At 42.9% G+C, this 63,840-nt stretch overlaps 2 protein-coding genes across 2 annotated transcripts; both read right to left on the bottom strand.

The window, feature by feature from the left end:
- Positions 1-23,641: 23,641 nt before the first annotated feature.
- Positions 23,642-30,662, bottom strand: EPGN (epithelial mitogen). The gene is made up of 5 exons (XM_010015409.1): positions 30,626-30,662; positions 30,059-30,148; positions 24,861-24,981; positions 23,988-24,140; positions 23,642-23,696 (listed from the first exon to the last, which is right to left on the bottom strand). The coding sequence occupies exons 1-5, from the start codon at positions 30,660-30,662 to the stop codon at positions 23,642-23,644; spliced, it is 456 nt and encodes a 151-aa protein (XP_010013711.1).
- A 3,796-nt stretch (positions 30,663-34,458) lies between these two features.
- Positions 34,459-58,153, bottom strand: MTHFD2L (methylenetetrahydrofolate dehydrogenase (NADP+ dependent) 2-like; the record flags this gene model as incomplete). Its single annotated transcript, XM_010015410.1, has 7 exons — positions 34,459-34,571; positions 42,382-42,507; positions 47,292-47,384; positions 51,034-51,141; positions 52,092-52,244; positions 56,565-56,687; positions 57,969-58,153. Coding segments are annotated over 7 exons (901 nt in total), but the record flags the coding sequence as incomplete, so codon positions are not given.
- Between the last annotated feature and the right edge of the window lie 5,687 nt (positions 58,154-63,840).

Genomic DNA, 63,840 nt, shown 5'->3' with positions numbered 1-63,840 from the left:
GGCTGGATGCACAGCCTCAGCACTACTTGCCTTCAGTTCATCATAGAACGGTTTGGGTTGGAAATGACCTTGAGATCATCTAGTTCCAACCCCCTGCCATGGGCAGGGACACCACACACTAAACCATGTCACCCAAGGCTCTGTCCAGCCTGGCCTTGAACACTGCCAGGGATGGAACATTTACCATTACCAGTAAAGAACTTCCTCCTTAGATCTAACCTGAACTTCCCCTGTTTCAGTTTAAACCCATCACCCCTTGTCCTGTCACTACAGTTCCTCATGAAGAGTCCCTCTCCAGCACCAGGGCAATGTGTAACAGTGTGAGATGTTGCCAGTGCAGTGTGGACCTGGAGCCAGCTGCTGCACTGCCATGCTGGCCACCATAAACCCGGGCTGGGAAACACCTCAGCGTGAGCAGCCAGCAACTTGCTGCTCTCCCTCATCTCTCATCTCCTGACACTTCTGAAGTGACCCTCAGCACATAGGAGCTGCTGCCAGGGTCACAGGGCTGTCAACACCTGGACCATCCATGATGGCCCTAAGGTCAGTGGGTGCTTAAGCTGCATTGCCCCTCTAGCCCTTGGCCTCGTCACAGCATGGGTAGCAACAGAACTTTAGTTACCTTGACAGTGGTTGACTAATTATGGCTATTTCTTTAAACAATTTCTTTTAAGTATCTTGTTGAAGCCCACACACTGTCACTATGTTAGGCAAGGCCTTGTTCGGCACTTACCTCCCACCACTGGATAGCTGAGGGTTACTCCACCCTCAAATCCCTACTGTATACATCTACCTGAAATATAACGTGTGATTTGTCTAACCAAGCTGCTCAATGCTGGTTATTTCTTTTCCTTTTAAAGGAAAACCTTCCTCTGCCATCGTCAAAAAGGCAAGGTGACAGCCGATTTAATGCAGAACTGATAAGCCTGTCTCAGCAAGGAATCTAAGTATTGATATCAAGGTGCAGTTTAATAGCTGGTGAGTCAAGCACCCATATTTCACCATTTTATAAGTAGTTATTCATATATAAGTTAATTGTAGAAGATATTGCAGAACATGATATACTACAACTCCATGTTCAGACTGCAATTACAAATAATAAACTGGTTAATTCAGGGATCTGGAATAGATCTGGCACTTACAAATCATACTCCTTCTTACTTTGGGAATGTTTTCTTAGATATACAGAAGTGTGGAGATGCTGAAATGAAAAAAGGCTACATGTCACTAGAGAATTGTATGTCAGCACCATTTACACATTAGCTAAATGGTATGAAAATTGGCAAGATAAATGTAATCAAGATCAGTGTGAAAGTAGCATGTAGAAGTCCACCCCCCACAATTAAGTGGGACATAATATAGTTGGAATCTTCTGATTCCCCTTTTTCCGCCATCTAGCATTAGGCTCATGGCTTATCCACACAATCAGCATACTGCTTTAAGGTTGGAGATGGCAGCATTTTTTGATGCCATATGACTGGTTTTGTTGCTTCCGTAATTTGGGCTGATCCCCCTTATTAAGGATTTTATTGTCTGCCCTTTCAGGGATCAGAATGAGTAAAGGAAGGCATTGCAATGATTAGTAAAGCATTTCTGTGTGTGGGCATGCAGATGTCTTAAAAAGTAGCATCACTATAGAACTTCCACTTTATAATTAGTTTCACCCTTAAATTCCTGCATGATTTATCTTCTGAAAGAGAGCACTTAATTATAGTCCTGTACCGGTATCCAGATACCAAGTAACGCTGACACAATTCAAGCAATTCATTGGAATTTCCTCTTTCAGATTTGAATATATGGAAAACAAGCATCACAGACACATCTTTATCTTTCTGCAATGTTCTTTGCCTCACAGTATGTTTCCTGCTTGCGGCTTTCACCATCCTCTCCTTCACATGGAGACCACTTCTTTGGATATAATCGCAGCTGGGGTGAACTGGCACACCCCAATCAAGTTGAGGATGGCTTTATGCCACTTGGCATCACACCAGTGGAGGTGAGGAGCCTTCAGAATGCTTTGACATTTCAGGATCTTTTTCTTCACAGAGCATAACAAGAACACGAGGAAATACCTCAGGAACTTGTGCAAAAGACTTGCTTGCTTTTACTACCTTGCAATGGCTTCATGACCATCTTGAAAGAAAACTTCTATTTACAAAGCACATAGGCTCTACTCAAGTCCATGTTACGCTTTTAATCCTCTTTCACTGTCACAAGTATTCATCTCTCCATTTTGGACAGAGCAGCAGTGATTATTTCAAGGATATGGATTGACCTTTGTCTATCAGTTTAGCTATCACTCATGTCAGAGGGTTTTCTATGAACAACATAGCCTTTTCAACTTACAGAGGGAAAAATACAGCTCAAATGTACATCTTTCTGGGCTTAAAAATGCTTTTCCTCATGGTGATGTGCTGTAGAAGAATACATGCATTCATAGCCACTTTATGGATATGTTTATACATAACTAAAGCTGTACATAATACTACTTACTTTAGCTGCTTTCTGTAGGCCTTGCATCCAGTTTCATGCAGTGTCATCATGGGGATGGATGTGCATTGGTTTTGTTTGTCAAGAATAAGACCTATTTGCAAAATCAACATGTTTTTGTTAGAAAGTGTTTTTGAAACTGGAAGAAAATCATTCTTAGTCTAGCACTGAGGCACTTGGCACTGTCACACACACACTCAAAGTAACAAAAAGCAGCATTTTCATACATCCTTGGGAAAATCCGACAGCAATTTTTGAGAACAGCACGAGTGCATGCATCAGTGCGTGTAAGAAATTTTTATATATAGTGAGATTTCACAGCATAACAGATCCTTAAGAAATACTCTCAAAAGAACAGACAGCTAGTTGGAGCACAGCTCACTTGACAGCATTTTCATTTGAGCTACAGAAAAATGAAAACCCTATGTGGTGAAAACCATGAGGCTAATGTGTGAGCACAAATGCCCTAAGAAGGGAACACATTTAACTGGCCTACACAGATGAGATAGTCTAGAGGAAAGGGAGTAAGAAAAAAACCTTGAGCCAAACTTGGTTTCAGATCTGCCGTGTATGTGAGAGTTGAATTAGGTCAGATGTTCTTAAACAACCAGGCTCTCCTGTAAACTATGAGAGGTCAAAACACTGACCCTAAGGCTGAAAGCAGCTGATGCCTCTTCCAGTAAATGCAGCGGGAGGTCGGAGCTACCGGACAACACCAAATTCAACCATTTCTTAGTCAACTTCTTGGGTCAGCATTAACTAGCGAATTAAAAAAGAAAGAAAAAAAGAAAACCAAACCCAAACAGCTAATTCCTGTCCATTTTGATGGGATGTCTCAGAAGATGGAGATGACAAGGTGGACAGATCTGCCTGTTCATGCTGCGCTGCTCCCTGCGGGGCAGTTTTTAAAGCTTCATTCTTCTGCCTTGTATAACATTTCCACTACTCTCCCCTGGGCAACTCCTGAATGGCTCAACACATCTCACTGGCATGAAGAGCTTCATAACACTCAGCCAGTGTTTTCCCTTTCCTAATTATAGTTCAGTGCTCCGTGCTAAGTGATTTCTTAGCCTCCAAGGGGTTTGGAGCTTTTTTCATTTGTGGAGTCTTTTCGCGGCTTCTGCCTTCACTTGCTGCTACATAAACCTGTGTAAGCATTTTATCTGCACCCTTGTAAAGGATGTTACCAAACCAAGTCCTTCCCTTATCACTGCCCATGTATCTAGGAATCATTTCTCCTTGCTCCAAGTGATTTGTTAAGAACCTGGGAAAGAGCAAGGTGGAAGGTAAGTGGTTTTCCCCACAGCACACAGCAGGCTGCAAGCAAGCTGGGAGACCACCAGCCCCTTACCCATCAGTCCTGTGTGCTGTTCTGATCATCAGCACTTCGAGTTCATAAAGTCAGCTCTTCAAGAGGGTTTGCATTCTCCAGGAAGACCAGAGTTAACCACTGAGAGACAGAAACCATGCAAATGTAAAGAGTGCCCTCTCTGATGGTTCACTGTGTGCACACATGGGTGCAGCATTCAGACCCCTGCCTGGTGGCGAGTATAACTGAAAGTATGATCTGGTGGCTGACCATGCGGCCCATTGACTCAACAGCTCTGCCCAGAGAGCAACGACAGTGAAATGACAGATGGAATCACCACTGTGAGGACTGGTGTGACTCAGGAGGCACTCACTGGCTCCTGTCAGGATTTCACCGCAGCAGTCAGTCCTGGCTACAGCCTCTCCCCCACTACCTTCCACCCCTCTCCTGTACCTTCCCTCTGGAGAGTTGGTGCTAGCATGGGCAAGAAAAGGAGCAGAGATGCTGTATATGAGTGCCACAGTCAGTGGGAATGGAAGACGTTCCCCAGGCCAGAGCAGGGCCAGTTCACGCATGATCAGCTGAGCCCTCTGCCTCCCACCGGCTCCACTGGAGAACCTTGGCATCAGCAGCGTGCTTACACAGGCTTCAATCCTTTGGCAAGCTATTTTGCCCCTTGCACTGCTGCAGGGTGTGAGGGGATAAAAGCAGGGCAAGAGCAGAGGAAAGGCTGACTTGTAGGCTATTTCCCAGCCTCGGTGTTGCTGTGCTTGGCCTGCTAAAAGGGAGAAGTGGCACAGAGCTGTGACTCACCCTGAGCTCCAGGCCTTGCAGCCAGCCCCAGACTCCACATTTTGGCTGCAACTCAGCGGTGCTTGTCACCTGCAGGAGGAGCTGGGGCACCCTCCACACCAGCAGTGTGTCATTAGGGATGATGGAGTAAATAGCAATCCACCTGAAACCAGCTTGGCCAGCACCTGTTCCAGAAACCAAATCTAGGAAAGAGGCATGGGTCCACGGTATATTTGTTTGGCCTGGTAAATAGCACTAGGCATGGGAGCAGATGCGCGTAGTGGAATTCCCCCATTCACTAGCATTATGGGACACTCCCATTACTGTTCTGATAATTACTGTTAATCATTACTATTACTGAAGTGACCAAAAAAATAAAAAGAAAAAGCTGTCAGGATCAGGCCTTTATTGCGTTGGCTCTTGTCACGCAGAGGTGATGAGCCAGCCTGCCCCAGGGAACCTATAAACACAGGTGACAATTTATCACCACACTCATATTTCTAAATAGGACACTGTGGTCCACAGTGAAGCTCCCCTGCAACTCCAGCATGGATAAGCTGTGGCACTCCCTTGGCTCGCACCAGCTCAGGGCCAGGCTTTTCATACCATGCTCCCTGTCTGCCAAGGTGCAGCTAGAAAGGAAGAGGCTGACCAGGAATACTTCAGGTTGCAACACTCAACATGATGTTCCCATTCTGTGTTTTTTCTGTCCAGGCCCATCCTGCTGTAAAACTACATATTCTTTGATATCCAGTGAATTCAGTACATCACATCCCAAGAGCCAACCATGAATCACATGGTATGCGGAAACCTCTGGGGTTTCATTTGGGAATGACCAAGACTATGTCAAATCACCTTCTAGTCACCTTCTCCTCCCACCCATGGTCTGAACATCACCTCAGGTATCCAAGCCTCCCCAGACATCTAGGTTCCTAGGTCAAGGACTGAAGAAATGGATTAGCCAGCTTAGCCACACACCGGGTACCAAAAGGGATCCTGAGGTAAAGATCTGGCCTCTGTGGGGCCACGAAGGGCAGAGATAGCTCCAGCACAGGTGGACACCATCTGGATGTCCTGGGGGAGAGGTGCCAGCAGCTGGGACACTTCCACGGATAACTCCTCCACATCCACCCCCCCATCCTCATTCCTGCACCTTGATGTTATTTAAGAGATGCTGATTTCCTTCATGACACTCAGAGCGCATGTGTGTAAATCAAGTGGGACAGGACAAAGGCCAGGGCTGGGTTTAATTAGATTGGCATCAGCTATTAAATTAAGAACAGTTCTAAGCTAGGGCCAGCAGTTCTTGATTGATGCTCCTGCAGCCAGAATCTTTATCCTTCGAACATGACAAAAAGGGCTGGGGATAAGGTCAGGTAGCCAAAGCTGCCAAATACAAGTTAGGTCTCTGAGTCTAGCTAAATTCCTCAATAATGATAGTTCCTCCAAAGGACTTTCAAAAAGAATAGGAATCCCTGAAAACTACCTTTTTTTGAGAGCCCAAAGAGAGGCTGCCCATTAGATGCTCAGGATGAGACACTTCTGGCCACTGACTTGCAGCATGCCTACAGCAGAGGTCACCCCTTCATACCTAACACACTGGTGTTCCAGCTCCACACCCAGATTTATCTACCCTGCCCAAACTAAGCACACAGGCAGCCTGATATCAGCAAAAAACCCATTAAGTTCACACTGAAGATGGTCTGTCTGAGGTGAAACATGTCAGAATCCATGCAGAACATGGCCCTGCTCTTGACTGTCCATCCCAGCTTCCCAGCCCTTCCCCTCGTTTTGTTCTTGTAACATTCTCGTTCATGAACCAGGAGACAAATTTCCAGGAAGGGCCACTGTGTGCAAAGCAAATTCCCATCTTTCCAAATCAACTACTTTAAAGGGCACATGGGTTAACTAAACTAAAAAAGAGGTCTCAATTAATGTTTCTCTCCCCTCTCTCCTAGAGCATTCTTATGCAACGTGGTCCTGTGCGCATTTGACAACTCACAGCAGCTTTGATGACCACATCACATCTCATCAGAGCTGCTGGCCCACTGCATTGCAAATGTTGGAATCATCATTTATGTAGATACAAATAACATCCTTTGGGAAATGGCTTTCAATTGTTTACATGGTTTTCATAAACAGGATATTAACAACTTGCAAATATCCTGTTGGAAGTCCCTCAGCTGTACTTGCAGGCTCACAATGGACCAGTTTGATGCATGCCCATCCGCAGTAAGTCTCTCTACTCCAACTTCACTGGAAACATTGCACAACTGTCACTGACCACAACAGTTGCCTCTAATTGTACGTACCAAGGCTTCTACTTCATGGCTTCTACAGATTGTTTGTAGGGGAACTGTAAATCAAAGAAATAAAACATTATTGTTGTCAGCATTTTCCATAAGCTTAGAACTTGGCTGTGTAATTCTTGTTCAGGCAGAGAAAGCAAATTACACTGCTCTCAATTCTTGTTCCCACATCTCACCTAGAGGTAGGGTTTGGTTTTTTTTCCCCTTCATATAAACTTCCACTCCAGCTGATTGAAGACAGTGACATGCATGTGTACACACAGACATAGAAAAATATAAGATTTTCTTGGGTATTCCTTTGGTGTAGTGAAATTGGGTGTTTTGATGATCAATAATTAGCGAATTTCCTGCTACAAATCTAAAAATCCCTTTCAAAAAGAAGACTTAAAACTGAGGTCTCGTATTTTAGCAGTCCACCTCAGGACATATGCTCTCAGCAGAGTTAGAGATAAGCCGAAGTTCCCTCTAAGCTAAACACTGTATTAAAAGCAATGGACACCTACCCTGGCTGGCACATATTTAGCTGACTAGAGAGCTAGCTCTGGGGGCTGGAGGAGTGGTCTTCACACAGAGGGAAGCTTCATCTTGGAAGCAAAAAGAAGATCAAAATGAAGAACCCTTGGTGTAGAAGAAGTAAAAGCACCAAATTGTGTCACTTCTAAATCACATGGGAATAACCCACTACTGGTGCAAAGCAGAATGACAGTATGTCCTTGGCTTCAAAATAGGTGCCTCAAGGAACTGTAACTCCTAGAGGCTACAACTGTACTAACATCAGGTCAGATGACAGTAAAGCATTCAAGAAATAATAGTTGACACAACCTTAAATATTGTTTGGGTAGGTGAAGGAGTCCTCATATATTGTTGCTGTCTCCAAACATGTTACATCTAAAAGAGATCTTGTTGCAGCTACCTGGCGCCCTTTGAAGTTAAAAGCTGTTTCTCACCAAACCCTGGGGTCTCTACATTACACAGATCCTAACACTGTCCCCATTGATTTAATGCTTCTCTGAGCCAAGCTGGTTTCCCTCAGCTCCCATATCCCTATCTCTGTCATACCCTCAACCAGAAAACATATACAGCCTTCTATCTAAGGTGCTCTCTCTCACACAGATACTCAGTCAAGCTGTGCACTACAGTAAAAGCTATCTGTCTGAGCCAATCCAGTCTACTATCCTCACTGAAGATGGTTCTGAAAGTAAAAAGGGCACAGCTTACTATCCTGGCCTCTTTCGAAGGGCCATGACAGCCACTCAGCTATGTCTCCATCCCTGAATTGTGGCTGTATTGTATTTCCCCAGCCCACTCTTCTAGTGGCATGTGTGATAGGTAGCAATCCTTGTTGGCTACTAGCCCAGCCCACTCTAAACCTTTCTATTCCCCTTGCTCCCAGGTGGATGCTGCATTGATCGTCTCCCAGCCACATCTTCCTGTCACCAGCACATTTCCATCCTTTCCCATCTCCCAGTCCAGTCCCCTATAGCCATCACCCTCATTTGCTGCTTTGCCTGATCAGCAACTGGGCAGAACAGCAGTGCATAAAGCCAAGGCTACATGGCACAAAACACACACTGGCACATGGTGGCCTTGTAATGATTTCTCTTCCCAAGAGTCCTCAGGATACATCAGAACAAGGCACTGGACTTAGAACCATAGAATGGTTTGGGTTGGAAGGGACCTTAAGGATCATCTAGTTCCAGACTACTCCTGGGATACTTGAGATAAGCCTTCCTACATTTCGTGACCTTCTCATTCTGCATCTCCTCCCCCTGCACACACACTCCCAGACTTTGGTAAAAAGGACATGAGTCATGTACTGTGTCACAAGCAAGAAAAAACTGGAACATGTCTCATTTTGACCTCATTCTTACAATAATCTCAGCGGGGCCAGTGTCACCAAAACCTTCTTGGACAGGACCCCATTTTCTTCTCTCCTCCTATGCCAGTCTGTTAAGGGAAAGGAGAGGGCAGGAGATGTTGCTCCTGACACACTCTGAGCAGCCTTTACTCTGGCTGCAAGAGCTGCCCTGGCTGTACCCATGTTGGGGTAACACACTGCTCTGGTGCCACTCCTGCAGCCACCACAAGTGGAAAATGTTGGGCCTGTTGTTCACACCCCAAACCCGTGAGTACCACACCTGAACACAGACAACTGCATCTGGAAAAGGTGTTTGCTGTGAATGAAATCCTGATAAATTTTAATTTAAACCCATGAGGAAAGGCAGTGGTGTGAAGTCCTGACGCTACTTGTTCTAAGGTAAATGACTGTATTGCACTATGAACTCGGCTGGGCTTCAGATTGCTCTGCAGATAAAGCAGGAGGAAACTGTAACTTACACCCACTACAAGTGTATCTACAGCTAAGGAATGAGATAACTAAATGCCCTTGGGGAGATATGAGAGGCATTTAAAGCATAAAAATTGCTTACCTTTCCCTTACCAGGTAGGCAGATAAACACAAATGTCTCTGTTCAATAGTGCCTGAAAGTCTGATGCAAGCCCTCAAAAGCAAAGGAAATGAAGGCTTAGAGGCAATCATGGTGAAAGGAAGGGCAACCCCAGTGACAGAACATGCCCCAGCTGCTCAAAAAGCAGCAGCTCAGGAGAACTGTCCAAATTGGCAAAGATCATCGGCAAAGGGAGGATGGGAGGGTAGAGGCCAGTAGATCCATGCTGGACACAGAGGCTGGGGTGTTTCACAAGGGCATTCCCAGCTCACCAGGCACCACGCTGCATTCAGACTCTCAGTCACATGGCTGCTGGGATAGACACTGCTTACCACATGCTAAAGGAGGGTGGGAGCAATTTGCTTTACTGCTCTTGCCAAAAGCCTCTATTAGTGTATGTTATGAAAGCTCCAGAGAGGCAAAACATTTCTAAAACCACTTTATTAAAATTAGTAACACCCGAAACTCTCCCCCCACCCAAGCTGTTTATGGATGGCAAGGAGGCAAGCAGCAAAAGCAAAAGCAGAGAGAGAAGCCTTTGCTTTACCTACGGTGTGCTGGGCCGGGGGAGTCTCTATGAGTTCAGCTGCCTGCTTCCCCCCCGACACATGCTGAGAGTGAGACTGGTTTTCCATCTACAGAGGCAAAGTGTTACTTAAGGACCAGGTATTGGTTTACCACCCTCTGCACCTATTAAATGCCTTAACCCCCATTGCATCCCTGTGGCTATTCGGATACTTCTCTGGTGATAGCACCAAGGCACATGCAGTGTCTGCAACTCACCAGATGCACGTGCAGAGATAAAGGCTAGGACCAGCATCTCCCATGATCCAGATCATGGAGCCTTCTCACAGATGGCTTTCTCTGTGGCTGGTGAGTTGGAGTTGTGCCAGCTGCCTCGTTGACTCCTTACCCTGATACTGCAGCTCCAATCCACACTGTGGGAGAATGGAAATTTAAAGCTGAGCAAGGCAAGAGATTTAAGAATGGCAAAAGTATCAGGTCATTATACTCAAACAAGCGACCCCGCTGTCCCTTGGGCCTATTTACTCTGCAAGTTGCAACATGTTAGATCCTGTGCATGGGGGTGTTGGCAGATCAACCCACGCTTTTCTCCCTTTACTGGTTCACTGGCACAGGCCAAATCAACTTTTAGCTCATGTCTTGTGCCCGCAGTTTGAGACAGACCCTGTTTGAGCTCAAGCTCCGGAACTAGCAGCCCTCCTGAAGCAATGCAAGTTTATTTTGTATCACCGAATTCCTCATGATACCTGGAAACCTTTGCTGGGATTTCTTCGGCGGTGACTTGGATTATATAATACTGAACTGTAATTTTGTACTATTTCAATTAACATTTTTACATTCTGCATAGGGCCATGTACTGGGAGGAGGGGGGTGTGAGGCAGGAATTTAGCCTGTGAAAAGGGCCAGACTACAGAGTATGAAGATTGTTCAGGCCCCGCTCTGCATCTTTTTGCACAGAGACCTGCCACTGTGCTGCGGCAGAGCCCCGTCTCCAAACACTCGTACAGGGCTCTGTGGTCACGTGGATCCAACTCTCCCCACACAGCTGGAGTTGGGGTTTGCTGGTTTGGTTTTGGTTTACCTCTAACTTAGTTCATTCAAGGGAAATGGGATGTTTTCTGCAGTGCTTTCTGTACACGTAATGACATGCATCAACCCCAGTTCTATGTTAACAAAGATTATTTTTATGAGAAACAAAAGACAAACTTGCTGCCCAAATACCTGAAATCAAAGTTAGAGCCTCAGCTCTGCATCAGCACAAGGTATGGTATGCACATTAAGGTCAGTGATGTTCTGTCATACACACAGGGCACCTTTGTCAACGTTTGATGATCTATTTCCATGTCAGCTAGACACTGATCACAGAAAATACATTTTGCATAGCAGGAATTCTGCATGCGGCAGCGCACAGCTGAAGTGCTGAAGGAAGCATGAGCATTGCTTTGTTATTTGCTCATTCTAAGATGTATTCAAAGGTTTTAGAGACAAAGGGCTTTGGCTCATACCTGTGTCATGTTTCCTTTCAATCCAGATAGATACAACTAGGTGTACTGAAGGAGAGGAGCACTGTCACTTTAATTCACTTCAATTATGGAAAACCAGTCCTCAGGAAGTGGACATGAAGGACTGACGGATGGCTGATACCAAAACCTTGTGAAAATACACAAAGCCAAATTCCCACCACCATCAGGTGTAACTTCAAAAGTCACTGCTCAAAGTGGACAATGTTAATTTGGGCTGCTCCAAAGCCTAACAAAGTTGATGGAAAAATGCCTGGGATGTCAACAGGCTTTAACCAAACTGTGCCCATATATAGTTAAGTGTCACCAACTCTTCTTCTCCACCCAGGGTGGGTTATTTTTATTCCCTTCTAGTAATATGCAAAGTATACTTACAATTATGAGCTGCTGTTAGTGAATAGCACATTGGCTTGTATCTCTTACCTTACTCTTCTTACACATCAGAGTACTTCTTGGTAAAGAAAACACCACAAACAAATGGGAACCTTTAAGAACCCCATGGTACTCACAAGACACCTAAATGCCCAAGGACTCAGCTGGTGCAAGGAGCCCATGTCTGCATCCATTGAACTCAACAGATGTTTTACTGTAGCCTGCATTAGGGCTGGAGTTAGGCCAGAGCTAATTGGGAAAATCCCAAATACCTGCTTACTGATTAATTCTCTTGAAAAGCTTACAGCAGAGGCATTCAATTCCAACATTTTACAAACACTCAATGGTTTAAAGCACAACTAAACGAACCCTCCTTAGAATGATCCCCTTTAAAGACCTTCCAGGCTGCAGCACCTGAATTACAAGAGGGCACTGGACAAGGTTATAGGATACTCCACACAGGGGCATCTTCCCTCTGCCTAAATGAACTGAGGTGGTCAAACCAGTGCAAACATACCCTGACTAACAGGAGAGGAAAGCAAGGACAGGAGGCTCCATCTTTCCTCCCAATTCCGTGAGATGTCTTGCAGTTTTTAATCAGCAGGGTGCAGCTCAGCCCTTGGGAAAACTCAGAAATGGGATTAAAATGCTTCTCTGCAGCTCTCCCCTGTGCTTGTTAAGGGGAAGAGCCTCCACACAAGAGCAAACCTACATGGCTTCCTTCTGCATCAAGGTACTCACTCTTGGTGGGAAGATGGGACACCTGGTTTGGGTGGGCCAGGAAGGTTGAACATGAAATGAACCATCCTGGACCAGAGGAAAGGGTCAGAGAGGAAAGCGAGGGGCCACACAACTCTGCCCACCTATCCCAAAACTCCTTACTGTTGCTTTGAGGTCATGGCCATTTCTGTTCAGGCCTCAGAGCACGTGTGTCGCAGCAAGGTCATGTTCTTCACCTGCGTCACTCCTCATTCTTCTTGGGAACAATCAGGAAGAAACTCCTGGTGTTCCTTGGCTCCTGCACACATTTTTCACACACAGGGGAGCACCTAGCCCATAGAGAACATTTTTTTGTTGCTGTAATCTTGATGAAAAAAGTAGTTACTGATGGAGGAAGGAATTCAGGAGATGGCTGAGAAGTGCCTGAGGGCAAATTTTCAGATGTATTTGCACGAGAAGTTGTAAACGTGCCACCAAAAAAGTCAAGAGAAGTATTACCAAGGCAAGGGGAAAGGGCAAGAGAATATCTTGTCTTTCAGCCCCTTGGGAGTCCTGCCGGGATTTCACAGTGCTGGTTCACTCCGGTGAACCCAGACAGCCTGAAAGGGCAGCTCCCAGAGTGGCAGCAAACACGATAGAATTCATCCATGGGCAGTGAAAGCTATACATCTACTTTTAGCTGGAAAACAAGAAAAACCCCATGCTTTAACCTCCACCTGCTAGACCCACACGGGTGCTCATGCAAGTGACACCTTATTAGGAGGGCACACAGCCACAGGCACTGCTGAGACAGGGCTCACCATCTGCCTTCTTGGCCACCACAGCCAAGTCAGATGTGCCCTTGTTCGATCACATCCTTTACAGCACCAGCCCATCATAGAACAGTTTGGCTTGGAAAGGACCTTAAGATCATCCAGTTCCAGCCCCCTGCCATGGACAGGGACTAGACTGCATTGCCCAAGGCTCTGTCCAACCTGGCCTTGAACACTGCCAGGGATGGAGCATTCACCACTTCTTTGGGCAACCTGTGCCGGTGCCTCACCACTCTCACTGTGAAGAACTTCTTCCTTAGATCTAACCTGAACTTCCCCTGTTTCAGTTTGAACCCATCACCCCTTGTCCTATCTCTACAGTCCCTGATGAAGAGTCCCTCCCCAGCATCCCTGTAGGCCCCCTTCAGATACTGGAAGCTGCTCTGAAGTCTCCACGCAGCCTTCTCTTCTCCAGGCTGAACAGCCCCAACTTTCTCAGCCTGTCTTCATCCGGGAGGTGCTCCAGCCCCCTCATCATCCTCGTGGCCTCCTCTGGACTTGCTCCAACAGCTCCAAGTCCTTCTTATGCTGAGGATACCAGCACTGTACACAGTGCTCCAAGTGGGGTCTCCCGAGAGCAGAGTAGAGGGGCAGGATCACCTCCTTCCACTTATTTCCAGCTACTGAAACAAGAGTTTGCAACACAAGGACCAAAGCCAGTTCTACTGCTGGCACGTGCGTTCACACAATGGGGGTCCACAATCCAGCAAGGAAAGTTAGGAGCTGTTGTTTTGGGTATATTAGCCAAACTACACATGCTCACAGTGGGGGTACAACGAGCCGTTCAGCTGTAAAAGCATATGCAGGAAACGAGCTCATAGCTGAAACAGAGGCCACTGCAAGGAGATATGCATCTTTTGTGACTTTCCACAGATCTTACTGTGCCATTCATGGAACTAGTCAGCTGTCCCCAAACCCAGTTTTGGGTCTTGAACTTTGTTTTGCTTTTAAATAATTTGTCCTTTTTCTTTTGACTTGTTTTATAGGGTCAGGTTCCGAGTGACTGATTTTACAGGTTCATTAAGTACAGTGCCCTTTCCCAGGCTCAACTGGCCTCCACCTTGTTGTTCACAAGCATCCTGAAATTCACAGTTCTGTGCTTCTGAGAATAAGGCAGCAAGAGAAATTAGCAGAAACTCCTATTTGAAGGTTTCACAGCCACACTCTGTTACAGCCATCAGGTAGCAAAGGATTTGCTCCTGTGTATGGACCCAGGTCTGATCTCAAGTTGAGCAGAAAGATTAGGCCCCATAGCCTAATCCCATGGAAACTGTGCATTTAATTATTTCCCTTGCTGGATAACAAAAGTAACAGAATAAAACCAGGGTGGCTATTCTTCTAGGCCTGCACTATTCATTGCTAAAGAAATCCTCATTACTCACAGACCGACACTACTAACCTCAATAAGGCTGCAGTTACTGAAAGCAGACAAGGATGGGAGCAACACATACCTAAATCCTCTTCACTTGGCCAGGGTAGCCAGTGTCCCACTCCAAAGTGAAGTTGCAGCATCTGCCTTCTCACCCTCACCGACAGCTCCTTTCCCACCCCTTCCCACATGTACAACAATGATAAATCCCAGCTTGCCAAACTTAGATTAAGCTGACGAAGTCCACCAAACATTGTGTCAGAGCTACAAAGACTTGTACCAACAAACTAACACTTTAGATGCCGAGAGTTTCCAAAGCCGTATACACAGATGAGGCCACTTAGAATCATAGCACCATAGAATCAACCAGATTGTAAAAGACCTTTAAGATCGAGTCCAGTCACTACCCCAGGACTGCCAAGGTCACCACTAAACCATGTCACTGGGGACCTCGTCTACACGGTTTGTGAAAACTTCCAGGGAAGGCGATGCCACCATTTCCTGGGAAACCTATTCCAATGCCTGACCACCCTCTCGGTGAAGAAATTGTTCCTAATATCCAGCCTAAAACCCCCTTGGTGCAGCTTGAGGCCCTTACCTCTTGTCCTATCACTTGTTCCTTGGGAGAACAGACCGATCCCCGTTTCACCACAACCTCCTTTGAGGTAGTCTGAGTGTGATAAGGTCCCCCTGAGCCTTCTCTTCTCCAGACTAACCCCCGCCCAGGTCCCTCAGCTGTTCGTCATCAGACTTGTGCTCCAGGCCCTTCACCAGCTCCATTGCCCTTCTCTGGACCCGCTCCAGCACCTCAATGTCTCTCTTGTAGTGAGAGGTCCACTTGGGGGCCCTTCTTGCATTTCTCCTCCACAACAGCATCCCTCCACTAAACACACGTGAACAGGTGATGCTGTAGCCTAGAAAAGAGGGGAAAATGCACAAAACTGTTACCCAAATACCATACATTCTGGCTACAGGGCATGGTCTGTGACTCAAGGTGCCCCCTCGCTGACCCTGCCTGCCTGCATCTCAGCCTGCCTCACCCATCCCGTGGCTGGCAAAGCAGGGATGCAACAAGGTGCTCATGTCCTCCCTGTTACATAAAGATGTCACAGCAACCTTCGAGGCCCATATGTTGCCCCACAACCTTTCAATTCTGTGTTAGTATCTATTAAGCCAACTTCCTGGAACGCTGCTCAGAGTCAAATCTGCTGCCAGGCTCTCAGAAGTCAATAAAACGTGGTTCATCATGGGATTTGCCATAACAATGGGACACAAACAGACATAGGCTTACGTACAGAAATGATGTCAAACAAATTAGCTTTGCCTGAGTTAGTCAGACACTCTTGCAAAGCATGGCCCTGTATTCTCATGTCTCAACGCTGGTCGTGCTGTTTGTCAGACAGAAACATCTTTGCATACCAGCCTTGAGTGTGGAAGACAGAGGAAGGGTTCCTGCATTCCCACCCCCCAAACAAAAAAAAACCCAAAACCCTGAACAACCACCTGAAAAAAATCGAAGAGCATAACCCATATCATAGAGCAACAATGACAAAGCTCTAACAACTCCATCCCTGGGTCACAAAGTGGCTCCTTGCCTTGAGAAGCTGAAACTGATGGCAGATCAATGCTGCCAATAGAAACAGCTACTCCAAAGCCTGGGTTTCCAGAAGCAGTTTAATTCTGAGGCAGCAGGTCTGGGCTCACAGACATGTCCTGCCAAGCCCATACTGGGCACCTCAGGCTGGCTCTCCATCAGCCCCCCTCTGATCAGCCAACGGCAATGCCACTGCACTGCATGGAGGTCAGTCATGACCAGGAAACACAGCCTGATGTTTGAGCATCATGTATTCAAACCACAGCAAACTGCACTTTTGCTTATTAAAGGACAAAATACTGTTAAAAGAAACATCACTAGGGAATCTTTGCAAGGAAACTTCTTTGTCAACATTCACCAGATAAATTCAACATGAAGTTTTCATTAAAAATTAGTGCTTCAGTGACTCAATGCCAGACATGGAATCAAAACCTCATATTTTAATACCTCTAACCTTTGTGAGTTGGAAAACTAAGCCCAGAGCTACAGCTCAATTTCACAAGTGGCCTTAATTCCCCAGTAAAGCAAAAAAGTCTCAGTCAGTCATATGGAAAACTCCCACAAAAAGGCTATGCAAGACATGCCTTGCCTCCCAGGTTCAGTTCATCTTGAACTGCTCCAGAGAATGAGCATTTAAACCAGTTTTTACCCTAATATGTCTGTGAAATTTTCTCATTATTTTTCTTTTGGGTTTTTTTTTTGATAGAATTTTAATTGGATTCAAAAACCTAACTACTGGTTCAGACCAGCAATACAACAGCCTCTATATCGTGATGTGAACTGGTGCTTCTACATGGACTTGATAGCAGGACATGGACCATGACTAATCCTTAAAAATCAGTTACAGGGAAATCTCCCTGACAGAAGTCTTTTGAGAATTACACTTATTTTTGTGTATCATTTACTGCTTACATTTTGTCTTTCTTTTCCATATGAACATTTGTCAATTTGAAGCCCCAGCAAGGTGAATAAAAAGATTTAGACTTTGGTGCTATCAATTTCTATCCTGCAACTAACAAGATGCCCACTAAACCCATCAAACAGCACCTTAGCTCTTCCCAGGCCTTAGCCCTCAGGCCTCTGCTGCTTCCCTTAGATATAAAGGCAAAAGGTAGTCTGCAAACAGGAGAGAAGCACTCACCTAGATCCTAGACGGGTAGACCAAAGGCTGAGGGGTCTCCACCAATGTCTAGCTTCATGCAATTTAGACAAAGCAACTTGACCTTTGCTGTGCCTCTATTTCCTCTTGTACCATTTCAACTGGCCTCTCAGAACAGAGTCATCCACCTTGTCTCCTGCAGTTACCTAAGCTCCCATTTAGGGTCAGCCTGCCCACACAGGCACTGGGATAACATGCAGAGTCTCAGCCAGAACTGAGAACAACAGCCCCAGCTGTAACCCTAGCAGCCACATGAGAGCATGCTTGTAGAATCACCGAATGGTTTGGGTTGGAAAAGGACCTTACTATCATCCAGCTCCAGCCCCCTGCCACGGGCAGGGACGCCTCACACTAGACCATGTTGCCCAAGGCTCTGCCCAACCTGGCCTTGAACACTGCAGGGATGAAGCGTTTACCAGGTCTTTGGGCAACCTGTGCCAGTGCCTCAGCACCCTCACAGGGAAGAACTTCTTCCTTAGATCTAACCTGAACTTCCTCTGCCCAGCAACCAGCGCAAGGGCCCTGCCCTATCAGGGCTCCCAGCCACAGCACAATAAACATCTCCCTCTTCTGCACGAGGCAGTGGTGGTGGCTGTGCTGTGACACCTCCTGCAGCTCAGCAAGAGCTGCTTCTGACACAGCCTGCTCTCGCTCCATTCAGTGAGAGTCAGAGCAGCCCAAAGTCAAGTCATAGTACAAGATTTTATTGCTGTCATGGTAATTAATGACTACTTACACTGAGCTTTTAATGAATACCTGCACTTTTTTTTCAGTTTGTTTTTTAACTGGGTCATAAAGACGGAGTCCCAGATGGTTTTCTGCATTTATAGAACAACAGGGACCTCTACAGGCACTTCCCTCTTTGAAGCAAGGCTAATGACAGAACATGACGAGCAGCTACACATCACTACTGATGCCATCAGAGCACTGAGCTGTGCAAGCAGCACTTTCAGTCTGACAGCAGGTCAAGTTACTCACTGGTACCTTTGGGCCACCAAAGTGACACCCTGAAACACAAGCAATAACCAGAGCATTTCCCCCCTTCATTTTTCATGCTTCTGTTCCTAGAGGCTGGATCCAGCTGCCACACTGCTATGAAGCTGTTTCATTCCATGCCAGGAACTACTGAAACAAGCAGGGCTATCAAAGACCCTACCTGTATCAGGCTGGAGGGGACTGAATGAAGCCTTCAGGTTTGATATAGGGAAGAAGTTCCTTACTGTGAGGGTGGTGAGGCACGGGCACAGGTTGCTCAAAGAACTAGTAAATGCTCCATGCCTGGCAGTGTTCAAAGCCAGGTTGGACAGAGCCTTGGGTGACATGGTCTAGTGTGAGATGTCCCTGCTCATGGCAGGGGGTTGGAGCTGGATGATCCTTTCCAACCCTACATTCTATGATACTGTGATTCAAGTTATTTATCTGCAATGGCAAATTGTCTTATTTAATGAGTGTAAATGCTATCAAAGCCATACAATTTTGCTGCGGGCCATATGTTGGGGGGGAGGGTTGCTTTTTTTGTTGTTTTGGTTGGTTGATTGGAGTTTTTTTGCTTAAAGCCCAGAGGCACTTGCACATAACCAGTTTCACAACAGTTTCTTGGGACACAACCCAGTACTTCCACTCAGACCACACGCCAGTGAGCCCTGTGTGAGGCACACAAGCACCAATCAGGTTTTTTCCCCTTTTTCTGTGCACTAAATGAAGCTGGGTTGTCACAGCACATGGGGAGGACCAGAAACTCTCCTCTGTTCTCATGCAAAACATACTCTTGGTTACAGAGAATAAGAGAAAACCTCTGAAGGAAAACCATCTCCTACGTACCTACCTGCCTGCCTGCCACCAGACCTCTAAGACCTTCTCCGAGAGCCTCTGGCACTCTGCAGTGGCTGGCTGGCTATTGGACTAGCTAGCCCCATGCCTTTGCAACTCAGATTGCTGAATCTGTCATTTGTGATCATGGGCACCACCGTTAACCAACAGTGCACCCTGTCAGACAGGCAGGACAAGGACACTATCTAATTTGAATATTAGCTAGCCATCAACACACCTCCTTGCACTTCCTTCTAACATTAAAAGCAGTGTTTTGGAAGGACAGTCATCTCTTCCGCAGGCTTGCATCTCACCCTTTTAAACAGGCCTTGCTGGGATCAGTTTAACTGCAGGCCACCTACATGCTTCAATTGAAAACGGGTGCTGAATCCAGGGGAGGTATTTAAGTCCCAGCCAAGCATTAGCAACCAGGTACACCTACCTGCATGGTGACTGCAGCTGCCAGCGAAGCAGGCAGAGGGCTGGGTGGCCTAAAGGCAATTAGGCCTGAGATGCACTCCAGGAAAAGGCAGTGTGGTTCCACTGGCCAGGATCATACACAGGGCAAGTGCCCTGTCACCGAGCTGGTGCCTCAACCAAGCTGATGCAGCACTGCCTAAAAGCCACACAAACAGAAGGTCTCCTCTCGAAATGACAAGTTTTTGGCACATGCAACTAATAGGAAGCAGAAGCTCTGTTAATTATGCCATTACAGAAGGAGTCTGAGCCTGATAAATGAGCCAGGAAAGATGATCCTGATCCTCTGTCAGGCCAGTTCTGCAGGAAATTCAGCCCCGTAAGCAGCAACACACCATCCTAGCCCAGCAGCATCTGTCACTTATCAAGGCAGGGTGCAGCGGCTGACTCCATGAAGTGATCTGAGGCAACGCAGACTTCCTCAGCCAGGTCACTGCCTCAAACAGCAGAGTGATTCATTCCTGCAGTGATGCCTCAAACACAGCTTGGGCCTGAAGAAATGCCTTAAAACTGCAATGACAACACTCTCCTCGACATGGGCTGCAGCCTGTGAACACTGCAAACTGATGGAGAAAGCTGTTGTCTCTGGCAGTGCCACCAGCATCAGCTGTCTAAGAAGCCTTGGTGCAGAGGAACCCTTTTCTGGAAGCCTCAATACCACTTGGAAAAAGAAAACTAAAATAAGCAAAGACCTCCTTTTCCTTCCTATCTTTGTCCTTCTGTTGTATTCTCATTCTGCCCTTATACCAAATCTCATTTTGCATGGTACAGACTCAGCTGGTGTTTCACTCTTGAGCTTTTCATAGACTGTAAGGTTGGAAAGGACCTTACGATCATCTAGTTCCAACGCCCTGCCATGGGCAGGGACATCTCACACTAGGCCATGTCACCCAAGGCTCTGTCCAACCTGGCCTTGAACACTGCCAGGGATGGAGCATTCACCACTTCTTTGGGCAACTTGTTCCAGTGCCTCACCACCCTCACTGTAAAGAACTTCTTCCTTATATCTAACCTGAACTTCCCCTGTTTCAGTTTAAACCCATCACCCCTTGTCCTACCGCTGCATTCTCTGATGAAGAGTCCCTCTCTGGCTTCCACTAGCAGAAAAACCTCAGCAAACTTTCCCTGGCTGCCCTTCCAAAGCTGCCTTGGATCAGAAAGCAAACTAGAAAGAAAACCAGTATTTCACTATTCAGCCTCATGCTGAACTGTTGCCTTGACATACACCTTCCTTTCCAGTTATGTTTAACCGGGCATTAAAAACCACAGTGTGTGTTTCTATAGGTACAGAGTGTCTCATTGCAATGAGTAAATACTTTTGAAGAAGCACTTGCATACCACACAAGGCACCTGCTCAGCCACTGGTATGTAAAAGGTGTCAAAAAAGTCAGTCAGAAAACACACAAATGGTTACAACCAAACAAGACTTCTTTACAATGAGGGTGGTAAAACACTGGCCCAGGTTGTCCAGAAAGGTGGTGGAAGCACCATCCCTGATGACATTAAAGGCCAGGATGGAGGTGGTTCTGGGCAACCTGATCTAATTGGAGATACCCTGCTCCTTCCAGGGGGACTACTCTGTGATTCTAAGATTCATTTCTCCCCAGCAGCTTTCTCTGGACAAGTTAAAAGTCCAGTGGTTCAAACTCCCTCCTTTAAAACTCCTTTAACAACCACACGTACACCCTGAGCATGTTGTGTTACTGTGTGTGCCTGCTCCAAGACACAGCCTCTGTGCTGCAGAAGGGTTGGTCCTCTAAAAGTGATATGCAACACTCACAATGGGTGTGCAGGTAGAGACACCTCACTGTGGAGAAAGATTCACTCACATGACAAAAGCTTTGAGGCTTTTCATCCCTTGGTCTACCTAGCTCTAAAATTTTCTTCAAGACTGATGAGAAGCATCTCTTGCCTGTGTTTTCCTGATGATGTGCATGTGTCTAGTTGGTATTTCTGTTTAGTGTGTTCAGTGTGTGCAAGGGGTGAAGGAGGTTTTTCATGTGTCTGCATGTAGATACACAGATTGTAACTGCACTCTCACTACACACATGACAGAAAACACAGCAACTACCAAAAGCTGACTTGAAAATCAAGTGAAGTTTTCTCAGTGGATACTAAGAAAAGGTCAGAAGAATGGAAAGGAGCAAACAATACAGAGATCTGAAGATTTCGCTGGAGATGAAGAAAGCAAAGGCTGAGAGTTGGAAAATCAGCTCAGTGCCTCTTACAAAAGGCTCCTGTCAATGTGTAGAGGAAAGGACTGGTGCCGCTCTCCATCCAGTTCCTCACCAACCCTTTTTGTGTATGCACATGGCACTTCCTCCACTCTGTTGCATGGGGATTCCAACCAAGCAGCATGTGATGTGTTGTTTTTTTTACTGGTACCAAATGGAGAACCAAGATGACTCAGTTACTGACCAGATCCCCCGTATGAGGAGCCCATTGAACTTCAGACCACTTGAGTGTCTAACATGTATTTTGCCTTTCAAATCCCAGCCTTTCACACACATTTCAGCATTATCATTGTAGTTTCACAAATACACGGGGTTTTTTCAACACATGACATGCATCCTGTTGTGAAAATTAACTCACATTACAAAGAAATTGAGCTTTCCGGAAGGGCACCTCAATTTAGGAGCCTATATAATCCCTCACAATCACAAAGTACCTAACTGTCTTTTTCTCACAGATGACTAAGCACAGCAGATGCATCTACAACATGCATAGCTGAAATGAACATCTCTTAGAGCCACCTCCCAGTCTCATCAGCAGTTGGCAAACACTCCACCTGTCAGTGAGAAATCATAGATTGTCCCGCAGTCTCAGAACCAATTTTCTTCCCTTGTCCTCAAAAAAAACTTGCTACCTTTGCAGTTCTTCATAGACAAGACTCAGAAAACTAAGCATCTGATGCGTAATCTGTTTGTCCAAAATCCCTGTTTGTTTCTTATTTGAGTGGTCACATTGTGCCCATAGTGCGAGAACAGAAGGAAGAGAGTCTGTTTCCTGGGCAAAGCCATACTGAAATTAAACAACAACATTTCAGCTTCTCTACCAACTGAAGTCTTGTGCAGAAATCAGGGTGCAGCAAGGTCATGTTCTGCCTGAAGATCCAATGAACTGCTATACGATGTTAGGAAAGAGTAGAGTTCTTTGCCACGAGCACCCTCCATAATCCATTTTGACAAAGATGTCCAAATCCTCTGCTTGTCAAAACAGTAAGAACTTGCCATGCCCAGAGGTGTCATGACCTGATTTTCCCAAAAGTGCTTACTCTTTATTCCTAAGTTGAAGTAAACTTTTGAGAACCATCCATTTTGCTCAGTCCAAAGCATTTTATGGTTCTGTCCTTGATGGCAGCAGAAGCCTAAACTTTGTTCAGCACACTGAAGATAGCTGCTGTGTTGGAAACAGGCCTGTTTATCCACACACATAGGCATCAGACACCGAAATCAGAACCCAAATGGTGTCTTGGCAGTACATGAGGCTCAGAATCCAACTCCACTGTGAGATGGGTTGTGCTTTTCCTCCAGAGGAGGAGAAAAGAAGGGGAGAAAAAAAAAATAAACAGAAAAACAACCAAACAGAAAAGACCAGAGCAGAACACTGTACCAGGGCTTGAAATGACTGAGAACAGCTAAAACCAAGCAGCCCTCGCCTCAGCAAATACCACCCACAGAAGATCGTTGAGGGCTGCGAGTATTCTTAGCTTTTTGGACCTCGTCATCTAGCAACCTCTACCAGGAGGAAGTCTTTCTTCACACGTGAATGGAGCCCATCAGTTCTGCAGGATTTCCTTTCACGCACTTCCTCTCTCATTCCCTTCATGTCCTCCCATCAGCAGGGTGGGGTACCTGCCAGATGGCACAGGGCGGCCTTCCCAGCAGGACATTCTCTCCTTTATAGGCAAATTGGTAAGTGTCCCAATGCCATGTCTTCACAACGCTGTCTCGCCCATGCAGACTCTGTAGGGGGATTTCAATTTCCTGCATCTAAAACAGACAGCACAACGCGATGTTCATCAGACCAACCTAAAACCACAGCAGTGTGACCAGAACCTGAATCTAATCACCCAACTCATTTAGCCAGCCCCAGTGAAGATGCCTTCAGACCCAACTGGCAGATTGAAAGCAGAGGTAGGGTGTCAGTTCCTTAAAGATCACACCACAGACCAGCAATAGGCAGGAACACATTCCTCATGCCCTCAAAATTCCACACACTGTTTCTTCCTGCCCAGTACAATTCAAATGAACGTGATGAGAAGGTTGCATCATCTCCCATACCTCTTTCTTACGTAGCAGTAGATGAGAGCAAGTATCCCACTCGTCAGTATTCCTACACCAATTCCCACAGCAATGTAGCGTTCGTAAGAATTGTGTGCATACGAATTTAGTGTTAAATGTTCACACCTCTCACCATTATAACCTGCAAGGCACCTACAAAATAAATATACACCATGCAAACATTATTCAGGACTTCCCATGCTTTATATTGCAGAAACACATTAGTTTTCATCAGTCTTAAACTATTTAGAGGAAGTCTGAAAGAAGATGAGCCGAATCTGGTGCTCCATCAGAATGTCTTCATTCCATCAAGACTACAGTTGCCTCAGTCTATCTAGTTTAAAGCAAGCCCAAGGACTGCAGTCACAGCAGCAAACATACCCTCATCGCAGAGAGTGTGGATGAAGAGCACTGTGCTCTGCTGATCCTTAGCTACTAGAAGATCTCCAAAAGCCAAAGCTGCCCAGAAACTTTTAAGGACATCACAGTCCTTATCGGTGTGTAGGCAGTTAAGGAGTAAGGGAGATGCAGCTGACATCTTGGAAGATCCTGCCCCCTTCATTGTGCCCACTGTGAACATCTACTTATTTCTTTACTACTTACTCTAGCACCAGTTGTGATTTCAGCTGCCACCACAGTAGTGACCTACGAAGCTGTGAGTTTCTTCCTTCCTTAGTTACACACTAGCACAGCACTACTGCCCTGTTAACAGTCCTGGGCTATCAGAGCACTCAATCATGTGCTGAACTAAGCCTGCACATACTTGAAACTTGAAATTCATTTACCTTACATTAGGAACATGAAGCAGACAAAGAAACAATGCTACTGTTGTTATTTTCTATGAAGGATACTTAGAAGATACTTATTCTTTACTTGCATATGGGTTTCCTCAACTCGCTGTGGAAAGCACAGAGCCCATTGATACAATAGCTGTGGTGTTCTTCAAGACAAGTCTGCATAAGCTTCATGAGCTTTGGCTGCTCAGTGTAGTCTGCTGTGAAAGGGAAAAGAAGTCATGTTATATTTAGGGAAAAAAAGGTAATTTTAATTAATTTTCACAACTCAAGTTGAACAGACACTGCCTGCGGAAAACAATTAATGCACAGATTTACTGTGGTACGTCTCGTGGGCAGATTCAAGCACTGCTAAGCAGAACAAGCTTCTAAGACATTCCAGCATAGCTTTAGAGAAAGAAGAAACTGTAAATAAATTGCTTGCTTTTTGCAAGTATAAAATGATTTGCAAGTATAAAAATGATTCTGGGAAACTCCTCCAGGGTGACACCAGCACTATCCAACCTGCAATCCATCAGAAAACCCATCCCAGGAATATCAGGGGATTAGGACACAATGAGAGCAGGGAATTATTCTCAGTATACTTCCCAGCCTGAATTCAAAAGGTTAGTTCTTTTCTCCATCACAAGGCAAACTATTGCACTTCTAAACCTCCTGCCCGCCCACCCTGCAACTGAGCAAGTGATGACTGGTGGGATTGCTCCCTCCCTCCATTCTCCATGCTCTAATGTTCCTAGAGTGAACCATTATGCTTGCAAACACCCAAGACTGCCCAGATGGTCCTAATCATGCAAAAGCATGGTCCACAACTGTTAAGTTTCTGAATTTACACAAAATAATCTGTGTCCGGGTCAGTGAGCACACTTCTGCTTTGAAAGCACAGAAAACTAGTATCTTATTCCCACCCATGGCAGTTCAAATGGGAATAAAGGAGAAGTCAAAACTGTTCTTGGACATCTTATGCCCATGTTACATACCAAAAGAAGAGCACCTGAACCCAGAGGCTGGCATGAAGCTGTAACATGCACACAGGGGTGCAGCATGTGAAGAGAAAGCTCTAAAGCTTCACCATCCAAGCAGGCAGCTGTTTGAACTGGTTTCTCCACCCAGTTACTGGTATCCCTGGTGGGGTGGGGTGTCCAAGCAAGGTCTTACTGTTTCAGGGGACTGTTTCAGTGATGGCTGAAGGTGATTTCCTAACAGAGTGATGTCAATACAAATTTTCAGTTCTGACCACAATAAAAATAACGTCATGCAGGAAGTTGACAAGGTCTCCTCCAAGTGACTAGACAATGCTACACCAAGCAGAAACCTTCCTTTCTAACTAAATGCTGAATCCCATTGGATTCCAGTTTGAATCATTTAAGGGCAGGAATCCCCCCATGCACTCAACTAAGCGATTTGTTTCTTCATCCTTTCTGCAGCTTCATCACAGACCTAAGAAGCAATAAGAAAGAGCTGCTCAGCTCTATGCCTGCATGTTGGATTGATTCACAACTTCAGGTAGGTACCCAGACCAGGATTCACAGGAGGCAGGATGCTATCACTGTTCCTAAGATCAAACAACACTACTTTCAAAATAGTGCCCTGTGAAACCTGACAGAGTCATCAGACCTCCTGCTGAGAGAACAAGTAATAACTCAAGTCTGCTTGTAAAAGGACATGTTGGTTTACTGAACTTTCTCCTAGCAATTGAGTGACAATACATAACGCAGTGAAGGGTATGCTGAGACTGAGGCCCCATCTCTATCAGCCACTATCATCCAGCAGTGAGCTCTGTGCTACCACAGCCATGTTGTCCCCATTTAATGAAAGCAGAATGGTGTCTCTGCTCCAGAAAGCTCTGTGCAGAGCAGGCACACCCACAGCCTTGAACCACACACCCTGCAAGGGAAGAAGTTGGTGCTGGCTACTCACAAGCTCTAGTATCAAGCTCTGGCTCTTCTCTGCTGCCTCTGGAATGCTGTTGACAAGCTCTGGGGATGGGCTTGTTGGCCCACAGGACAGTCAGCACAGGACTAGGCCTTGGAGGGACAGATTTAAGGAAGAGAAGACAGCTTTTGTGACAAGGGATGGATGACACTAGTTTCTGCCCAGGAGGACTGTACGATGCTCACTGCCAGGGAAAGCACAATGGAAAACAAAGCACATGATTAACACCACTGCAGGGCTCAACATGCCACAAGGAAATCCAGGATGCAGGAGACCTGCAAAAGCCCATTTTCACTTAGGCCTAATGTACCTGCAGACAAACTACCACAGCTTGGCAGGAAAGAGCTTCAGAAAACAGCAACAGCACACTCATGCTCCCCCTGTGACTCTCCTGAAACACTTCAGCACCATTTCAGGACAAAAAGGGCCGAACAGCGCATTATAAAACCACTAACCATGACCACTCAGCAGGACCCCTCGATATTTCCTGCCACTAAAGTACTACTCTTCTCCTGGGCCCTGAGAAGATGTCTTCCGTACGAGTTTAGTATTTCACTTGCATCTCTGCCATATGGGGGGAAAAAAAACCCGAAACAAAAGGAGGAATGCATCAACTTACACACCAGAGGCACAAAATCCTCAGCCAGCTCCACTCTAACTTCCAGCAGCTGGATTCCTACTACCAGGACATCTCCCCTCATTTAGCCCATGGCTGCCGAAAGGTGGCAGCCTCCCACCTGCAAGTGTCTGGAAGAAACCTCGCACTGTACAGGTACATAAAGCCTCTTCCCGGAATGCCCTTAAAGTTCGTGCTGTCATTAGAAACAAAGGTCAGCTTACAGCAGAACCCTACCTAGAAAGCGTTGGAGACAAACATCTTGCTGTGCAGTGCACAACAAGCAGTACATTCCTCCACTGTTGTGAGAGGCAAGAGCTTTGTCCCTTGTGGGCTGCCAGATCAGATCTTAAATGCACACTCACAAATTCTAAGTGCTAATTATTATGACATTGCAGCAGTACAAATTACCTCTGAAATAATGATGAGTCTTGAGAAGAAAAAGAATAATTTTTCTAACCCATCCCAGAACATTATGCTAACTCATATCATACTATCCACCTAGATACTACATAAACTGTTGAATAAACACATCCATGTGGCCTTTCATATCACATGAGGAAAGGAAAGCATGCCGTGTAAGCACTTGACAACTGAGTCATTCAAACAGATACACTTGGCAAGATCTGACATGAAATCAGTACTACAGGTACTTAGAAGCCTGGGCATGCCAAAACTGACAGACCTGCAACAAGAAGAGCCAGCCACTAAGACCACGACAGCTCAACCTTCAAGTATGGTGCATCGGGGAGGAATGGGAGAACCAGAACGGGGACAGAGAGAGGGAAAGGGTCAGCCCCATGTGCAGGGCCTGCCTCACAGTCTGCATCGGAGACCCAGCTCACAGCAATGAAGGAATCTTGTTTTTCCCCAAGTAAAAGCAAGCCCTTCCTACTCCTAACTGCCCATTTTGCTACAGAGGCTCCCCTTCAGTCCAAACAGCATCCCAAGTTCTTATCCCTATCATGTCAGCTCCCAGCCAGTTATCCTCTCCACTACCTTTTCTCCCCTGAGTGATCACCAAGCCTGGCATTTCCTAGCCCCAGCACTAGTGACACCAAAGACTGTGTAATACAAAATAAACAAACAGGACATAAGCTTGTAAGTAGGAGGCAAGCAGATCAAGTAGAAATTAATGGTCTTGCCCAAACTACACCTCAGGCCCCAGAGGACTTGCAATCCCACAACAAACTGCCAGTTCCTCCAGTGAATTTATTTTCTTAGGATCTAGTATTACTGAACCTTGGATATGAACCTTACTAAAAAGTTAACTTGCACAGGAGATACAAGAAAACTTCAGAGAGATACAGACAGTTTCTCTGGTGACTCTTGAAGCATTTCTTTTCAATCTTCTTCTTGGAAATGGTATTTTCTAACTTTTCAGTGGCTTTGTGCAGCCTCCACCAAAGCATACTTTTAACTATCTGTGTAAACATGTATTTGCTTGGGAGTATGGTTCTACCTTTGAGGGGAACACACTCTCAGATAAAAGCCCTGTTACCTTGTGGACTTGCATAGCCACAGCTAGCCCAAAGGTACATGGGACTACTACAGACATGGCTCTGTCTCCCAGTAAAAAGCCTCTTATTTTGTTAAAACATGACCGTTGACTCCTGCTCTCTAGAAATGATACAAACAGGGTACTGCACTGCACGAGTCCCAACATATTTCATTAAATTCCTGTTTGCTGTATGCAGCTTTGGAAGTATTGTGGCACAGGCAAATGCACTAAACCAGACCACAGGTGTGATAAATCAGATTACTGCAGTCAAAAATCAACACCACTTCACATACGTGCGAGTATCTATTAGACAGATTTTACATACATATAGATGAAACCCACATATACAGTATATGTATGAACGTATATAACACTGCACTGTAACAAATTAGACAAACCCCTCTCAGCAGTTTGACTTGTTTTGAGAAAAATAAGCAGCTTAAGGATCTACTAAAAAAAGCTTGCAAGACATCCTGTGCTGACTTACAATTAACATATGATGATTTGTATGCATGTTTATGTTCTTTTTAAAGAACAAAGACATTATTAATTCTCACAGTTCAAATCCTTTCCTCCTTTACTGACCTGCCAAAACCTCAGTTCCAGATTGCACAGTTCTCCCAAAGAAATGACATCACTATCACCTCAAGTCACATCCAGAAAGCAGCTCGCAGAATAAACAGAGTGCTCTGGTTTCAGGTGTTGGCAAGGAAACAGCTTGAGTTCACATTTCAGTCAGAAAAGAAAAAGAAAGGAGAGAGAGAGAGAGCTAGCATTCTGAAAAGGGCTGGGGAAGCTGCAATAGCCAGAAGCAAAACTGCAACAGAGAAAGAAACTACTGAGTAACAGCAATGAGAGGCATGACTGGAAGTGACGCTTGCTGCATTCTCACTGTGTGTATGAAGTTTCACGCTGAAGACAGCTAGAAACCAAGCCCTGGTTACACAAGTAACAGAAACAGCCATCAGAAATGCAGATTATCTATCCTAATCTGCCTTAAAATTTCTGCTTCAAATTATAACTGTCTGTGGATAAAGAATCCTTCAGCCAGGCAACACTAAGCCTACCCCAGCTAAGCAGCACCTCTTACCTCAGGGGGAGATTTAAGGCTCCATGAAGAAAGCAGCTCATCTCACAAATAAAGCACACACAAATTTCAACAGTATCCAAGTGATGCTTTTTTTTAAATTACAGGTTAATAGAGACAATCAAAACAAGAAAGGAGTACCTTCAGCATTGTTTTTTGTCCAGTTATTCCATAAGTCCGTGCTAATGGATGAAACAATAAGAGCTGACTCTTCACTCAGTGCCCCCATTGCTGTGTAATGCAAATAGATGCTTACTGTAACAGAAAAACTCAGTATATTTATTCAAGATTCATATCATCCACAAAACATGCACCCACTTAATACACTTCTGATACCATGTAGCAATACAATAACCATTCATTTCAAACATTCTTGCCTCAAACTGCCCTTTGCCACAGAGAAATGATGACTGTGCAGAAACTAACTATTGTTTGTGAACTTCCAAAACACACATCCATTCTGTTCTCCACCATCACTTTATGCCATTTACAACACAGATACCTGCAATATACTACAATGATATAACTAGAAGTAGCTTCTTTTCATGGGGTCTACATTATACCCTATTAGTTTCATCCAAGTTTAAAACCACTTAAGTAATTCTGCTTTGCAACACCTTTGAATGCTTCTCACCCCTGCTGCTTATTTCATAAGAAGCTAAGTGTTGTTCAACAAAGCAATGCACCTTATGACACCCAGGAACATACCTTTCAGCAAAATATAGATAAGCATTCCAAATGCCATGGCACGCAGCTGCTTGAAGCACCTTCTCAGTTCCTCTGTCCAGGCAGCTCACGCAGCTTATCTGGGCTCCCGTGTCTTCTCTCGCACTTATATGCCATGAAGCGTCATCTGCTGCTCTCACCAATCAAGAAAAGGTGCATCTGGCAACAACCTCAGCCCCTGGGGCAACCACACATTTATTTAGGAAACTGCTATTATCTAGCAATGGGATCAGTTTTTCTTTTGAAACCCTGGTTTCCTATTACCCGTGGGCATAATTGTGCATGAAAAGGTACAGTTTTCAAGAGAGACGTGGTATCTGTCAGAGCAGGTCAATGAAATACAGCAAAACAGAGGCAAGTAAAATGAAGAATGATGTACTGTGGAAGATGTGACCTTTCTTTCCCATAGCAATGGAGTCTTGTGTTACTTCCAGGAGACCAGTCAGCATTCAGGATGCTACTTGAGGGTTCAGGGTCTGAGGACCAGCCCCTGTTTGCTTGTGTTCCTTCCCTGGTCCTCTGTGTACTGCATCCAGAAGAAGAACCATGAGAACAGCTGCTCCTGATGTTACAAACTGGTCAGACACAGAGATAATGGATGATGTTCTCCACTGGTGACTGCAGTGAGAAGCCTTTGCTGACAGGCTCTGGGGAGCCCATGAGGCACATGCTGATGGTTCCTCAGCCAGCCTTCCCTGTGCACAACCCTCTGAAGCAGGACAGACCACCAGCCCTGCACCAGGCATGGGATGCTGGCTGAAGCTATGCACAGTTGCGTGGAGCAGAAATTGAAAGCTGGTTAAGCACAGGCACAAAGAAGACAGCCAGAAAGAGCAGGTAAGCTCTGGCCTCCTGTAACAGGAAATCCCTTCATTACTCCTGCCACTACACTGCTATAAAAGCCCATCTCCACCTTTTCAAAGTGGGTATGCATAATGGGAACTATCATGCTTTTTACATGAAGTATTTACAGGTCTCTAAGACATATCTGTTACACTCATTTCTCACACTAAATGTCCCTCCTCAGCCCCAAATGCTGTCCAGCTTCCTTGGGCACAAGCGCTGGGAACTAGTAGGACTAGTTGACTCTCCAAAGGTAGAGCCAAACATACTAGAACCAGCAATACACACACAGCAACAGCCTGACTCTGGCTGAAGGAGAGCTACACACTTCACCCCAGCAACACCTTCCACAACTGATCTCCAAACAACAAAAACATTTCATAGTTTTTGTATTTTACAGCCAAAAATCTCCCGATAAAAACTTCAATAACTCCAGTCTGCTCAAGTTCTCCCTCTATGCTCCACTCTCCCAAGAGATCTTCAGGATTCAATCTAACCACTTCACATGTTAAGGGAAAAAACACAAGCTAGTTCTGCACATTTTAATTATGCCTTCTCCTGCTCATGGACTGCATTCCACAAGGCATTTCCCTTCCTTTGCTATCCTGAATTGCTGCATGCCTGCACGCTGATGGAGTACAGCCTGCACACAGGAGTGTTTCTGCCTGCCTGGATAACCTCTGCTATCAGTCCCTAGCAGGACCAAGGCTCGTGAGCCCTGCTTTCAACACACATCTACACAATAGTAGCTTAATCCAGCGTGAATCCACGATGTGGCTTTGGCATTAGGCAACAGACCTGGGTGCGGCAGGCCCATGAGAAGGCTCCAATGGATAAGGCTGGGCCTCTGTCCACTACAGGGTGTTCATGGTTGGACCAGGCCTGGCACATGAGCATGCTTTTTGGGGTGGTTCATAGGCCCTTCCCTCTGGTTGCTCCTTCTGGATGTTCCCCCAGTGGAGAATGCTCTCATAGATGCATCTGGCAGCTCTGAACATAGCACGCTGCTGATTAACACCTCGATCTCACTAACTTTTGTGTAATGCTAACCCAACCGCAGAGGTGAGAAATTAAAAAGCTTTAGATGACAATAAACTGTTTGCAAAGCATGAAAGAAGCAGACTTGCTCAAGTGAGATAAGCGTAATGCCATAAATTGTTATTCTGCCAAAAAAAAAAAATGCAGAGATGATTAGAGTTAAATCCAAGGAAAGAAACACTGATCTAGAACAGAAAGGTAAACAGATGAAAAACCTCATGACTGAACATGCAGAGGACATCCATTCACTCCACTTGTAACACACTGATACAAGAAAAAAAACACCACAGTCACTCCCAAAAGCATGTTAAAATTTCCCCCCAAGACTAATGTAAGAGTAAACAAGTCTTATTCCATCTCAGCCGATGCTGGGCTGATCAGTCTTCTCTCCACAAGCACCTTGATCCTCCTTACAGTTGTAACTACTGCTTAATTTTAAATGGATAAGCAAGTTCACGCACTCTTGGCACTACACCTTTAGCAATGATTCTGGCAGCCTCTTTGGTAAATGCTGCATTCAACAGAACTCTTGGGAATTCCATCACAAGAACCATCAGCAGAGAAGTGGTGCTCCATCCTGGTTCTTTTATTACAATAAGAGCATTTATTTTGTTTAACACAGGAGTATTTTGCCACAGGTTTTTTTAACTCCCTTTTCAAGTTATCTAGAGTCTACTGGCAAACACCTAAAGCTCTTGATAAAAATAAATCAAAGCTATCCCAACTGAGATAAAAACACCAAGACAGAAGTCCAAAGTGGCTTCAATGGGACCTGGGGTAGGCTCTTCACGTCAATAGTGCACACAGTTCAACTGCCACCTTGGCAGTCACTCCATTCCAACTTCCACATTGCATGAGACTAGTCTAGAGCCATCTTGGAACTAAAATTTTTAGCAATAGAAAAGTACTGATCTTAGTATCCCATCTAGCCTTCTCTAAGCGGTAAAACATTGTAGCCAAGGATTCACAGAGCTGAGCCTTACACTGCGGACTAAAAACAGCCCTTCGTGCAGTTTTGGAAATCAAGAGAATAATTACTTAATAATGGCTTAAAATTCCAACACAAACACTTCATTAGGGATAACCTCTTGCTTTTTTTTTCCTCTTCTTCCCCCACCCTGTTATACATATGATGTATGTACACGGTAGTTTTAACTACGTTCTGCCTAACTGAAGTCTGATCTAGCCCAGACACCTATTCAGTTTCTTGCGAAGGGTGAGGGTGTTACGCACCAAGACATTTTGTCAAACAAATCCAGACATGGAAAGAAAATAGTGCTGGCCTCCATTCTATCGCCTCACTCATGCATACCTCTTGCAAACGTTCAAGAATTTCACCAGTGTTCAGGTTCACTTGACTGTTTTAAAACATGTATTGAGGTTTTGCAGTCATGTCAACATTATTGCTGGACAGCTGAAAGAAAAAATTGTCTTTCGCTCCTTCCAGATTCAAGATTTCTGCTGCTATTTCCAAGTGTTTTAAAAAATAATAATTTTAAGACTACAAACTACACCCAGAGTGCTTCATGACGTCAGAACCCAAATCATATTTTTAAAACCTATCTAGCATGTTGAAAGTAAGTTTTCATGCTGTTTGACCAAAACTGCAGTTCCAGATGCTTACAAGACCTTGGTACTTGCACCCCATCCCCAAACACACAGGTACATTTGTAATTCATGCTGCTGCTTCATTTTCACTCAGGTAATAGATCATCACCACCAGATCTGCATAGGCTGCATTCTCCTTTTTAGCTCACAAGTCAGAAAGAGGTTACACAAAGGATTTGAACATCTTGTAAACCATTGGCTTTAGCATACTTTACATGAAAAATAAATACAATGTAGAAATAAATATCTTTGTAGTAAAAAATAAAAATTTTGTGTATCAATAAATAGAACAACTTGGATTCTTCTTCCAAAGGAGCCCACTTGCTCTAGTAAATGAGCTTTTTGGTAACTATGAGTGTGTTCTTCAGAAGCATTGCAACAGTCATAGGTCCTACCCCTCCCGGCACTGGAGTGATAAAGGCAGCCTTCTTCTTCACTTCTAAGAGAAAAGAGAAAAAGGTATTAACTAAAAGAGTTTCCAAACTCTTTTTGTTCCTTCAATTGTCCACAAGCACTTAACTGGCAACAAGCACCAAGGTCTATGACTTGGCAAATGCTGGAGAATTTGGGACAAGTGAAGGCAGACAAGTTTTTATCACCTAGTTCTTACAGCCAGGGTAGTGAAAGGACATGATTAGAACTGGGCTGCAAGGTCATCTTCTTCTGAATATTATTACCCAGGGCTAGTTCTGGGGAATGCTTTCACAACCCATATGAGCTGATCTACCTGCAGCAGGCTGCCCTTTCCTCCTGGGAGCCTGTGCTCAGACAGACGGAAAATTAACCCCACCGGATTTTTTGCTAAGGGGCAGTTTGTGACTACTGTTTGACCTGACTGACCAGCTGTCCCAGGAAGGTCTGGGTGACGAGACAGGACACCCCCAGGAGGGCAGCAGGGACTTGCACCACCTCCATCTGCCAGCTGGGATACTGCACCTTCAATATCCAGGAGAGCTACGGAAGGTAGGGACCTGATCCTGTAGGTAAAGAGGTGCCTCCCTAAACAGTGTGTGCTGCTGAGAAGCAGCATGCAGAGCAGGAGTCTGCTCTCTCAGAGCCAAGAGCAGAGCACCAGCACCAGCACCAGTTAAGTCATCTAACAGCCCCTTTCCCCTCCTCTTGCTTGCACCTTCTGTCAAAAACATTCCGTGATCACAAAAGGGAACTTAAACCACAAAGGAAGAAAGTAGTTTCCTGGTTCATTTGTTTGTCTGTTTCATACTACGGACAGAGAACAAAACCAAGAGTTGTCTGCAAGAGAAATATAGATCCTAGTGGCAAAACTCCCACTGTGACTTCAGCCACAAACTCAGCTCCTCCAGAGGAGACTTGAGTTTTTTACCCAGTGTTACTATGGTGCCTATATTGAACTGGGATTCAGAAGTGTAGATCTTCACCAAGTCTCCAACAGAAAGAAACTCTTAACAGCTGAATTAACTCTAACCATGAACCATGTAAGACTATCCAAAGTCAGTAAACACCTTGAATGCTTGTGTTAAGAGGTAAATCCATACAGATTATTTAGTTAGTACCTCTTTGGACAAGAAATTAATATAACGCAGCAATAAATCCTGAGTTGATACTCTTATCTACTGCACAAAATGCAATCAACTGGAATTGCAGGTTACTTGCATAGGAATTAGATGCAACTGGCTGGGAATTCAGCACATAACTAATGAGCATTTATTGGCTAATAATGGTTACTCCAAATGGCGTATTATTAACTTAGTTACTACAGAGAATTTTTCTCAAGTGCCACTATGAGAAGTTTTTTTGCTTGTTAGTTTGGGGTTTTTTTTGCTTGCTTATGAATAATTTCATGGCAACTCACAATCTGCTTTTAAAAAACACTGTATTTGAAAAGGCACACACACATACCCACAAGAACACTGAGCAAGCACAACTCTGACACAAGCACATACACTTCCATTGAAGTCACTACAAAGCAGAACCTCCTACACCTGGCCCTGAGAAAAGTGCAACAGATGGAAAATTAGGCACCTGGCTGTCGGAGCTAAGACGATAATTTGCACCTGCTTTAAGTGTATTCATCCTGAATGTATGTGGCACTTTACTGTTGAGAATCAGAGAATCATAGAACGGTTTGGGTTGGAAAAGGACCTTAAGATCATCTATTCCAACCCCTTGCCATGGTCACGCTAGAGCATGTCACCCAAGGCTCTGTCCAACCTGGCCTTGAACACTGCCAGGGATGGAGCATTCACCACTTCTTTGGGCAACCTGTGCCAGTGCCTCACCACCCTCACAGGAAAGAACTTCTTCCTCAGATCTAACCTGAACTTCCCCTGTTTCAGTTTAAACCCATCACCCCTTGTCCTATCACTAACATCCCTGATGAAGAGTCCCTCTCCAGCACCCTGGTAGGCCCCCTTCAGATACTGGAAGGCTGCTCTGAAGTCTCCACGCAGCTTCTCTTCTCCAGGCTGAACAGCCCCGATTTTCTCAGCCTGTCAATAACATAACAAGGTCTCAACAAAATAAATATTACAAGAGAATTTGAAAAGCTGGGTATCAGTGGTTTTTGGACAGAAGATTTATTAGATTTTACGGGATAATAAATGAAATAGAACCTGCTGTCTGAACATTTGGTCCCCCAATGCAGGGACCAAACAAAAGCATTTAGGGAAGTTAACGGTGATTATCTCACTGAACTGAGGCACAAAAGATTAAGCCTCATTGAGGACAAATGGTGATTACAACTGGGAGGGTTTTAATTACCAAGTTGACTGGTACCACCAGATATAGTGTGAAAATATTTGGAAGGGTCAACGAATTATTATGTGGTTCTTTTCACATGTAAACTCTAACAAATTAATTCAGCTCTCCCATGAAAGTTATCCTTACTATTCTCCAGCACCAATAATTTGTCTTTTTAATAGTTACATTATTTTGTTCTACCTCCCATTTGAGCCTGGTGTTTATGGTTAGCAGAGTTACTCCAAATCCTCAAATTCAGGTCCTAATTATTGAAATTTACCCACATCTAAAGTAAACACAGTAATTAACAAAGAAAATATTTGGGACATTTCAAATTGAAATGTTTGTTTCTATGGCAACGTTACATACTGCTTTTTGTGGTATTATTCAAACTACTCCTATCTGACTTACAAAGTGGAACAATCCACAACTGGACCGTGCCTTCTAATGAGTATCTTGTACAACATTCATTGCCTCTAGTGTTAGTAAACGTACTTGGCAGTAAACACAAGGCGCTGCAGTTCACAAGTTGCTGGGGAATTTCTCTGCCCATACTCTATCATTATGAAAACCCCTGTGGGTCAGTGTGGCAGAAGACAAGTTTTTTATCAGTTAGCAGAAAACCACCCTCACAGCTTATTCCCAAAAGCTAATCCAGATTTTTCAATGCACAAGAGATGTCTGTGTTGGGGAAACTACCATCTGATAAATTGCCATTGGTAAGAGCAAATATAGATATGGTGAGTGCAACTTTCCAAGCTGAATGACAGCAACCAAGAGGAAAAAGTAACTCGGCCCTCAAAAATGTGACTAGATTTTGCTTTCCTCATTAAGTGTAGCACAGCTCCCAGTCATGACAGATCTCCTGTTGGTTCCTTCAGAAGGTCTTGTTCCTGCTTCTCAGCAATGGTCTAACTTTGTCCCCGGGTTTAACTCTGCTTTCCTGAGCTGCCTGCCCTTCTCCCAGGCATTTCTCTGCCCATCTGGAAAATGTTGGCATGCAAATCTGGTGCCTCTGGGGGAGGAGCTGCTGTTTTGCAGCTTCTGTAGAACCTTAAAATCTTCCTTTGATTCTTCAGAAGAAATGAAATGTAGATTGTTTCCTTGAAAAACAGGATCCACTGCTTTGGAAACAGCCCTTCATTCATAAGTTCCTTTAAAGCTAAGGACATCAGACACCTAACAGGGTTAATCACACAAACCAAGGGCAAGTCTCAACCTGAAGGCAGTTCTGGGTCTTCTTGTGCATCTGCATTAAGTGATGCAGAGTAATTCCTGCCTAAGCACTGTTTCCACACAGCTTTATTAGTCCCTGTAAAGCTATTCTGGATTGCTGCATCCCTGCAGAAGTGCAAAATCACGTGCTCAGCAATCACAGCAGATACCCCATGTTCTGCTCTTCACATTCTGGGATTCTTCTCACTGTACACCACGGGATGACAATTATCTGGGCTCTACTCCATTTCACGTTATTGCCTTCTTTTTCATGTTATCCCTGTTCCTCTTACTGCAGCTATTTTAACAGCAATATAAAGGAAAATCAAGAAATTATGTCCTGGTACTGTTATTCTTAGAGCACACACATCTTCCCTTCTCCAGCACCTCTAAAAGTCAAGCAGCAGAGGCATCTTTGGCAGAAAAATCCAGCACAAAATAATGCACAACAGCTTCTTTGCAGTCAGGTTATCAGCACAGACAGGTGGATGGAACATCACTGGAGTCTTGGGACAATAAGCAGTGGAAGCAGAAATGCAAGAGAGCCAAGGTTTATTACTTAAACCCCTGCCTGACATACCCTTCTGTGGAAAAGCATCTACACTTGGCCATCCAGCAGTTTACTAGCACCACGCAGTCTGTCCTTCTGGTGGTCCCACCCTTATGCTAACTTTCTGATTTATTTATTGCACTAGCGGAGCAAAACAAAAGGCAAAGCTTACCCTGATTTTTGCAGAGCAGCAATATGGTGACAAGATTACACAGACTGGCCTTTATTAATTTCAAAATAAATACCAGATCTTCAAAATCAACTGAGAAATTAACTAACAAAAGCTACAGCAAAAGCAGCTGGAACATCCAGAGTTTATTTTCAAGACCACTATTTGGAAAAGCTGCAGAGAGAGAGAATTTGGAAAGGATTCAATAATCTGAAAAGAAGCCTACAGCCTGGAAGGTAACAGAAATGAACGCAAAGTGGCAGCAAACAACCGTCAGGAGCGACTGCTGTCACCCACAGCTGGAGTTCCCCACACACTGTTCCAACTGCAGGACCACCATTTTTGTGAAGAAACTGGATTCCAAGATTATTATGGTCAATCCCTTAAACTGCATGAACAAGTTGCAAGCAACTTTTCAACTTGCCTGATGATTTTGTGGTCCTGTTGCTGATGAGGACAGGATACATTTCCCTGGTTCTCATTCTACTGGTTCTTTCTGATACACTTGGTCAATCCAGGAGCAATATGTCGATCTGGTCCATTCCCCACATTCACAGTATTCATTTCCCTGGTTCCCCTGCAGTTGCTATGGACAATTATCCCTCATTCAAAGAAAATTCTTAATATGCACTCATCGCCCCGTACCATTATCAATCCTTTATTGAGGCACTTTGCCATTCAGTACTGAGTACTTGAGTTCCTCCTGTTCCTGGTGGCACCCATTTTTCAGCATCAATTTTACATGGCCTAGGCTGTGCAAAACAGATGAGCTGGGAGATCAATTCTTATTTATATGCCCCTCCACTGATACATCAAGACCTACAAAGGTCTTGCATAAAGGATTTTTTTTCCACATAGGCATTCAATAAAGACTCAAACCCCAGCACTACTGACTCCTTGTCAAAAATATGAGAGGAATCATAGAGAAATAAAGGCAGCATTCAAAGCAAGCCCCACACAAGTTCTGGACACTTTGGTTTCAGAGGCATTTCCAGTTCCAGTCTCAAAGGTTAGCTATTACACTGGCATGTTACTACCCTGCTCTACCAGTCACTCCTGCAAATGGTGCTCCACCCAAAAAATCCATTCCAGTTAAATGCTCCGTGTAAGTTGTTGCTTTATTTCATGTTGGGGTCCTTGCAGCCATCCTCCCCCCTCAGCATTACTGCTGTGGCAACAAAAGCCCTATAAACCAGGGCCAAGTACTCCCACACATGCACTACCCTGTTCACAGAAGCATGTCTCCCTTCCCGAGACTGAAACCTGCTGTCCCAAAGTAACTAAAACGGCGCTGGCAAACACCTAAGGATGCTACTGCTTTTTCTCTTCCCTGTCATTTCACCCTCCCTCCTGTGGCTCCCAGAAGCTACAGAAGTCCTCCTGCTTGGGCGCAGATTTTGGCAAACTCTTTAACATAAAGAGGGATACACAATGTACCGTGCTGGTTATATACATAGACACACACACAGGTGAAAACAGGCCAGCAATATCGGGGTAGGTACCTCAGCACTCTGCAGCTGACTTCCACATGCACATTGTTTTCCTGTCTTGTTCTTTTAGATACCTGGGAACTGCTCAGTGAACTACTCTGGACAATAGAAAAAAACAATGCCTTTCTTGGTGCAGACACAGTTTGGAGTGCCAAACAAAGAGGACATACAGGGATGGAGGAAATCACAGATGCATTTTAAAGATGTTCTATAATCCAGCCTAGGATTTTTGCCCCAAACACACTGTTAAGTTGGACAAGCACAAAGGTACCCAGTTAAATCTCTGCTCTCCCCATGCCACATTTTCCCACTTAAAGGGAATGATGAGACAACAGATATTGGTGGGCTACATGATCTGGTGCTGCATATCATGCCAGCCAGTTATGTACCTGGCCTTAACCTGCAAAAAACACTTCCATTGGGGCTAAAATGCGAATTCAGTGAAGTGATCAGAGAGGTAAAGGATGAAACAATTTGCTACATGTATTTATTAGCTTCTTCCATTTCCACACTGCCAAATCAAATGCTTGGTGAGGGTGATTTACTTGTTAGTATGTAAAACTGTATACACTGGGATGGTTTTTTTTTGTTGTTAGAGATTTACTGAAACTTTCACCGATACCAATGAACCAACAACAATTTCCCTTTGGCAATGCACACTGAAATACTACTTGCAACTGTAGTGGCATAATCCAAGCTGAAGTTCCTCCCTCCTTGTTGGATCTTCCCTCCCCCCAGGTAAAATCCTGAGAACAACCCACAGCAGACATGACGAGACATATACAGTGCATTGCTGAAACTCTGAATCACAGCCTTGTCACTGAATCTACACCTATATTGCATTAAGAAGGTCTCATGTTTAAAGAAAAACAAACAAAAAGGATAAAACTACATGTTTCTCAAAGGTTAGAGCATTTTTCCTCCCATATCTACTAAGCAAAAAAATCCCATAAGTTCTCTGTACTTCAGTTCTGAAAACAGAAGATACAGCTTTTTACTTGTGATAGTGCAACCAGGATAACAAAACAAAACAGTAATTTCAAACTGTACTCTGAAAGTATTTTCCTACTGTAACTCTATTGTACAGACAAGTAACACTTCCAAATACACGCCAAGACAACCCCTTAGCTACACTCGTGCAGGTAATTCCATTGACTTTAACAGACAGGTATCATGTGTGATGAGTAAAAAAGCAGGAACTGAGGGAATGAGGTAATTACAAATACATACAGCTGGCTAGAAACATTTTGAATATAATTAAGCTTTGAGACATTATGCCAGCCAAGATGTTAATAACCATGAAAAAAACCCCTATGGGTGATTTTCATACTTATCAAAATAAGGAACTGTTGAGAACCATTAACAACGTGGGTAAATGCTGTCTAAGCTTCCCACACTCAACTCTGCCAATAAGCTTTAATTTTCAACTGCAACAGTCCTGCTATTCCAGTCTGGAGCTCCTCCAGAGCAGAGATATTTAATCGCATTATACTGTGAACTTGCTCGGCCACACATGAAACATAAAAAGATCAATATGTAATGCCATCACCATTTTTTATCTGTTAGGCTTGCCTGGACCAATATTTTCAACAGCTTCAGATGAAGCCACATTAAACCTTAGCATAAAGGACATTTCTAAAGCAGAATTTAATGTATTTATAAACAAGTGTAGAGTAAGAGCGTAAGAGGAGGCTTGAGAAGCCGTAGCATAAAAATATTTGCTATGAACAGTGGAAGACCCAGTGCTGGTGAAAAAGTAGAAACTGTTTTTATTGCTTACTCTTGAAACATTTCAGAGACTAACAAAGGATTGAAGAAGAAACCTGGAGACAAACATCTGTCACCACACTGCTGTAAGAGCTCATCTGCATCTCTTGAAGGTTGCTGGTATGTGTAATTAAAAGTAACACATCTTCTGTTAAATGACAGCATCTCTTAAGAGGAGATGTATGAACAGTTTGTTGTCTTATTTATGTAAATAAATTAGAAAGACTCCTGCAAGTGTTATCTCATTGAGACACTGGCTATTCCAAGTACTTATCGCGAATGAATCCACAAACTTTAATCTATTTATCCAACCAGTCTGTATAAAGAGGGGTTCACTGACCTTCAAAGTCCACGTCCCCTACTAGTTTGGTCTTTCCTGTAAGAGGGTCATGGATATGGTTGATGCCTACATCAATCACAGCTGCACCTTCTTTGACCATATCAGCTGTAATCAACTTTGGGATACCTGGAATCATCAAGATGAATTTGATTAACATGGCCAGGAAGCTTTAGGTCATCAGTTTAAATTATATCAAGGGCTGTGCATGCTTGTGTATCTGTGCACAAAAAAGGTTATACATTTACTTGAACGTTTCTTGATATATCACACACAAAACAACAATCCCTCAGTTTCACACACTTTGTACTTATGAGAATAAAAGGTGATATTTCTTCATTTCTACTAAACATTTTCAGCTAAGCCTGCAGTCACAAATAATAATCGACATGATCTCAATGAAGCAGTTAATTAATGGTTTGTGGCAGTAAGTCCCTTTCATAGCATTTCCAAAGAAAAGCTGGGCCATAAAGATGCTCTGTGAGCCACAAAAAGTCTTCACTATAATAATGACAGAGGCCTGCTTATCCAAAGTGTTGCCAACTGCTGAAGCAAGCCCTGTATGTTACTTCCTTGGCTTTTTCTTTAATCTTTGCTTTTTGTAGTATCTGTATTGGATTTACGTTACACTTCTCCAATTTCTCATATACTTGTTACCTGCACAACATTTCAACCAGTCACTTAAATAATGATCATGAACTACAAGAGAACACACTACTACAAAAACCAAAATAAATGTCAGCATGAGAAGAGTCTCATCTACCCTGACATCTTATTTTTGATTCCCATCATCTAGAAACAACAGACAGGTGTCCTGGGTTCAGCTGTAGCAGTTACTTTTCTCATTCCTAGTAGCTGGTGCAGTGCTGTGTTTTCAACTTCAGTCTAAGAACAATGCTGATAACATGCCAATGTTTTTAGCTGTTGCTAAGTAATGCTTACTCTGAACAAGGACTTTTCAGTTTCATGCTCTGCCAGTGAGGAGGGGCACAGGAAGCCAGGAGGAAGCAGAGACAGGACACCTGACCCAAACTGGCCAAAGGGCTATTCCACACCACAGCATGCCATGCTCCGTATATAAACTGGGGGGAGTTACCCGGAAGGCCCAGATCGCTGCTTGGGTCGGGCTGGGTATTGGTTGGCAAGTGGTGAGCAACTGTATTGTGCATCACTGGTGTTTATGGTTTTCTTTTCCTTTTCTCCTTTCAGTGTTGTATTCTCTTCCCTTGATATTTCCCTTATCATTATTATTGGTGATAGCAGCAGTGGTTTTGTATTATACTTCAGTTACTGGACTGTTCTTATCTCAACCCATGGGATTTACATTCTTTCAGTTCTCCTCCCCATCCCTCTGGGAGCAGGGGGAGAAGAAGCGGGGAGTGAGCGAGCAGCTGCGTGGTTCTGAGTTACCGGCTGGGCTTAAACCACGACAACAGGCAACAGGAAAAAATAAAATAGCTATTTCAGATTTACCCAAAATAAACAGTATCAGCTCAATATGTAGGAGAGAAGCAACTGCCTTCCAAGCAAAAATTTATCCACCTGATCTTCTCATAAGCAAGAAAGAAAAATACAGCCTGGCCTCAGCACTACACCCCTTCTTCACCTCTCAGGGGATATCAATTACACACAAAATCTGACCTATGTCCTACCAAACAGGGTGGCAAAACACCATTTTGAAAGGCAGTAGTCCTGGACAACAAATGCCTTCCACATTGTGAAGAACACTGCTGCACTGGATTTCAAACTGCAGGCAGCACCACACATTTACTTTGCGGAGATCGATCTCATCCAGCTTCCTAGAGGTAAGACTTCCATGGCATGCCAACAGCTCCTCTTGATGCACAGAAAAGACCTCCCTTTCAAGAACAGTAGTTCAGTAGGCTTCCTCTTGGCAGGGAGCAATTTTAACTACAGAAAAGGCTATCTTAAAGCAATGCTAGTACATTTGTTGTATCAACAGCAGCATCGTGTGACCACACACCTTACAGTTTCTGCCTGGACAGCCACAACAAATGAAACCTCTCCTGGAACATTTAGGCAAAGCAGCATCTGAGACCAAAATCACTGCATGGTATCAGAGAGCCAATAATGTCAGCTCCTTACACATCACCTGCATTAGCCTATCGTACCTTAATTGCAACAGTGGTACTCTTTCCTCTGTATTCACTTTAAATAATCTCCTGAATTTCCTTCCTACCATGCAACCTCCAACTTGAAGTGATGGGAAGCTCCAACCTTGAAATTACAAATCACTTTGCTTCCTGAGAAGTTCCATCAGTTCTATGTTTCGTGAGGAATGTTCATCCTGGTAATAGGGTATCTCCAAAGGGGGAATCTAAGCTCCCCTCTCTCCACCAAAGCAGCTTTCTCTCAGGTGGAGAGAAAAAACGTAAAACAGAGCAAATCCATCTGATTTGGAGGCAAGCACTGGTGTACGAGAGCTTTGGCTTCATGTGAAGTGCTGGATGACAGCCAGTTAGTCATTTAGATACAGGCAATACAAGAACCTTCTCTGCTCTCAATTTCTCACTCCCCCACAGGACACAAGCTTGAAACTCTGCTTCTAAAGTTGGGCAAGCCAAGACCTCAAATTCTTTCCTATGCCACCTGATAATATCTGGCTACGTCTACTTCATCACACTCTTATGCAATCCATTGCAAACTGGCTGGTAATTGGATAATGCCTCAGCCTTATGGGGGTAAATGATCGAAGCGTGATAGGGATGGAAGCACATTAACAGCTGCACAGTTACACCCTTTGTAAAATGGTTTGATAATAGGCCAAATACTTAATAGCAACAAATGAACTAACCTCCAAACCAAATGAGCAGATCTATTTATTTAAGCCTACTTTACATACCAAGTAGTTAGAGATAAGCGTTACAGCAGCTATTCCTAAAATGCACTGACTGAAGAATGTGGGAAAATGTTTCATTGGTACCTTCTGTAGGAAATTATCAATCACATTTTAATCAGAAGAGAAACAAAGCTGGGAAGGAATAATCTACATGGATAGTTGCAATCAAAGCAAGCAGAAGTGGAGTCCTGGTTTTCCTGGGGGCATATGAGAGAAAACACATGAAGACGGATATTCTCAAACTCCAGAGTAATAACAGAAGCCCCCGACTTGAAGTGTTATGACAGCCGTGAAATGCAAGTGAACAGAAAACTACTCAGAGAGAGTACAACATCAGAATGAAGAGACTCCCGGCAACAAGTCACCAACCAGGAGCCAGAGTGCAGATGGCTCTTCTGAAATTCTTCCATGGGATGAATAGAAAAAGAATAGGCATCTTGCACTTACATGCAGACACACATAAAAGGCTGTTTTCCATGTGCATACCTTGCACAGTGGCCTATGACAGCAGCTGTTCCTATCTGGCAGGGTACAAGTTAGCTTCTTTGCAACACTCACTGAACAGGTCACACATTTCCGGGCAATGTGTGATCCTGCAGCTATGACGTGCACAGTTCCCAAGTAACAAGAGGAACCCTGGAGGGATTCCAGCTTTCTAAAGCATAATCTTCTCCAGCACATCCACTGGGGCAGGGCTGCATACTGTTTGCACAATCCAGCTGTACGTTTTTGCATCATTCCAAGTATATCTCAGGTTGTGTAATGAGTGTTGTATCATGCTCCTGTTACAAGTGACACAAGGAAAATACAAAACACACACGCAGTACTGAACCCTTTAACTGCAAACACAACTGATGGCAAACTGTTCAGCGTAAAAATCAGAAGTGATGATTAAATTGGAAGCAGTGAATTTGGATGAACAGTTACTAGTTTATTTCCAGTCAGCACATGCATTATCATCATCATTCCTTCACAGTGCATGAACTCTGATCAGGCCCACAGTTGGGTAATCCCATGTGGGACCAACTGAGCTGTCTCTTGTTCCTGACCTGGCATGAGAAAGAGATAGTACAGGTAAGCCCTGAAGCAAAGGGCATCTCAATGCAACAGGAAGTGCTGAGCTTTAGACAGGTACCTATCTGTTCTCATCTAGAAACTAAGTAGGCAAGACTTTGGTCTTGAAGATGAAGAAAGAGGAAGGGAGGAGAAAACAGGAAAGATGCAATCCTCTTGTAGTTCTCCAAACTAGTATGAGTCAAGGAGGGTATCCTGAGTTCCGAGAGGAGACAGAATTTTACTGACGTTTTTATTAAGTTGCATTGTTAGGGTTTGTTTTCTTTTAAGTTAATTTATATGTCTACTTAGAATGTCCATAAACAAAAAACAGGTTGCTCAGAAACAATTCTGCTTGCTTCTTTATTCCAGACTAGTCAAACTAAGTGTTTCATCCTACATTGCTTTGAGAATAAAGACACTGATCTTTTGGACCCCTTCCTCCAACCAATTACCATTCTCTTCCCCTTCACATGATAATTGTAAAAGAAAAAAAAAAATTTAGCCATTAATAACTTAGGTTACCAAAACTACCAGATAATTTGGCAAGGTTGCCTTTAATCCTAACAGTGAGGGAATGCTACCATTGTTTTATGAATGCAGCCTCCAGCTGATTTCAAGAAACCCTCCTGTAAAAATTTCAATGACTCATGATTTTTGCACAGCACAGAGAATGTTTTAATTTACATAATTATACCTGTATAAACTATGCACTGACTGGTTCCCAATCTTGAGTTCACTCTAAAGTCTCCCTAAGGGAAAGGTGTCACATGTGACCAGAAACAGTTTATGAGTCTGCAAATGTGAAGGGCAAGAACAAAGAGCCAAATCATTTGCCCTTCTTACAAGAAATCCTTCTTACTGCACACCCTCAACAAGCGTAAGCACCTACTGCTTGGTAAAACATGAAACAGCCAGCAGTGCCACCAACACAGACACCAAAGTCTACCTTTTAGGTTTTAAACTTTGCAATTGGAGTATTAACAGCAACTAGTATTACCTGCAGCTACAATTACAATGTCGGCAAGTTGTGTATGGATCTTGAGCTGCTCTTTTGGTGTGTATCTGTGAGTGATGGTCACTGTAGCATCACCTGAAATGTAACAGGTTACCAATTAATTGTCACATATAAAATGCTTGTATAGCATTTACTTGGGGACATTAACAACAGTACAGATGATCATCAGATTTGTCTTGGGATGCATCATTTACGTCAGCATAGGCATGACGCTTACAACACTTGTTCACACATGAAAAACATATTTATACTTAACAATTCTCACAGGATGAATTCATTTATACATCATGAACTAACTTTGTCCTTCTTCAGCTTCATTACATTTAGTGGAATCACACAGAGCAAACCCAGCATGGAATTCAGTGTCTACCTTATTAGGCACACTTTGTACAGCGTGCCATAAGACTCAGCTGTTTGTCACCAACTAAAGCTTCAAGTATAAGCTCACCAAGTTTGGATCTCTGTCCTCAACTGCATTTGTCATCCATCTGTCCTGAAGAGCCCTAGATGCTTCCCTTGATGTTTGTTGTGTAGACCAGAAGGAAGATCACAGTCTTCCCCGTACTTGTGACCCAACTTCATAACAGCGTTTCCCTGGAGTCAAAGTTTAGTCTTTGACCCTACCATCTCTTGCATGTCCTGATAAAACACACCCAGCTGAACCCTTACGTCATGCCAGAGTATGAAGCGTTTGACATTATCATATACAAAAGTATGCATCATTTTGGTCAAACTCCAAAGATCTGGGGCCTGCTCCTGCACATATCCACATTTCTTGGCAAGAAACTACAAATAAACCCTCCTTAGTAAGAGATGAAAAACCTTCTGCTGTTTGATGAAAATACTGAGGAGAAATAACAACACACAAACCAGACTGTCATGGGGATAGCGACTGAAGACTGTTATTGCATCCAACAGCCACCATGGTGATCTCTTAGGGACTGCCCAAGAAAACAGCAAAGGTAACAGCTATCAACAGACTCCTCCCAACACTCTCCCTGTCAACTATTTATACTGCTTCGTGTTCAGGTATTACATCCCCCCATCTCCACCTTCCACTCGCCAAAGACTCCTAAGACACATGATGAATCATTACGCTAAAAGTTTTCACTATTTATCTCAGGTGTTGCCATCATATCTGCTTCCTCTAGAATGTGTCTGACTGATTTAATCTGTGCCTCTTATGTCATTAGCTCTCCTTCTCAAGCATCTCATCTTCAACCTGTCTGTGCTCTGACTTCTCTGCTTTTCCCCCTCATCTTTGATCCCTCCTCTCCTCCAGTCTCTGTAATGCATACCTCTTCCTTGAAGAAAAGAAGATCAAGGCGTTTTCAAATCATGACAATAGAAAAGTACAGATGTGCATAAACACAAAATCACAAATTGTTACTTCTAGAAAATATACACGTAATGAGATTCTTTTGACCTCTTCCCCTGTACTCAACAGAAAAGCTGAGAAAAACTAATGGATAAAATCCAAAGTTACAGTCAGTCACACCTCTGAGAAACAAAATCAGTGGTATTTTCCCCATCAAGATTCCAGTGAAGAATGTGTAGGTAGGTAGCTCCTGAAACAAAGTAACTGCTCTTACCACCAAAAATTAAAAGAGGAAAAAAAAAAACCCAACAAGGGGGGGAAGCCCTTACCTTCAGAATAGCAGTCCAGAAGCTTACAGACACCTCAGAAAGGGTAGGTTATTTATTTGTGCTCACACCAAAACAGAAAATAAACAACTACTTCACACAGCTATTTCCACTATAAGAAGAGGAATATATTTAGCCATTAAGATTCTGCATGATACTGCTGAGTTAATTCACGAGTTTATAAAATCGAAAGAGCCCCTTGACCTGCCTCCACCAAACACCGTTTGTTTTCTCATCTGACCAGATACCGCCATCTGCAGGACATGACGGATTCTACATACAACAAATCACTGATACAGACAGACCGCAGCTTCTCAGTTTTGTTCATAATCTGAACAAAAACAATAACTAAAACCTGCAAAGAGAAAGAAAATAAACAAAATAATAATAAAGCAAAATAGCAAATAAGATAACTGCAGAAAACCAACCAGATCTTCAAGGACAGAGCAATCTGTGAATCAGGAGTGAAGACTATACTAGTCTACACCAACCACGAAAGTTTATCACCATGTACACCACAAATACATACTTAATGCTAATTTACTGTGAACGAAGCACAAAAATTGTTTTGTTTTCTCATTGGCAGGTGATTTATGCTGTGTACTATCACTCTGCAGGTTGGAAAAAAGAAAAACTACCTTAAAAATAAATTCATGTCTTTAGAATAAGCAAAGATAACTTCAATGAATTAACTCTATGCTTAGCTTCCAGTGCCAGTAAGGGAAGATCCAAATCTTTTCCCGTCCCTGCATAGAATACTTGACAACAAAGTTAATTGATGGACTGACCCTCCAAACCAAATTGTACTACTAGTAGGCAGTCAAATAAGAACTACAAACCAGTATACAAGTGAAAAAAACTGAGCCACAGATCCAACTATCTCAAAAGATGAAAGCTATAAATCAGTTACAGCTAAAAGCCACCCATGCAACTACTATGGGTTTTGTAACAAACTGCTAAGGAATCACAGGTCACTAAGTCTCCCCATCTCCAGCTTAGAAACATGCAAATAGTTGGCAACATAACTCCATGTTGTATAAAACCTCCTTCAAACACCAACCCACACTGCCTGTAATACACACAAGCCAATATTAGCAACAAATGGCAAAAATGCTACTCATTTTCATGGGAATGGGGATGAGACCAGAAGTATGCCCTGACGATAATTACAATTCAAACACTAAGAGAAGTTTCAAATAGCAACTTTCCCACAGAGCCTGAATGGAAAAAACAACTCTATGATTAGTAAGAAGCTTTTCGTGTTTTATTATATTAATAACAGATTTCACTGCACTCCTATTAAATATGCCTGGGATTAAGCATTCATGTTTACCTCATTTGTGCACACCACCATGGCAGTTTCTAACATCAAAATGAAATTGCAAAAGAACAGTATTCTATTCAAATTCTATTTGTTTTTCTTTCTGCAGCACAATTACAGTGGCACATGTATGCTTCTTTAATTAGAATTACTTAAAAATATTTCCATCACAATGCCCAATTTCCAGGGGGATATAAAGTGCACTGCACAAAAATCCCTCAGGTCAACATCTAGTATCATAGAGCTCACACAGCAAAGTCACTTTGTTGGTCATTTGGGTATTTTCATAATCACCACCTAACGAACATAGCACAACACAGGAATTGTGTTGTATTTGTCTATGTATATGTGTATATACGTGTGTGTGACAACTTGCGTATGAGAACCTTGAAATTAATATTACTATGCCCAAGGATAAGGCATGCAGGTGTATTAGTTTATATAAACATGACATGAACCTCTGTAGCTCAATAAGGCCATGCGGCCAGGTATTATCCTCAACGTTCAGCACCAACCGTGGTTAAACAGTAGCTGTTTCCCATGGAGTACAAAACCATGATGTAATACCAGAAAACGTCAAGTCTAGAAACGGCTCTTCCAAGAAGATGTCAGGAAACACATAAGCAAATTTAATTCCTTGCTGTAGTTGCAAATATTGCACAAGATACGAAAGCTTCCTCTTTTTGCCCAAATCCTCTGGTTAGCTTGATTTTCATAATTTCACGAATGGAAGCGTTAAAACAACACTCATGGATTTACCTCCAGGCCTTTCGTGCTCTCCATCAGTATGCAAAAGCATTGAAATAGGCATTCCAACATTCTTAGATCTTCCAGCTACTACAACATTTTTCCCAAATGTCTGTATTCCTTATAGGAAAAAAGAAGGGGAAAAAAAATTATATTCTGCTATTTTGATATACCTAAACCCTTCATTCTCAGTCGCCAAGATAACATTATGTGCTCTTGTAGACTGCTGACAACTGTATGACTTGAAAATCTCCAAGGCTGAATTTGAGGGATGAATCCACAAAACAACTTTCAGCTTTCACCTTAGAGAAACAGAGCTGGCGACTCAATCAGGTTATCTGAATCACCCTTTGGAGCAACTTTGTTTCTCTTCTCTGACCACAAAGGGAAATGGAAACACTTACATCTGCCAATAAGAACATGTATATTATACTTATGAAATGATAACTGTTAAATACATAGGCATTTTTTTCCCTTTCTAATACTGAATTAAATGCTTCCACTTTTGTTCTTGTTTCTTCCCCTTCCCCCAGAACTTAGGCATTCAAATCAGGACATTAGGAATAGCACAGGAAGTTCCTTACAACATCTGCTGCCTCTTTTCATGCTGAGGGAGGTTAAAAAGGCATCTGAAGGGATGTTAGACAGGTCCTGCCAGAGGATGTGAAGGATTGGTCCATCAGATCAGCATGGAAAGTCCACGAGGCCTTTAGTGACATGGTTTAGTGGTAGACTTGGCAGTGCTGGGCAATGGTTGGACTTAATGATCTTAAAGGCCTTTTCCAACCTGGTTGATTCTATGATTCTATGATTATAGACTGCAAAAAATAACTTGTAGTGTTTCGCAAAGTACTGCAGGCAGACTACTGCCTACACTTAACTAATAGTTATGCTACTGGCAAAAGATCTCATCTATTTGGAACCTCCTTATTATTTGGATTAATGCTCTAAACTTTTGTTCTTCCATCTGCCCAGTGTCTCTAGACTACCTACACCTTGTAACTCACACCTGACTCAATCCTTCGTTCTTTTTCCAAGATAAAATGTTTCAATACAGTTCAGTTCCTTACCTGTCCGTTTGATTATCTCCCAAACAGCAGCAGCAGTGGCAGGTATTACAGAAGGCTGATCAAGACACAGGCGTCCAATGTTCATAACGTGAAATCCATCCACATCCTTTTCAGGAGCGATAGCGTTACAAACAGCTCTCTCCTCGATGTGGTCTAGGAAACACAATTTTTCACATTAAAATTCTTTCACTTGTCAGGTGACATCAATACTACCTGAATCATTACACAGAGAAACACAATTTGTTTCTAGCTAGGTAATAATTATTACTATTCATTATAAATAAACTACAGTCCTCCCTCTAAAGGCAGTAGTTACAATTTCACCTTTTGAAGTCATCTACTGAAAATTAAATGCTTCAGTTTGACACTGCTAGTACAACAGATTCAGTCAAAATACGAGAAGGTTGATAGTCAGCTGAAAATGACCACTTAGTAACTATGAAAATAAATGTTCAAGCAAGACACTTCAGAGTTGCTCCTGCATTCCGAAAGTGTTACTTCTCAAGTGGCTCAAAAGAAATAATCAAAAGAGAAAAGTTACTGTGCCTGTAACCTGTCCCTAAGTTCACCAAAGATAACCTAAGCTGAAATAACTTTGCAGGTCTGCCTTTCATTTCCCCTTTTGCAAAAATATAAGTGGTTTTACTAATCTCCTAATCAGCAAAACCAAAATGTATTCTAATTCCCTTGATAACTATCAGAAAACAGAACTGTTTGATACCAATGAGTTCAAAACACTAAGTACGCCTTATATGACAATACCTGCACATAATTTACTACTCACATCTAGTTGCAAGTAACATTTTTCATGTGCATTCATCATGTGTTACTGATATGGAATAGGTCTGCAGATGCTTAAAGCTTACACTGCATAAACACAGGAACTCATAAAGAGAAAGAAAAAGCATTACCAAGTCCTGCTTCTGCAAAGTTACAAACCTCATACGTACATAAAGACACTCCAGAGGAGCAGCTCTATAAAACATACTCATAAGTGACCCAGAAAGCAAACCCTAGAGTTAAACCAGACTGTTAAGATATACAATTCTGTTCTCCATTTTCAGATGGAAGGAAGATTCCTTCTGATTCCCAAGAAGAAAGATCTGTGAAATTCAGATGCTAAGTACATGGATGAAAGAGTCTTACAGGTCAGACTAGCCTCATTCAGATCGAAGGCGACTTGTTTTCATGTCATTTTGGGAAATAAATAAATAAATAAATAAATAAATGAGGAAAGAAATTTGAAGTCATCTATTAAACAGTTTTTGCAACAGAAAATTTGTTAACCTTAGGGAAGTCAGTTGTTCATCAAACAAAAACTTCACTGCTCGGACAAACACTTCCTGACTGCTGTCTTCAGCTTGCCAGATACAGACAGATCAGAGATACATTCATGTGTAAGGGAATGAAATCATGCTTTACGGGGAGAAGAGAGGATATGGACATCTTTTTCTCCCCATCACAGACACTTCTACAACACCACCTGGAGAGAGCCACCCACAAACAAGCAAACCAACTCAATCCCAACTGTATACACAGTTACTATGTTACTCAATGAGAACATCTTATTTGCCTCAAGAAATTTATTTTCCTGATTTGTTCCCACCTGACTGCAGGTAGCCTCATTTATTCCCAGAGGAACAAGACTATTTCTGAAGGATGTTATCGTCAGTCTCACAGAACATGCTTAGCCTCCTCCTCTCAACTGACAGTCAAACTCTTTTGCTACCATTCCGAGCTACTCTGCATGCCAAGTTCCTCTCTGCACTCACCCTCTCACTTTTAACCAAACTTGCAAGACTACACCAGGCATCTCTTGCCCAGCTCCTCTGACATGCACAGAGAGAAACTTACTTACACAGCAAATAACACGTGTCTCTACTGTTGACACACAAAAAATAAAGACTGAGTTTGGAACAGGAAGAGTGATGAAAATAAAAACACAGCACAAAAAGAATCAGAAAACCTACTATGAGGGTCAAGAAATGCAGACACAGAGCAAGGAGAAAGCTGCTCAGCAGCAGCAACAAGCTCCCCATAAATAATTTTGAGCAGCTCTACTGTGACACTGCTATGACTTCAGCAGTCAGTTCCAAAGCAGCCGTGCTTCAGCTGGCAGTTATGCACAGCAGAGGGACATCAGGTCCCCTGCCTCATACCTCCATGCTGCTTACAACTAAAAAATGTTGAGTTTTCCATCTTCAATCTCAACTAAGTATCTAACATTCCATAGCCATCTTCCAGGCAATTAAAAAAGATACAGGAAACTTTCCACAAAATCATTACCACATCAGAAGTAACACACTCTGAAGGTGCACAGAAAGGAAGTTTTCCTCAGGCAAAGATGACAATCCTCAAAGTTAAGTTGCTCCAGCTCACAACAGTGGAAGAGAACAAAGCTATTTTCTGCTTCTGTTTTTATCCTCATGTTGACCAAAAGGCACACCTGTGTGTGGTTTACTGCAAAAACCCCAAACCCTACACAACCACCTCAATTCTGGAATAAGCAGCCTCTACTGATCAAGTTATCATAACTTGAAGGCTTTGTCTCCTTCCATTACAATGCAAAGTAGAAGATTTTTGGAAAATGAGCTAAGTTAGCTTTCTGCCCTTTTGCTTATGAAGTTCCTTTGGGAGTGGAAAAAAAAATAATCTAATGATAAGAGTTATAGTTGACATCTATTCTGGAAAGAACTTCCTGAACATTTGCTGTTCATGGGAACTTGCATATTTAAGCTTCCTCTAAAGACAATGCAATACTGAAGAAGTCCTGCTATTGATTAAATTACTCTAAAGTTTTTACTGAGGCAGGCAACAGCCAGGCCCCAAACTAGCAAGTTTCATATGTTAAAGGAAGGCTAGTTAGTCTTTATGTAGTTAACAGGACAGATATAATGTTCTCACGAGGGATCCTCAACCACTTACTTCAGGGCTTAAACACTGGACTAGCATCAGACATTTGAATTACACAACTAGAATTATCCTCAGGGTTGGGTTTTTTTTTTTTTCTTTTTCAATATGCACAGGTTTAAAATCACAAAGTTTCAAGACTTAAGTCTGTTTTTGAACCACGTATCAACAAAGGCAGGCAGCTTAAGAGCAGACTGGATGAGCCCATTACCTTCGCTGTCCTTCAGACAGAAGGATTTCCATCTGTAGGCTGGCAATGCTCCATCTATGGCATGAGTTCTTACTAGTGAAATGAAAATTGCTCCATTACCTATTTCCCCTAATCTGTTCTTAGTGGGAGAGATGTTTGTTCCAAGTAAACCAACCACATTCCATTAGCTCCCAGAGTTCCTCTCTTGGTGGCCAAGATTCCACAGGTCTCCTTAACTTGTGTTATACTTCCACCTTGTGGCCAACTTACTCCAACAAGTGGCCGATTTCAGTTCACTTTCATATAATAGGAAATGCCAAACTTCCTCACAAATGCTGGTGTTTATTACAAATACAAACCAAGCATCTCTTCCCCTATAACACTCAGCACCTGGCCTCATTTCTGCTGACATGAAATAAAGGAAGCGAGAATTGCCTGAAGGTGAAGATCAATACTGGGAGTAAGAGTGGAAATGAAGAGCTCACCTCAAAACAAAGCTTCAACTTCATTATTATCAGAGATACTGAAAAACAGTAGCCCCTGGAATCCCAGCTACTGCTAGAAATCATGTGTATACATGCCAAAAAGCCAGCTCCTGCCTCTTATGGAACATGATATAAACGTACAATCAAAGACAACACTTAGAAACACAGAGACTGGGCAACCCAACATGCCAGTCAATTTATCACCATGACTCCAGTTATTTGGGTTCCTCTCCACCAGGAAGCATGCAGTGGTTTTACCAGTTTGACTTACATAGATTTAGATGAAAAGTTTCATCACTGCCAAAATCCCATTTTGCCAGCTACTGGCAAGAGATATTTTAGAGAGATTTTATTACAAATTAGGAGAAGTGAAATAAAAACCAAGAATATACTAGAGGCTTTTAGGACCTTAGCACAAAGCTCACCTGGAACATTAGGGACAGCATAGAAAACTTGATCAGATATTTAAGGCAAGACCTGGAATCACTGCAAGACAGTATAACTTGGCATGATATAGGGGAGGAAAATATGGCAAATGTCTTGGAGTTCAGGGATAAACAGTGCAACATGTTAAAAAAAATAAAAATATATATCTCTCTATAACTAAACTGGATAAAGTGTGTGTGTGGAGGGAAATTCCTTAAAATAGCATTTGACTGAACTTATTAAAAAGGCAAGGTTGAAAATATGAAGTGATTCTCATGATTTAATTAGCTTTTCTGTGTGAGTGCAGGCTAGCATACAACAAAAACACCTCAACTAATCATTAGGCATGTCCTTTCTCAGGAGTTTCTTCTGTCACCAAGATACTCTTGTAACTCAAAACTGTCAAACCCTTTCATTTGACATTGACTGTATACAAAGAATGGGACAAAAGATGTCACCTACCTGGGAGAGGTAGCTGAACTAACAAACCACTAACTCTTGAATCCTTGTTGAGTTTTACAGTCATATCTAAGAGTTCTTCCTGAGAAATGTCTTTAGGCCTCAGTATGATCTCACTAGAAATGCCTGATACAAAACAAAAGCAGAAGACATGTTAGTACCAGGAAATTTATCTACAAACAGCTTACTTGTTTTGTTTGAAAATGCGTGTGATGTTTAACAACTGTTTTAAATAAACATGGAAGACTTGCTAGAAAGTCTGTTGTCATTTTCTGGTCTTTAATGCTGTATTTCTGGATGTTAACTACCATCTTACAACAAAACATACAGAAACAAACAACTACCAACAACCTATAGTTGGACCCAGCAGCTCCAAAACTAAACAACAGCTTCAAAATATTTGGAAAATGAAGCATCTAACTTTTCTACAATTTTGAGAATTTTGCTTTTGAGAATTACAACTACAACTAGCTACACTAGCATTACTGCCATGCTATCTGACAGCTTTTCTACCACAAAACTCGGTATTAGAAAAGAAAGTTTTTCAAGTTATTTCAAAATATTGCCATTTCACTAATAGCAACAACACTCAGGTTTCCCATTTAGGCTATTACACGCTTTCATTTCAAGATGAGGTGTTGTTATCAGTCACTTAAATTCACTGTTTGACTTCATTATGGCTGAAATTTTGCCCTTCTTATTCAAAGCTGCAAAGCCTTGCTTTTGGATTGGCTTGCCTGGCTCTGCTGTGAACTTAAGCATTCAGTGGGACAAATATTCCATGAGATACAACAGATGCACACAAAGACTGGTATTATGAAGAAATTATTGACATTGAGAAGAAAAAGGCTTTTCTCAGTATCTATTTAATCATTGTTCCCATCAATTCTAGGGTAGGATGGATTGCTATCACAGTGGAGTTAGGCTGAAAAAAGCACATAAAAATAAGGAATCTAACAGGTACTGCAAGCTCTTAAGCAAGTATTTCACATTAAAAAAAAAAACAAACAAAACAAACAAACAAAAAAAAACCAACCCCCAAACGAAACTGCCTTGAAGAAAGAACTAAAACCTAACATAATTTCTCTGTTTATCTTCCTTCACCAAGCCCCTCAAAGCCAGTTAAGACATTGAACTGTCAAAAAAATTCCCCAGTGTTCTTCAGTTTCCAGTTTCTAGCAATGAAGGTGCAAACTGCTCCTTGACATTTTTAAATATAGAATTGAATTTATGGCTACCACTCATGTGCCATTAAAATTACTTTGACTCCTTTTCTTCAAGTTCATCAGGGAAGAAAAGGAGGAAAATAGTACAAAATTAAATTGAGATACAAAGAGTGTTTTTTTTATACTTTTAACTAACAGCAACATATGCTTACCAGGATCATTTATATCACATAACACATACCTACAGCTGCAGCTGCTTTTATCTTGTTTCTGACATATATATGACTAGCTGGATTGTCTCCTACTAATATGACAGTGAGATGAGGTCTCTTGTTTCCAAAGGACATCCACAATTCTACATCCTTTTGAACTTCTTTCAAAACTTGTTGAGCGAGCTTTGTCCCTGAGATAATGGTTGCTTCATCACTAGAAAGACAAAAACACACACAATATTTAGCTCTAAGATTTCATGAACAAGACACTTAAATGTGTAATCTACCATGTTAAATACGCGGTTAAATTCCTGTAATCTCCCTTGGCCCCTCAGCCAGCACTACAGCAGATAAATGTTCTTATGCAAAAGGCCCACAACCATTGCCCTATCCTATCCACGGAGAAAAGCAGAGGAAGACTGAAAGTCTTGTGCCTTGAACTTGGCCCAGTACTACTCAGTCCCCCTCTCTCCCTCTATCATGGCTGTGACCATCACCCCAGCCGAAGATATGGACCCCCTCACGCACTTCACCAACCTGCAATAAACAAGAAACCTCCAGCATGTGTAACTTTCAGATGCTAAAATGTTAATTTATTTTGTAGCAGATAAGTAGCCTTTAAAAACTAACTTTATTGCTTGGTGGTGGTGCTTAGAGAGGAGAAAGCAGGAAAAGATGGAAGTGCAAGAAATTGTACCACTGATCTGGTTTAAAACATATTCTGTAAGATCCAAAAACCGTAACTTCAAGCAGACAAAAGGAGTAAGCTGCAGTTTACTCATTTCAGAAATTTCTGCTGCTTCAATCATTCTTAGTACATTTTAATGACCAAAGAAGCTAAATGCAGAAGGTGTGGAAGGTGAAAGGTAGAGGGGGAACAGCAGCAGCGACAGTGAGCCCACACAGGACCAGGCAACCACAAGACCTTCCAAAATCACAGACTTTCTATTGCCTTAGATAAAGAAGTCATCCAAACTCAGCTTCTCTATCTGACTGACAGATGGAGAAATCCAGTCTACATTTTAGGTTACTGGGAAATGGTTCTCAGAGGACTCTGCTACATAAGGAAGAGCAAGATACCTACAGGTAATTTTCTCTGGATTGGAAAATAGTATCTCACTAACTTCCACTACTGCTTAATCCCTTTAAATAAATGAACAACTTATAAGCAGCAAAATGACAACCTCCAAAATGTATTTTAAAATAAAATTTACTTGCAATGGCATCTGAGGTAAACCTTAACAGCACTCCAAAGGCACTCCAGAATAGAAGGGAAGTTGAATTCCCTACTTAATCTTACAAGTCCCACCCTCACCCTTGAATGACACTTTGGTGACAATAATATTAAGAGATACCCTTTAATAAAGCTCTTAATGTCTTTTATGAACTTCCCATGCTGACCTCAACAGGTAACTGCTTAAAGATCAAGTACATCTTGACTGAACAGGGCTTGCTTAAGTACTAATTTGTTCAGATCTTCCAAGTGTCAGCTTTATCTTACCTTGTTTGTTCTCCTGGTTGCTAAAGTTTTCTCCACCTTCTCGCCTGTCTGCTCACTATAAGCAAGCGTAGCCACTCCTCACCTTGTATATGTCCACAGGACATATACCACAACAATTCAAGTTTGCACCTACACTATCTCCTTTACTAACTGAACCTCTCCTCACAGAAACATCAAGAATCCAAACACAATACGTACAATCATCTGATAGAGTAACAAGAAAGTAAATACTACTCTACCTGTAAAAACTCAGTAAAATAACACCAACTCCACAGAAGCAGAACTACCAAGACTGAAGCAAAGTTGAAGTTACTAATGGACAAGTTGACTCCTAATGAGCAGAGCTGTGAGGCACTGTAAGAAAACCAAACCCTCCTGGTTCATCAGCTCCTGCCCAGAGACCATCAACTCATTACTACAAAGTAAGGATGAACCGAAGAGGGTTTCCCTGCTGCAAACATCTTCACTTCCTTCTTTGTGAGGAACAGCTTTACATGTACACATACATACACATGTTGAACCCTGCTTTGAATTGAATAAATTAATTCAACATGACTACCACTTGTAACTGATACAGTGTAGCAGAGACTCCAGGTGATTGACCATGAAGGTGCCCTGATAACTTAAAACAAAAAACCAAACAAACCAAAATAAGAAAAAACAACCCAAAACAAACAGTATTTCTTAAAAAAAAAAAAAAAAAGAAAAGAAAAAAAGAAAGAGAAATTAACACACTCTGCTGATAACAATTTCTCCAACTCTGAGGAAAGCGAAATATTACAAACACAGCACATAAAAGCCATGAATACCTTGTTTCCTTCAATTTTACACCAGCCATAGCTACTTCTCAAACACAAGTTTCTGTAGTGTTTAACTTCAATACATATATATAAAAAAATAATTAAGCCAACAGATGTGGGTTTATTCTTTTCCTGCATGACCTGCTCTCTATGTACTCATTTTCATAGACATCTCTCATCTTCATTATTTATGTTTTAGGTATATGTGCCTTTGGCATCAGACACTTCTTTCCATTACGCCAAATAAATAACTAATGCTTGCCAGTGTAGAAATGCCATACATATTTAAGAATACAAGGACTTCACAATATTTGGGTTACAAAAGATACTCTGAATCCACATGAACGTGTTTTGCATTTCTACGCTATTTTTACTCGGTGTTGCCAAAGAAGAAGTTTTCCTAATCTTTAAGCAAATAACTTTAAAGTGCATGCCTCTTCCTTAAAATCTAGCCACAGACTCGTTAAGTTTCCAAGATCTGTCCTCACTCTGTCATGTTCAACCTTCTCAGTCATCCAAGGATCAAAACCAAAGCAAATGAACAGAAAACCAGTGCCAAAACCACACAGCCACAACACACATTCTAAAGTTGGATAGAACATATGTAATACACCCTATCCAGAAAGTGCTGCAATGGGATCTTCAACACCTGCATCTTTCTGAAGACAACAGTGAGTTCTACAAGCTTCAGCAAAAGCCTCAGGAAAAAAACTTGCCTGTTTCAAGTTAAGACTACTCTGAAAAAAATAATACTCTTGCAATTAATTATTTCAGTCTTGAGAATATATCTCAGATGATCATCATTACAGCAAGACATACTGTTCTTCCTATGAAAGATTTTAATATATTTAATGTAATCACCATAATTATTTACTTGACAAACCTAGTGTTTGACTATTTCAACTTTTGTTGCTTGAACTTTGCTTGACAGATAAAATAAGCAAATGTGTGATGGTATTTTACCTCTATTTTCTAGGAATACGGCAGTATTTATTATCTCTCTTGATCATTATTAGTTCTACTGGGTTCACAATTTCATCCCGATTGGTAAGACAAGGGTACAAACTCAGTATACCATGGAAACATGCATGGCCTGTTGTATAACAGAAGTGTAGGTTTAGTTCCAATGAAAAACCTCCCCAGGAAGAAGAAAAAAAGAAAAGCTCTAGTAGATTAACAAAATGTTTCATTAGGTATTAAGAGAATAAGAGCTTGACATCCTTCAGCAGTAATCTTTTTCTTTGCCTGACTACCCCTGAACATCCAAAACTAAAACATTTTAACACTCTCTGGAAATACATATGCTTGAAGCTTTAATGTGTATTTGTACACAAACAGATTTAACAGATTAAACAGATGTCTAATAAATGTTGAGTTAGCTTGCCATGATGAAAGTAGTTCAAAGGCATTAGTAAACCCAATAATAAATAATAAAGCATTCTGGTTTTGTGTTAAAATTGGATTGGTTTTCACAGTGCTGCCAGTCTGATCAGTTGTGTTTTTTCTGTATCGTATTCTGGGGGACAAGCAAGCCTATACCTAGTACAACATTGAGGAAAAAAACCCCACCATGCTTTCTGAGACAGTCTAAAACAAGATGTGCACTTGGTCTCTACTAGAATAAACCACTCAACCGGAGCAAAACAACATCTGATTAAAGTTTTGTTATATTACTATGATGCGTATTTGTCTATTAGCACACTCAAACATGAGAAATGCTTAACAATTCAACACATGGGGAAACTGTCTAAGCCAGTAGACACCATATTTAGCCACAGACACTTATTTAAGCTTTGTAGACACATTGCGGATTTTAAATGTTATCCTAACAGCATAGGGAAGGAATGAACAGTGGTGAGTTCTGAAACAACTTCTTTCCCCTGCTAATGTTTAAGATGGGGGGGGGGGAACCACCAAAAAACCCCAGGAGAACGAACAAACAAACTGCCAAGGGCATCATCCATTTCTTAAAAGTAACACCAGACACAGGCTTCCCCCTATTGCCTACCAAGCTACTCAAAGAAACGTGTTTAAATAGCAGTGGCTAAAAAGCAGAAACCATTCCTGGGGTTACATACCAATACTGAAAAGGAAACAAATCAGGTGGTAATGCAGTGTCATTTACCATTCCAAATGGAAAAGTTTCTCTTTCTCCTTCCAAGATTATTCTCCATCCTTCTTGACTCCAGAAATTATCTTCCCAAAGTAAGAAAACAGTTGCACTAATACAACTTTTTGTAAACATTATCAAGAACCCACTATCTACTACAAGATCACCATCTACTCATGTCACATTTTTCAAGTCTCTGGATTTACTCTACAACTATTAAAGCTTTAAGCATTCTTCCTGTGTAATACTTAAGGTCCTGAGAGTTTATGAGAGCAGCATACACTTACACACCTGCTAGACTAAATATGCCTCAATTCAGCTCACCTTCCAATTCCAGCAACCTCCTGCATATGGATTCTCTTATTCTGAACCCTGTGTTTATAACAGAACAATTCAGGTACTGAATCCTTTTCATCTGTGCATCCAGTGACTTGCAAGATATTACAGAAACAAAGAACTCAGCTGCTATTTTAGACCATCCTATACACTAAAAGCCCAACATCATATGGGGTATCACAATGGGATGTTCTCAGTATTGTATGTACCACATGAAAACCTTTGTAAAATCATTACAGGAACATCTACGTTTCACAGAACTGGAAAAAACCAAACAAACCAACCAGTTACAAGTAGTAGAGAACAGAAGTAGGGACCCACTGTGCAGAAATACAGTTTGTGGCCTGGAGAACGGAGGAAACTTTGAGGTCAGTATTTCATAGAATCACAGAATGATTTGGGTTGGAAGGGACATTAAAGATCATCCAGTTCCAACCCCCTGCCACAGGCAGGGACACCTTCCACTAGACCAGGTTGCTCCAAGCCCCTGTGTCCAACCTGGCCTTGAACACTGCCAGGGATGGGGCAGCCACAGCTTCTCTGGGCAACCTGTGCCAGGGCTTCACCACCCTCACAGGGAAGAACTTCTTCCTTTATGTCTCATCACTGTCTCCCCTCTATCAGATTAAAGCCATTTCCCCTTATCCTCTTCCTACAGGCCCTTGTCAAAAGCCCCTCTCCAGGTTTCTTGTAGCCTCTGTAGGCACTGGAAGCATCTCTGAGGTCTCCCCAAAGCCTTCTCTTCTCTGGGCTGAACAAGCCCAGCTCTCTCAGCCTGACTCCAGAGCAGAGCTGCTCCAGCCCTCGCAGCATCTCCGTGGCCTTCTCTGGACTTACTTTAGCAGGTCCACATCCCTCCTGCATTGGAGGCCCCAACACAAACAACTCTAGTACAAACAAAAATGCTGACAAGGCAGAGCTCAGCTGAAATCCTCCCACACACACCCAGGTAAGTGCTTGCAGTGGCCATGCCACAACACCAACACCAGAGGCTCAGTCCAGCCACATATCAAACAGTACACACACGGTCTCAAGGCCAGCAGACTTGTCCTCACCCTGTTTGTGTATCCTGTGCTGCCCATGGATCCAGGCTCTCAGCAAACACAGGCAGACCCCTGCCCGCTGCAGTGCTACATGACAACAGTGTGATCACA

The sequence above is a fragment of the Nestor notabilis genome, unplaced genomic scaffold (genome assembly GCF_000696875.1).
Source record: "Nestor notabilis isolate BGI_N333 unplaced genomic scaffold, ASM69687v1 scaffold3255, whole genome shotgun sequence".
Classification (NCBI taxonomy): domain Eukaryota; kingdom Metazoa; phylum Chordata; class Aves; order Psittaciformes; family Psittacidae; genus Nestor; species Nestor notabilis.
Note: the sequence above shows the minus strand (reverse complement) of the source record. Positions and strands in the feature narration are given on the sequence as shown.

Coding starts and splice junctions, on each gene's coding strand:
- EPGN (XM_010015409.1), bottom strand. CDS start 30,662: ATGGCATTTGGAATGCTTATCTATATTTTGCTGAAAG. Junction 24,982..30,058: donor GACAAAAAACAATGCTGAAG/GTACTCCTTTCT, acceptor TCCCTTTCACAG/CAGACTACACTGAGCAGCCA. Junction 24,141..24,860: donor TTGAGGAAACCCATATGCAA/GTAAAGAATAAG, acceptor TTTATTTTGTAG/GTGCCTTGCAGGTTATAATG.